The 67,667-nt window shown below is 45.9% G+C and overlaps 1 long non-coding RNA gene across 1 annotated transcript; it reads left to right on the forward strand.

The window, feature by feature from the left end:
• The first annotated feature begins 32,491 nt into the window (after positions 1-32,491).
• LOC144165220 (uncharacterized) lies at positions 32,492-38,416 on the forward strand. The gene is made up of 3 exons (XR_013321414.1): positions 32,492-32,722; positions 33,330-33,416; positions 37,592-38,416. It is a non-coding gene; the product is annotated as an uncharacterized LOC144165220 (long non-coding RNA).
• Positions 38,417-67,667: the final 29,251 nt, after the last annotated feature.

Genomic DNA, 67,667 nt, shown 5'->3' on the forward strand with positions numbered 1-67,667 from the left:
GTTTCCTCATCACGAATCAATGAAAGCGTTGCCATAGCAGCATCAGTGATTTTTTTGTTGTTTTTCACTTTGACAGTTTGTCCTACCGAGCACAGGGGAGCAAATTGGCGCCAGTGGAGCACTTATCGGTTTCCTGTGGGGTATACCAGCTGACCTAGCCCTGGTGCTAGGGCTTACAATGTTTGGCCATGCGCTCCAACACAGAATTGTCAAAGCGGCTAGACGAGCTTGAGGCTCTGTCCGATAGCAAAGCGGCTGACATGGCTGAGCGAATCAAGTGGCTTGAAGATTCGTCTGAAATCTGGCTGAACGATATGGCGGATAAGCTTGTCGAAAAATTCAAGCTGAAATTGCTTGAGTCGGATCCAAAATTTGCGGCCATAAGCGGGCAGCTTACGGCCTTTGCCACTAGCTTGTCAATGATGGGGACCCTTGTTGAAAAGGTGAAAGCTGACAATACCAGTTTGATTATTGCTGACAAAGCACTTCAGACTCAAAACGAAACGTTGACAAAAAAAGTCAGCGAGGTCGAACAGTATTCACGGGTTAACAACATCGAACTCAAAAGCATCCCTTGCACACAAGGCAAAAACTGCGCCGATATAATTAAGGCTATCAGAGCCAAGATCAGCTGCCCGATCGTTGACACCGACCTAGACATCGTTCACCGAGTACCAGACCTGGCGGAAGGAAGAACACCTAACCTAATAGCTCGTTTCTGTTCTCGTTCGAAAAAGCGGAATTTTCTATGTAAAGCGCGCAAAGCTCGGCTTAACACAAAAGATCTGAACTTCTCTTGAACCCAATGCTACCCTGTCTGCGCTAATGACCATTTAGACGCCAGAAAACAAGCGGCTGTTTGCCAAAGCCATTTCCCTCAAGAAAGAAACCGAGTGGAAATTCCTGTGGACAAACAACAGTAGAATTTTTTAAGAGTGGTTTCGGATAGGAAGTGGCGGAAAATGCTTGTCATAAAGTGCACAAAATTTGTCCAGGAAGATTTCATACGCAGTGTCCGGTTCGTGGGATTCATAAACAATTTGCCAGCCGGTAAAAGAGAGATCAAAGTTAAACATTTCAATGCTATTAGGTGTTATCGATTGCATCATAGGCCTGTTCCCTTTTGTTTGATGCAGTCGGCGTTTTACACTGAGGAAAATTGGCATATGGTCGCTCACAGTATAAGCAAGGACACCGGCGTTTATTATACTGGGGCAAAAATTAGTTATAAACAGGTCGATGTGGGTGCCGATATTACGCTTCTACAGCAAAACATTTGGAGTAGTATTTCTAGATCACGCCTTTTTAAAATTTCGGCTAGCATATTAATAATAAAGTCTCCACCCCATACCACATTGTAGTTTAGGTCAGAAATATGAGACAAGAACTGCTCGAGGAACAACAACAAAGATTCAATCCTTCCGTTAGGCGGACGATAAAAGACAGAGTACACAGTGCGTGCATGGAGAACCGACAAATTTTCGTAATCATCCGTAACACGGATGGATATCCGTAACGCAGGAAGAGATATAGACACACACGAGCTGCGCTGTCGTCTGCTAATAATGTTTAACCAACAAGCCGAAATAGCCACTTAAGTGCCCTTGGGTTGTCTCATCATTATTCAATGATTCACTTTGCCCTTGGGTAAACGAAACCTTGGAAGCCCGTCGTGATTACCTGCACTGTTTATAAATACACTCTGTACAGGCCGCTTCTCTAAGTACATGTGTCTTTTTGAACTTTAGATTACCGTTTCACGATGTACATTATACTTTGCCCAGAATCAACTTTCCCAAAATAAGCCTTCAACCCACCCTAATTGGTTGGTGAACTGACGATCTTGAATCATGCTGCCAAACAAATCCGGAGCTTTTGAGACACCGAAATATTATTCTACCAGACAGACCCGGTATTGATTGTTTGCATTTGGTATTAAAGGTGATGAGTTGCAGGATTCAAATTGTGGCCTCAAAACACCACGAAGAAAGGCTGTCCCACAAGCTCTCCGACGAAGTGCGTTTTCAACACTCGTCAGCGGAAGGTTGAACACAAAAATGTACTCCCTATTGCAGTTTTACATGCCCCGAAGCCTAACCGATGCAACCTGAAAGCTTTGCCGACCGAAGACCTGGGTATCCTCAGAAGGCTCCCAAAATATAGACTTCTGAATTATTCAGGATGTAACGCTGGGCTGGGATAAATGTTGTGTGCAGGGCTAGGTGCCTACAGTATATGCTGTGCTACCCGAAATGTATATCCAAAACAGGTCATCCGCAAGAGCAGCGCACTAGCTACATTTATAGGCAATCAGTGGTGAAGACACAAGCTACGTGGATGGAGGCGATAGCTCGGGAAGAGAAAAGAGAGCATATCCAGATGACGAAGGCTACAAGCTCAGGGCAGTCTGTGCGAGATTGCTTTGTACTTCACTGAACACTATAACCTCATGGCAATGAATACAACCGTGTATTCTAATACGAGCAGCTCAATTTCAAACACCTACATTTCTGTTTGAGCAGAGACGAAATACATTGCTGCACCAGTTAACGTGTTTAGTGACAGAGTCGCTGCACTGTTCTAGGCACCTGAGTTATCTATGAAGCAAAATAGAACAGACAATATAAGCAAGGCCTGATATTGAAGCTTGTAGCACGGCAAGGGAGCGAAATTACAGTGAGTGTCTGGCGCCCTGTTTGTCATGCAGGAGAAAGGAAAGCAGTCATTGTTTCGTGGCGTATTTTACTAGATGCTAACCTGAAGACTACGCTCGAGGGATACAGCTCTACGACTGCAGCTACCGCCTCTATTGTTCATTTCATAGCGGACTCGGCCTCACTTTTTTGGACTTGAAAGGCGTTAATAAAAATCCACACCGAAAAAGGCAGGCGAAAAAATGACGCACGTGTTAACGGTGGTTAAATTTGATTGCATGGTACTACTGCAAACACCCAGGAGTACATGCACCTAAAGCTTCCGCTAAAACTTCGTCATCATCATCAGCCAGCTCAGGTACATTGCAAGACGAAGACCGACCTCTTTCGAAGGCCTCAAACAGCTGCTGTCCTGCGCTCTTCGAGTCCACAGCTTACCCCGTACTTTCGTATTTTATTCCTTCCCCTTCTAGACCCATCTCTGGGTATCGACTCTGCTACCCTGATTGTCCACCGTTGTAGATTCGTCTTACTACATGGACAGCTCATGCACATTTCTTTTTTGTCGTTTTAGCTATTATATCTTCTACTTTAATTTCTTCTCTGATCCAGGTAGCTCCTTTCCTGCCCCTGAGTGGTCCTTTTAACATTATCCGTTTTGTGGCCCGTTGGGCCGACCTAATTTTGCTTTCTAGTGGTTTATTAAGACGCCAAGTTTCAGCTCCGTATGTCATTACCGGCAGTATGCACTCGTTGTAGATATTTCTTTTGAGTGTCACAGGTAGCTTACTTTTCATTAGTTGGGACTGCTTTCCTAGTGCTCCTTAACCCATACCTATCCTGCGTCGGATTTCTCTGTCGTGGTTGGGATCACACACTAACCATCTGTCTGAGGTAGGTATAATTTGTTACTTCCTGTGGAGTTTTGTTTCCCAAGCTGAAGAAGGCCCTTTTGGCATGCTCATTCCTCATTACTTCAAATTTATTCATTTTAATTTCAGCCCCATATTGGTGCTATCTTATTGTGCTTTCTCAGGCATTATTTCCATTAGTTTTGCATTCTGATTCATCAAGACTATGCCGTTCGCAAACCTCAAAGAAGTAACGTATTCCTCGTTCATTTTTAATCCTATGTTTTTCCAGTGGGGCTTTCTAAATACCCCTCCAGACATGCTGCAAATAGTTTTGGGGAGATGGTATGTACCTGTTCTACTCAATTCCGATCGCAAACTTATCGTTTTGCTTGTGCGGGGTCCCTTAAATATGCATCCCTTAATGCATCCCTAAAATGCATCCCTTAAATATGTCTTCTAGAAGTCTTATGTGAGTTTCCTCTATTTCCTGGGCTTTTAGGGCTTCTAAAACGGCTGCCCTGAGTACGGAATCAAACGCTTCCTCGTAATCTGTATATGCCCTGTAAAGGGGTTTGGTGCACTCTGAGGATTAGTCTATCAGTTGGTTGACGAAATGAATGAGATTCATGGAATCCCGATTGTCACCTATGCGGCTAAGTATAACTTTGGTAAACAGTTTGTAAACGACTAAGAGCCGGCTGATAAGTCTAATTCTTGAGGTCTTCGGGATCTCCCTTCTTATGAATCAACATAATGTTGACGCTTTTTCCTGGCTACGTGCACTTTTTGAGTCTTCAAGCATTCCGAAAACAGTGCAGCAACCTTCTCCAGTACAATATCTCCTCCCTCCTTCAAAAGATCTACGGGTGTGCCATCGTCACCTGCAGCTTTTCCTATTTTCCTGCCTTGGAGAGCCTTTCCAACTTCCTCTTTAGTTCATGACTAAAGTGAACTCGCACAGACGAAAGACAACGATAGAAATAAGTCAGGATGAGCGCTTGTATTCTCAGTAGTTTCCCGTCGTCTAACGTCGCTGGCATGCAGGCTGGTGTAGAATCGCTCTGATACCGTAATTATCTCATCGAAGTTGTGCGTAATGTTTGCCTGCTCATCGCTGAGTGCGTACATCCTGTCTTTGCGGATGGCTAGCTTTCTCTTCGTTACTTTCTAGCTTCCCTCTATTTACAGCTTTTCCTCAATAAGTGCCATAAAATACGCACTATTGTCTTTTGTTTTATTTCTGCTACTCAGTTTTGACAGCCCGGCCAATTCAATTCCATCCATGGAAATCGACACTTTCATGTTTTTACGTTTGGCAGTTAGTTCCTTCATTTTCTTAGATTTACAGTTTGGTCTGTACAGGCTGCTTCTCCAAAAGTTGCTGCTGATTCATAATTTTTGTTTTTTTTTGTACCATCGGGGTTCTTTCCTGCCCATTAAAAAGGCCTTTCCTATTCCTTCCTTTTTGGAAGACTGAGCTCATTAACCTCAGGTTATTTCTCTCTGCAAATCCCGCCATTGTACCTCCTGAACTGTGGCGATTGTATTTCCCGCAGATTTTTACTGACGTTTCTCCCACTTGCTTCTTACCGACCTTTGGTTTAAGGTCTCCAATCACAATCGCGAACTGCGCTGTTGCCGTCTTCATTGATGATTTGACGTCCTCGTAGAAGCAATGCACGGCTTCATCATCATAACTGGTTGTTGGCGCACAGGCCTGCACTATCTCTAATCTGTATCGCTTGTTTATCTTGAGCACAACAGCCGCGACTCTCTCGCTAATACTAAAAGCTCCACATTTCCGGCTATTTCTCTGTGCGCTAAAAATCCCACCCGGTGTTGTTTCTTCTCTTTGGGTCCACTGTAGCACGGAATATGCCCGCTAGTTAGCTCCATGCAGCCTTCTCCTGCCTTATCTTCGCTTAACCGTATTATGTGCTACTTAATGTTACAGAGCTCCTCTGTAAGTTCCATTCTCTGTACAGGTAAGTTCCCTTCGCAAGACAGAGTGCGAGCGTTGAACACTCCCAGGGTCAAGTTCCAATGGCGGCTTGTCAGGACCCAGAGATTCTTAGGGCCCTCTGTTCTATCGCTCTTCTAAACGCCGCCGTGTACAGGTGCTCTAGCGCTGCTGGGTAGGGGGGACGGGAGTGGAGTTGGTTAGTCACTGCGCTTTCAGCAAGCTTATTCCTCATTACTTTACTCGTATTCATATTTATTTTTGGCCCCGCAGCCATGATTTTTGACTGCAGTTCTAAAAGAATTTTTTTCAGGGCTTCTGTAATGCCGCTAAGCAATACTGTATGTTGGTATCTGTTTGCTTTATGGCGCAAGGGTAACGATGGTGAGAGAGCGCCAACGCAATGGCTGATCATTTTGAATGATGTTTTAGTAAAACCTCAGCAACACTATTCCGTCTGCAAACCTCAAATGACTCAAGTATCCTCCGTTTACCTTTAATCCTGTAATATTCCAGTCAGGCTTTCTGAATGTCCCCTCCAGACATACTGTGAACAGTCTTACTCCGTTTCAAATCGTCAATTTATCGCTTTGTTTGCAAACTGTTATGTTTGTAAAGTGTTATCCTGCCCGTACATCCCTTACATATGTCGTCTAGGAGTCTTGTGTAGGTTTCCCCTATTCCTTGGTCATTTAGTGCATTTCCAGAGTGTCACCACAACCAGACGGATGATGTTCGAAGGATACGTGCACCCACACTTATTCGTAAAAACCTTTGCACTGAGGATTCTTTTGTTGGTTTCTCTGAAACCAGAAGTGCCATTTTTTGCGTGGTGTTATAGTTTAGAAATTGTTTATATTGAAGGGCACCTTACTATCCGGCATTTCTACAAATTTGCTTTTGCGTATATTTTACTCTCCCAATATTTCCCCCTTTCTTTCTTTTCGGTCAGTTAAATATCGCTACTGATCATAGGTGTTGGTTGGCGCCAGGCACACACGTCAAGAGAGCGCCAAAACACGATTAAATAAAATTGCTGTGACGGTGAAGGCTACAATCGGTTAGTAGGAATTTCAGAGACGCAAAAAATGATTCTGGCTGGTGTACACGGCCAGTTTGTGATCATGCATGATATCTAATCAGCTGTAAAAATTTTAGTCGCTCTGATGCACTTAAAACACACTTGGAAGAAATCATAAAATTGTCGGATAGGGAAAGCGATTGCCGGACTGAGACATGTCTCTATAGTTGCGGGAAGTGTTTGTGTTGTGGTTTGTCGAGTGCTTTGCATTGAATTAAATTTTGGATTACGGATGGGTCCTCTCCACACATGTTCCATAGGGATCTTTGGTGATCCACTGAGCAGGTATGAGTGTGCTACATGCATGTGGCCTAGCCGTAACCTACCTAAGGGAACTTCCGTGCGTCTTTTTTGTGAGTCGGTTGTGTATCGTCTCAAGTATCGTTATATTAAATGTATTTTGTTGTCTGTTTTTTTTACTCCAGACTGATTGTCATGTTTTATGAACTTGTTGTGTGATGTGATGTTTGAGGTCAGTGTGGGGTAGTGTTGAATCCACTAAGTTTAGTAATGCAACATTGGCGACTGTTTTATCCACCAACTCATTTCCGCGACGCCAGAGTGGCTTCGTACCCAGCACAAATCCATTAAAAGATTTATTTATTTATTTATGTATTGTACCTCAAATTTCCCGAGTAGGGGTAATGCATGAGGGGTGGGCAGATACATGAATTATTAAGGTGATCGATGGAATCCTCGAATTTAGTATGGTCGGAGTGCTGGATGGCGTCGGTGGGCAAGCTATTCCAGTCTCTGGCTGTTTGCACAAAGATTGAGTGCAGATGGGCAGATGTACGGGCTGCTGGAGGATAAACAGCTTTTCCACGGCTAGTGCAGCATGACGTCCGGTGGGCGGGTGTGATTGCAGATGAAGGAGGCGATGCGTGGTAGAATTTATGAAAAAGGCAAAAGCGAGAGGTTTTTCGTCGTGAAGCTAATGTTTTAAGGTAGTCGCGGCGTTTGAGGGCCGATACGCTAGTGTAATGTAAATGGTCGCAGTAAATGAATCTAATCGCACGGTTTTGAACCCTTCAAGTGTGTACGTATGATTACATTGAAAGGGGTGCCGAATTGCACTCGCGTACTCTAGCTTGGGCCGAAGTAGTGTATCGTAAGCTTGGATCTTTAGTGAAGGGGGAGCAAGTTTTAAATTTCGTCGAACATAGCCGAGGGCACGGTTAGCGTTGTTAGAAACATGTAAAATGTGTGATGACCAAGAAAGATTGGAGGTTACATTGATGCCTAGGTCTTTAGAGGTGCTAACAAAAAGAATTGCGGAATAGCAAATGGAATACGTAAATGTTTGTCGGGACTGCTTGCGTATAAATGAGATAAGTACGGCTTTTTTAACGGTCAGGCGCATTAGCCGTGTTTCGCACCATGTTTGAATGAAGTGTAGGTTGGACTGAAGGATTGCGGAATCGGAAGAATGACGTATAGGGCGGTAAAAAATGCAATCATCAGCGAATAATCTGATATTAGACTGAATGTTAGTGGGAAGATCATTAATGTAAATCAGGAATAGCAGAGGGCCGAGGACAGTGCCCTGTGGAACTCCGGAGAGAACATCGGACATATCTGAAGCAATGTTGTTGGCATAAACAAACTGTTGGCGGTTAGTCAAAAAGTGACGGATCCAATCACAAATGTGAAGGTTTAAATTTAGGCGGGATAGTTTTAAAAGCAAGAGTTTGTGTGTAACTTAATCAAAAGCTGTTTCAAAGTTTAGGGAAAGCGACTCTACCGGTGTGTTAGTATCCATACTAGAGCTGATTTCATTCACAAGTAGCGCGAGTTGCGTGTCACGGGAAAGCCCTTTCTGGAATCCGTGTTGGTGAGGGTGGAAAAATTTATTAGCAGTTAGGAATTTTATAATGTGGGAGTAGATTATATGTTCCATGATTTTTGAACAAGCACAAGGTAATGAAATGGGACGGTAGTTAGTATAGGAATGTGAAGTACCTTTTTTCGACACCGGGATAACTGTCCCCACCTTCCAGCCCAGCGGCACCGCACCATATACAAGAAACTGCTGAGAAATGTGCGCCAAAATGATACTTCAGACATGTTTTGTGTTTTTGAGTATTTCTTAATTGATTCCGTCGATGCCAGAGGATGATGATAGTGACAATATTTCTGTAACTTTCAAAATTCCATTAGGATCAAACAGAAATGATCGCATGATGTCGGAGGCGCAGAATGGTGTGCCAGGTAACTCACTCAGAGGTTCTCGGGTAAAGACGGAGCAGAAGGTATTGTTTAGAATTTCGGCGACATCATGTACTGGTACAGGGTGGTTATGATCGTCGGTTAGCAACAGCAAAGTGGGGTGGTTAGCGTTAATAGTCTTCCAAATTTGTTTTGGGTTCTTACGTAACATTTCTGCTAATGTGTTAAAAAACACGACCGATTAGACTTTTTGGATTTCGCCGTGAACATCTTGTCCGCCGCACGATATTTGGCCCAAGCATGAGGGCTGTCAGAGCGTTTAGCTGACCGGAATAGTCGTTTCTATTTATTGCTCGGACGTTTCAGTGACAAGTTGAACCGGGGGGTAGATGATTTTTCTTTGATGGTAATAGTGCGGACGTGTTTACGGGTTAACACCAGCATTTTATTTTTAAAAAGGGACCAGATGCATTCAAGAGTGCGCTGCAAGAAATAAACGACAAACCACTCACACAATGTTGCTAGCTCCTCATTGATAACCTCGTAATTTCCTTTATCGTAGAGTGTGATCGTTTTTTTTTTGCTGCAGCAGTAAGGTAGGAAAGTTAGGACTAATTGAAGCGTGGATTAGTGCAAGGTCTCTTAGGCCAGATAAGTGGGTAAGTGGTGATCTGCTATCAGCGTGCGAAGTTAAAAGGAGGTCCAGAATGTTTGAAGAATTACTAGATTCTCGAGGTGGTGCAGAAACAATTTGTGTTAAGCCAAAAGTTAGACACGTGTCGACAAAATCGCTTTCTATGCTGTATTTTGATGTGGTTAAGGCCAGGTCGGACCATGTTATCGCTGTGAAATTGAGTCGCCAAGTATTAGTAAGTGCGCACTGGGATTTCATACGGATAGTAAGTTCAAGGTGCTATGGAATTCTCTGATGACTGAAGAAAGCGTCAGGGGGGCGGTAACATGCCCGAATAATTAAGGGTGAAAAAGGACTGTTTCACCTTATAAATAATAGCGCAAGGGTGGAGGAGACATTAACACGGCTGCACTGAAGTCGTTGGTGAGCTGCTATCAAAACACCGCCACTTCGTTTGGTCTCGCGGTCGAGTCGAAAGAGATCGTGATGTGGAAAGCAAGATAGAAGTTCTGTATCAGAAATTGCGGAATTAAGCTGTGTTTCTTTTAGTAGAATTAGGTCGGATTCAGTGGCATCGATGAGGGAACGAAGATCGTTGCGCTTACGCAGAAGGCTCCGGATGTTAGTGTGTATTAGCGATAAAGATTTACCGATCAAATTTCCTTCGGAAGATTTAGAAACTGGTGGCAATTGTGGTCGGGGAACTACTTTTTGAGCACGGCGATCAAAGACGTAAGTGGGTTTGTCGATCATAAGTTTGTCATGGCGGAGTTTGTAGGGTTTGGGTTGGGACTTGTCGAATTCGATCAAGCGTTTTTGCGCAAAGGGTGTGTTAGGCCAGCAGTCCTGGCCAGTGCTCTGACATGAATCCTTCAGTCTTTTGGCGTTCGAGAGGACGTTTTCTTTATCTTTGTAGTGCGCAAAAACGCACAAAAATAAGGCGTTATTTTTGGCTGGAACCGACCTATTCTGGGCGAACGCTCCACACTTCTTGGATCGAGGGATACTTGAAGCGTTTCATTACATAGCTTCAGTACCAATTGCTCGAATGGTGACCATGTTTCCTTCTCATCGTCAGTGAAGCCAAAAACAGAAGGTTAGAGCGGCGAGCGCAGTCTTCAGAACTGTCAAACCTGTCGATTAGAGTATCAATTACATTGGCGTTGTTCGCGGCCAGTGTCTGGATGTCATCAGCCTGGGTTTTTAGTGAGGCAAGTGTTGAGAAATCGTTCTCTATTTTTGTTAGCCTGGTTATGATGTTGTCGAAAGTTTTTTCATGTTGGGAGAGCGCAGTGCCAATGTATTTTATTGCGTTGAGTATTGGCTCCAGGGAAGAGCGTATGGCGTCTAGTGTAGACTTGATGTCACAATATTCTTCTGTTGAACGCGATCGTGTGGTAGGCCCGGGGTTTTCCTCCCCATCGCGCACAACAGTAGTAGTTTCAAAGTTACAGCGAAACAACAATGTGCAATATCAACAACAGAGCCTGGGCTCGGCAGCACTAGCAAGGCGGCAAACGAAGTGCCTTTAGCAAATAATAAGGAACAATTTTTTACCTGCGCAAAGAAAAAGGGCCCATGTCCCCGCGAGGGGGACTCGAGTGAATGCGTCGCATAGGGGGTGGGTGTATTGCGTTAACGTTTAGTGTTTGGGGAGTTGGTGGTAGTGAATGCGTTGTATCAGCAGCTTCTTGACGTAGTTTGAATGAGTCAAGGATATAAGGCGCGTTCGTAGCCTTTCATTCTGTGTCGGTTTTGTGGCGCAGTGGGAAGAGCACCATGTACCTCGCGTTCCGCCCACAGGTAGTGAATGCGTTGTATCAGCAGCTTCTTGACGTAGTTTGAATGAGTCAAGGATATAAAGCGAGTTCGTAGCCTTCCATTCTGTGTCGGCTTTGTGGCGCAGTTGGTAGAGCACCATGTACCTTGCGTTCCGCCCGTAGGGTCGTGGGATCGAAACCAGGCGCCGGTAAGTATTTTTTTTATATAGTGTAGGGGGAGGCTGCGGACCTGTTGTTGAGAGTGAGGAGGGTAGCGCGATGCGGGAGAGGAGGAGTGGGGGAGAGGGCGCACCTGGAACGGCTGTTGCGGACGCCGAGGCACGCCGACAACGCCGGGTGACATCGTGAGTTAAAGCAATGCTCTGCATTTAAAAGGCGTTGCAAATGACGGTTGGCCATCGCTGACGTGCTGTCGAGCCCACTGAAGAGCGGGTCGATAGCGCAGAGCCTTTTATTGGGGGGATGTTACGTTGGGCTTGAGTCGGTGGCACGTGACCAACGAAGAAACCGGGTTGCGAAGAGATGATCCTCTGGCAGGGACGATGTGCACTGGCTAGATGTGCTGGGACGAAGATCCTGGGTAGCCGAAACGTCGTGCGTCCGGGCGGCTGGTATGACCGGGCTCAGTAGTATCGGGAGGCAAGCAAGGGTTCATATCAGCGGCATGAAACAGCTCGCCGTGAATTCCGAGCGGAGAGGCGAGGATAAGAAGCTGCGCAAAGAACAGGCGTTGCGAATGGCGGTTGCCCATCGCTGGCGAGCTGCCGAGCCCACTCAGGTTTATGCAGACATAATGATCTGAGGTATATGCAGACAGAATGCTCCTAAAAACGAGAATGACGTTGTGGTTTCTGGAATAGTTTCGGGATGGTAACGCGAACGCCACATGCCGATACTCTGTATACTCGATGGACTAAGGGACATGGTGACAGTGTCGCCAACGCCTTGAGAGTTCATGAACCCGAGTGTTTCGGACCAGAACGCCACATCATCGGGGGACCACTCCAGCGCCATCGACCGACGTATTAGAACAGCCTCCCACCACACGTGAGCTGAAATATTTGTGGTTCGAAGATGAGACTGTCTCGGCCAGACTAAGTTTAGAGTTCATTTGTGAACTTTGTTTTGTAATTGTCTCGTGAATATGTTTGTCCTGTGTTCGTCGCCAACTCCCCCCGCTTCACCTCCACCGGCTCGCATTGCAGTTAGTCCGATTCCACATCAAAAGTACCACCTACATTACACCCCCTAATGTTGATGTTTTCTCTTTTGGAACAGCTCTTGACTTGTTCGAGACGAATAAGAGGAAACCTTACTCTGTTGTGTATCGGCAATTTCATCAATTGTACTATTACACAGCGTCACACGCTAAAAAAGGTTGGTGAAATTATTATTTTTCATTCCTAAGCGAGGCGTTAGATGATTAGAAGTAAGTTTAACTTAGACTATGGTCATCACCGAGGGGATGCAGTCCTTGAGAATTTATTACAATGGCAAAGAGAATGACGGCATCAAACCACCAATTTAGCACCCCAGAAAGCAAATATCTTTATGAGCAGTGCGCGAGAGCTCATCGTGCGCATTCCTCGCAAAACAGCCCGCCCCCGCTAAATCGAATTACGTCAGTTCCAGAAACTGAATAAAGTTTTGCACACCGAAACTAGGCTTCAGCGAACGTTTAGCAGTTCATTGTTCCAGGGCGGGAACGAGGAGGTCAGAGGAGGATTCTTGCCATTTTTTTCCTCGTCTTTGGTGGTGCCATGGCGCGCTAGATATTATGGGAGGGCGAACAGCGTGCGAATGCAAAAGAGCCTGGCCTGAGTACTTCTCGTTCAACCGTAACGAAAAAGCAATCCAATGGCAATCGCTTTGAGGGCATCAGGACCATGTTTTTTTTCTAGCAGGAGTAGGTCTAACAGCAAGCGCAATCAAACAGAACGTCCCGGTCTGTGAAGCACGTGCAGAGTTCATAACATGTTACCTTGCAGCACAAGCTTAGTAAACCCGTGATTAAAGAACAAGCATCGGTCGGTTGTAGGAGTAGCTACAGGGGCTGGCTATTTCTTTGAAGGTGTTCCGTCGGGCATTCTTGCAAAAAAAAGCAGTTATAGGTGCTTCCAATCCATGTGACTGGAGTGGTTTATCGATACTAGAGACAATATCCAACTTCTGAATAGGCAATGTTTGCAAACTTTCATGAAAGGTAAAGAAAACGGTTAATGTAGGACAGGGTGGGTGCAATTCGAAGGGGATGACGGTAGCTTTGATTATTGATTAGCGAGCCTTCCAATCTACACGGTGGCCGTTTTCATAACTTTGGAGATACACGTAGCAGTGCCTTCTACCCCTCGTTGGCTCTTGCATGGCACAACACCAAAAACAACCCATAACATGGTGATGCTGCTTGTTTATTTGCCACTCTAGCGATTACTTTAAAATAAATCCTGACTCTACCTACACAGGCGAAAACTCTTCAAGGTTTTGCTTCGGGCTCCTCTCGCTGCAACATTGCCTTTGCAATACACGCAGTCACTTCCCTTAAGGCCAGCTTCACAGCTTCGCGAAAACTGTGTTCACTGGAGCACGGATTTAGTTACTGTTGGCTCAGTTCTGCGATTGTGCCACGAATATCTACCTGTGACTTAGGAATCTTGGTAGGTGGCAGGAAAATAAAGGAGACGTGGGGCAAGTAGAGAAGTGCACTGAAATGGTCTTTGAGACCGAAGCGTAGCTGACGCGCTTAGTTAGCATCTTGTTTTTTAGGTTCGTCAATGAGGAACGACCTGTGCGCCAGATTTCAATAGAAATCTTATGGTGGCTTTCGTTCCAGGTTCAACTTGCGCTTTTTGTACTACGCTGCACAACATTGCTTTCAATCTAGTATATTTACAAAAGGCGGCACCATGTCCCAAACATGCTATGGGTTCTAATTCATGTGCTCCTAAGGTATATTTGAAAGGCAACGTTTTTTCTCACGTTGAAAGTTTTCTTAACTTAGTTCTTGTTTTTCATTTATTGGACCTGCCACATGTCTTTTGCGATTTTGATTAAGCCCTATTGTTCATGACCCGTCACTTTCTGAATATACAAAACAATCGTATGCAAACAAAGTGAAGTGTTCTCTTCGCGGACAGCAGTGTATAAGTGCTACATTGGTAGCAAAGTTTCATGTACCCTTCATGATACAAGCGGCGATAAAAACATTTGTGAAGCACAGATTTTCCCGCAGGAGGAAACACAGAAAATGCCTTGCATTGCCGATGCAGATGAATTCATAAAATTATAATACTCCCGTTCGAACAAAGATAAACAAAAATTAAGCACAAAGCGTCATTGATGAAGAAATATGCCTCACTAGAGACAGTATCTTGAGGAACACCTGTTCCACGCTCATAGCGACATTTTCACAACACGGCACATGCCCTGTTGAGGAATCATTTGTTTTAAAGCGCAACCTTCACCACACGTGTACAGAATGATGCACTTGAACAACTTGCTCGGATATAATCGCACGGCCGTACGCTAAGTGTTGTCGCAGTATGTTTTGTTGTATCAAGTGACCGTTTTTTAGTCTTAGGATTACAAACATAAATAGTGCCACGTGCCCCAGAAGCGATGAGACGAACCTTACTTAAAAATGACGAGCGATATATTCACAATATTTACAATGCCGCCGCGAGAGAGTCCGCTACGGCTGTGCGCCGGATACAACTTCATCCTCGTAGATGAGTCGCCGTAAGGGTTTGCGCTATTGTTCAATTTTTCTCTTTCTCGGGACAATGGTAGAGCTATGACGTAGTATTACACTATACTATTTTACTATCATACTATTTTAAAGACTGAACCCCGAAATCTTATTCGTTCTACTTGTATTTCAGAAACCGCGCGCCAGGTTTTCCACCTTCAGCGCAGAAACACATAAATTTGTTTTCATAAGTAAGGTTCTTTCCTCGATTCATTGCCGAGGACGACGCACTTTTCAGACACAGTAAGGGATGCACCAAGATTTTAGTAAAGAGCAGTCTTTATTGGAGCCAAACTTGGCATGGCCGAACTTGCTCACAATATTACAAATGATATCTAATGAACAATTTTTTTAAATTTGCGCAGACGAATGGGCGGCCATGATTTTGAAGTATACGGGAGGAGTCTATAATGGCAGTGATCTCCTGATCATGAAAGACACCACTGGGGAACTGCTAACAAGCATGCTTCTAGCACACCGCGTGGGCTCTGGTGGATTACGCTTCTTGATCGCCTGGAGTCTGTACCGTCAGGCCCTGCAGCAAGCACTGCCAGCGAAGACGGCTGAAGATTCTGGAAAAAGTCTGGACACGGTTTGCTTCGAACACGTGAAGCGCGTCATGGAGTCTGAAATCAGCAGTGAATATCTCCGGAAGGGTAAGTCTGAGCAACAAGGCCGCGTAGGAACGCTAAGGAGGCCTGAGAGTTTTTAAGCGCAATGCACTTTATAAGCGACCCCAAACCATCCACCGCCGGCGTCGGCGGCGGCGGCGGCGTCCGCAGTGCTCCTCTATAAAGAAACAGCATCCGGCGTAAGGTTTAGATCCGCGGACTTTGTGGCCGCAGCGCGACGCTCTACCGACCAAGCCACGGACGCGACGTGATATCAGCGTTAGTGACGCGCCTTATATCTTTAACGCATTCAAACTACGTCGTCAGCGGCGTGCGTTGGCGACTCAGCGGCGTTATAGCGGCTTGATAACTGCGTGGTGTACACGTGATACTACAAACCCGATGGAAGAGATGGAAGAGAAGGCGGCGAGGCGGTGGGCTGCGGGGGCCGAGCGCAAGCGCCGCAAGCGGGCCGACAACCGTGCATTCGCACTTTCACATACTCCCCCTCGGGGAAATGCGGGGGAATTTTTTCAACAGTTCGTGCACGATTAATTACCCATTTGCGTTCACGTTCTGTAATCTCGCGATGGAGCATTGTAGTTGCACACTCGATAAACTTTTTTTCTGTGGTTTGGGGTCGTGAAGCTATGGTTAAGCTGAAGCACACCGCTGTGCTGATCCTCAGAACCCTTTTCACCTTCCCGGGATCTTTCTTTGCATTAAAATCGCGGGACTCGCCCGTTTTCCTCTCTTCACAAAAAACACAGCTACTGCTCCCGGTATCCAACCCACTTCCTTGGACACCAGCAGCACAGAGTCTTAAAAACGGAGCCAACACGGCAGTTTCGATCAGAAAATATCCTGCGGTTACTCCCTGCGGTAAAATTTGAACCGCGCCTGCAAGAGCCGGCGAGAAATTTGGCAAAACAAGCCTGAAAGCCAGCGAATATCCTGGTTTCTCTTACCGATATTTGCAAATATTGTCGCGAAGCCAAAAACGACGCTGTTGTCTTCAAGGAAAACAAGTTTATTCGAGCGAACTTGTGCTCCCCTAACAACTCAAAGAATACACAGGCGGCGAAGCAGCCGTAAACATAGTGATGTGCGTCGGCGGGCGTAAACGATTCGAATACCGCGGCGTGTGCTCTGCAGGCTTTAATCTTTCGGGGTGAGTGTTTCTCGAACCATCGATTTACACCAAGAACAAATTGTAGATCAAAGAAGATTATTCTGTGCTAGTGACGTTAGGGCGAAACGCTCTCTTCATCGGAAAGAGATAGCCCCTGCGGCATAAAAATAAAGAATGGCACAGGCGCTTCGCTTGGGACACAGATAACACAGTCGGGCACAGCCGGGAAGTGAAAACAAAACAAGGAAACAAACAAACCCAATGCATGGTTCGCGGCAATATTACCTGACCAACTTGAAAGTTCGTAGAACACAGCATAATTGAGCTTGTAGTGCACAATATTTCTGTTTTCTTTCAAAGCTGTCATTTGGGCTTTTAAATCTGAGAAATATTTCTTCCGCATAACCAATTTATAGAGAAGGCGCATTTGCTCTCCTCTGGAGACAAAACGTGAAGGTTGTGTTTTGAAAATCCACTTGCGGGGCGCCATTATAAATGTACTGGTTAAATTTGCGTCAATCAGTCGAGCACATAATTTTTTGACAATCTTGGACATAAAATAATGTCAAATCATCAAGTGGGCTGAGCACATACAGCCGCTGTCGGCGCGCCTTCAGTAGACGTCTGTAGTGGTGCACGTGGCGGGGTCACGTTAAAAGTAGCTCAAGGCTTCTCAGCGTGATTCCAGGCTAGTGCAGTGCAGTTTTGCACATAAATGGTTATAATACATAACAACGTTGATTATGAGACGTAAAAACGTGACAGCCAAAATCATGCCACGTGACAGAATCAGTACAGGGTTATCGTGCACGTACATGACCCAGTCGAATATTCGTACAATGCCCGGCTTGCCACGCCGGGCATGTTCTGGGGCGAGAGACGTGACGGTAGAGGGTGGCGGAGTGCTCTCTGATAAAATAAAATACAAGGTGGTTGGAAACACACCAGAAACAAGGAAATTCATGGGAGCTGGTCGAATGGACGTTGCTTCTTTAACGTATGCACATTATATTCAAAAGACATTGCTGCCTATGAAGCTTTGCCAAATACACGTGTGGGGGAATTAGGTATTCCGGAGGTATTTAGCATCATTGTAGGCTGCAGAGAAAGGCGCACGAAGCTTTTGTGGTCAGTGTCCTAGTGTGGCACACAAGCTTACTTTGAGAGGAGAGCCTTGGGTGCTCATTCTGTGAAAAAGCATAGTTGTTGTTGTCCAGATAATCAAAGGGCCGCCACCGTGAAAATAAAACAAAAACATTTTATGAAAAAAATGGCATTTTAAACGGCGTAAAGTACGTTCCGGCGTTGTCTGCCTCGTCTCGCCATTTTCCGTTGTTTGGTACGATTCCTAACTGGCCAAGATGTCTCTCTTGTTGCAGTAATAAAAACGCATACCTCGTCCGATGAGATTTGAGCCCTGGTCTGCATAATAACAGCACGGTGCTTTACAAACTGCCTAACCCCGCAAGTTGGCAACGTAGGACAAAAGTTGCGCACAACTGTAACTTTATTCAAGCTTGCGAAATGAAGCCGCATTCTTCCAGACACAAATATCGTCCGGGCTCAGTTGTAACTGAGAAATCAGCCGGCGGCCGCCGTCTGAAGCCTGTGCTTCACGGCAATTGTCATTTGGCAGTTGAAGGCTCACAAGTCCGCCCTATGTATATTCAATGGGGAACTCGATAGAAAACTTGTTTTAAGGCCTTTGAAACGGCCGTGTTTCACAGGCATAACTGATTAATGATGGGGTTTAACGCGCCCTATGTACAGGTGCGTCTATGTTTAACGTGCGTCGACGTATCGCATACACGGGCGATTTTCGTTTTCGCCTCCATCAGAAATCTAGCCACCGCGGCAGGGATGGAACCCGCGTCCTCGGGCACAGCAGCGCAGCGCCTTATCGCTTGCCCCACCATGGCGGATCGCTTTGAAATTGATTTTTCTGCTAAATAAGTTCGCGAAAAGCACCAGAGCGGTTTAAACATGGCCTAGGGATTCCGACTTTATTCTGCACAAGTAATCTAACAGTTTGTAATGCCATCTGCAAACCACTTTAGTGCCCCTTTAAATGCCCCGAGGAATTTATTGTTCGGCAGCTTTCTTGGCTTCACTTTTTCTAACACGTCTTATCTCCACCAAATATCACAAGTCGGCATGCTTGGGTAACTCGCGCATTCATGGGAAGAATGCATAAAAACTGAGCACGCTCCCCACTATATTGAAATTTGCCATATTACCCATGGAGCACCAGGTGTCCTATAGGTTGTATTCACTGACTTAGCTGGACTGTGGTGCGAGGTAGTTTTTTCATGTTCATCAAAACTCATAACAGCACGAACAAAACGGGAAGGAGGAATCGAAACACCTAGGACACAGGTACTTACTACCAACTGTTTATTTTTTGAGCGTGCAAACAAATTTACACCAAAAACCACGCAACAAATTTTCAAGATAAGATACGGGCGCCAAGAAGCACTAATAATAAACACGTTTTCGACGACACGAACTTGTCTGGGGATAATATCTCTTTACCAAACAGTGACAAGAATGGTGTGCTTATGCATTTGTCAGTCGCTGTGGTAATGTAATAAGCTTCTGTTATGTTTCTTCGGGTTTTATCTGAAGCTCGCTTCAGGAACTTTCCCTAAGGAACGGTTCCGGAAAAGACAATATAGGCATCGATGATGAGGAAGGAGTAGAATAATTACCACTGTCTCACAAAATGTCTATCAGTATGCCTTTACGTCGTTCGCAGATGCGTTTACTTCGTGCTCGAAAAATTGTCGCATGGGTTGGTTCTACTTTTGTGATTTGTGTCTTTAAATGTTTGACGATCGATTGGGCGCAGGTTGGACGCACTTTTAGTGAAGGTTTTCACGCGCGTCTGACGCAGTTTTGATGTCAGAAAGCGTTCGTGCTTCTCTCAACGAATTCATTTAGGAAGGCATGGTAATTTGTTTTGCAGACTACTGGTACATCGTCTGCTTTGCCTCGTTTTTGTTAACTGGAACTTGTACTTATGGCGGTAGCTATATTGTCCGCGTAGTTTATGACGAAAGTATACTAGAGGGGGAAATTTAGTGCTATTGCGTGCCAGCATGGGAAATACTGTATACAAGAGTAAGGACTTGCAATACCCTTAATAACTGGCTTACCTAACACCGCTTTAGTATTTCTAAATATACGTTGGAATTTCATAAACAACATCCTTTGTGCACTGGGTGTACTGCGTCTCAACCTCCGTTGTGTCATGCGGGCCCTTCGTCTTTGAAATCATGAGGCAGATCTTTGATAACTTGCCAAGTGCGGTAAAAACAACATTCAAAGCATATCTCTCCGCTACCTCTTTTATGCCATGTGACACACGGTGCCATTAGGAGATCACGTGAACCTTCTTCTCGTCTATTTTCCCGGAATTCCCCCCTAACACCGCGCGTCACGTGGCGCAAAAAAGGTAGCGCAGAGATATGGTGCGAATGTCGTTTTCACCGCACGGGGCAAATCATAAAAGATTTGCTCCATGATGTCAAAGACGAAGGCCCCGCACTGCACAAAGGATCTTGAGACGCAGTACACTGAGTGCACAAAGAATTTTGTCTATTAAATCGCAATCAGTACCTTCAATGTAATATATCCGGCAGAGCGGTCGCTACAAAATTACGGCAAGTGCAAAAATTGTCTATACTACTAGAACATGAAAACACTGTGTAGAAATTAGGAAAGTAAAACATACACATTGTCTTACTCCTATTTTTTAAAAGACGGGCAGTTTAGGACTAGCCTTTTCGATCAGTCGAACCAAAAAACTGGAAGGATCCAATTAAAAATGCGGTTACGCCGTCAAACCCGAAACCTGACCTCTGGGCCAGCCCAAAGGCATGGTAGGTGCGGAGGTGGGAACGGCGGGCAGCAATAACATGTGCAATCAATCGAGAAGAAAAATCGCATCCCGTGGTCGGCATTGAACCTGGGTCAATCGCGTCATGAAACCGGCGTTTATCCGATTGAGCTATCCTCGCTTTTTTTTGCTGGTTGGAATTTCAAAGCAAGAAGATTCAGTTAGCATCGCAGTCCATGCGCATGGCATTCGCTTTGGTACGAAGCGCGGGCGTTGGCTTTTCACTCTGCCACGGGTTCCAGCGCGCGCTAACGCGGTTTACGTTGGGAGAGATGTGAAAGCCTGCGGACGAAACTATCCTGGCATGCCAGTCATGGAGAAATTTCAGCAGCAAGCTTTGGAAATGTATGTGAGGCGCAACAGCCGGTTTCTCCGATGAAGGGACAGGGACCCTTTGCTCTGCTGTTTCTCCAGCCTTGCTCCGGTAGTGCAAACTGCGCCAATGGTTTCACATGAGGATCAGGTGTGCATTCTTTTCGTGTGCATTCTTTTATGTTAGTTTGCAGGACTTAAAAGCCGTTACTAAAAACTAACTGTAGCTAAATACGATAAACAATACTTTCCATCGTTTCCCCATTATTTCCTAATTATTTCAAAAGAGTAACTAAACAGCGTATGCCCTAAAAATGGCGTATGCAGCCGCTTGAAACTATCAAAACAGCGCCGCAACCCCCTTCTCACGTCGCGAATCGTTCGGCCAGTACCAAATCTTCTCTCAAGTATACGTTCAATTCATGACGCAGCTTCTTGACATGTTTGCTGCACTTGGCATAATTTCACACTCACCGAAAGGTTATAACGTAAGATAATTACGCAGAGTGCAATAAACGCCCCAGATTTTCCATAAACTGCATGCAAGGCAGCAAGCCAGTCGCGTTGCCTCCAATGCCATACTCATCCTCAAATGCAAGAAACCTTACGGCTGCCGGACACGACGCGCACAACGGCCGCGTCACAGGCCAGCAATGAGTCAAGGAACAGTTCGAGAGCTGCCCAAGACATCGATCTGTACGAAAGGGTCGTGCACAACCCACGAGTGCTCCATGTCCAACGCCACAACGCTCAAAATGGCCGCAAAGCACACGTTCGTTTTTATACCAGTCGTAGGTAACACTCAGAATCATTTAAGATGATCGCTTACAAGGGAGGATAAAGGTAGGCGATACTGGAAGTTCGAGATGGAAGTTACGGTGATTTAATGTCGTAACCGCGAAAAGTGACTGCACTGATACGGAAGTATTCCAGTCAAAATTCGAAAAGGGGGAGATGGGACGTACGGATTCGACAATCGCGTTACCGGGGCGCAATAAGAACAAGAACATATTCACAGTACATACTATGTGGAGTCCAGACAGCGGGAGAACTACCGAGCAGTAAACATTATACGTGTGCTTGTGGACGTTCGTCACTTAATTCGGTATTCTCATACTGGTTCCGCGACATGAGCATTCCCTGCCAGTGAACACCATCCCAAAAAATACGTCGTTTCCATCTGCTCGCTTTCAAACTTCTATACCTTTTAAAGCAGAGCTTTTTAAAGCAAAGCTTCCTACCTCTACCCCGCAAGGGTTCTTTCGCGACCGTTGGTGTCACCATAAAACTCCAGCCAACAAATAAAAGAATTTACTGGCACCGCCGGGAATCGAACCTGCAACTAATAGACTAACAAAGGGAGAGCCTGTTGTCTTACCGATTCAGCTACGAGCCCACGCGAACACGGGAAGACAAATGGTGTACTGACCAAGCACATCTACTGGTTTACCCCCTGCCTGCTCGCTGAATGCCACGTGAAAGCGTCACACGACCACTCACGCCCGTCTAGCGGCCCTTGCTCATGTGCTAAGAGTTACAAAAATGAAAGGAAACTCACACCAATTCATGGAATCTCACTTTTAGTACGCCAATGTGCTAAATAAAGCCTGTGGCCTCCAGTGTTCACGTGAAAAATCACAGCTCCTTGTCGTCCGCCATCACGCCAAATCAAGGAATACATTCAAATACTCCTTGATGACCAGGCAGCGCCTCAAAAACAGCATTAATCTAATCACACATGATTAGGCGAGTTGCCACCAAGAAGCGAGGCCTAAAAGAATCCGGTACCTTTCGATTAATTGAAGCTTTTGTCCTCTCGAGAGTTACTTACGACAAACCCCCATCTTCTTCTCGACGAGGAAGACATAGAGATGCTTTATATAATGATTAGAAAGGCGGTTGAGCAGGTCATTGGTCTTCTCATGAGTGCGTCCACACTGGGGCTGCCACGCACGGGCTCCACAACACGGTTGAAGAGCTGATAGAAGACCATCTTTCTAACCAGAAGGTCCGACTCAGAACTGCGGTGGGTAACCGCATGCTTCACCAGATTGGCTGGCCAGTCCAGAATGTCACTCCGCTTGACGCACTCCCAGACTCTTGGCGACTAAAACTAAAGATGCTCCCTTTGCTTAGAAATATGAACCCCTCACATGATGAGGGTCAACGAAAAGCACGGGCTCAAGCGCGAAACACCACCCTCGGGGGGGCTCATGCAGTTATCTACACAGACTTCTGCAAACATCAAAAGCAGCAACACGCCATCATCGTGGCTACCTCCAGAACCAACCTCCTTGCGTGTACCTCGCTTAGGACCCAACAAATGATGGCAGCAGATGAGGCAGCCATCACCTTGGTTCTCACTCAACCAGGGGTTCAGAGGGTAGTCACCGATTCCCAGCAAGCCTACTGGAATTACCAGTCGGATTGGGTGTCCTGACCTGCACTGTGCGTGCTAAAAAACCACTCCCCAAACGGTTCCATTCAGCTCCTCTGGACACCGCCTCACGCTTCAATGGAGGGCAACAAATACGCCCACCCAACAAGCCTGCGCTCTTACCTCCCGTGCTATGGAGCTGCACGAGGACAGTTACCCGCTTGTCACGTCCAGGGAGATAATCCAGCATTATCGCCTTCTGAGACAGACCGTACCTTCGCCTTACCCTGACTTTTCCGTCTCGTCGCCTCCGTCCGCGGCGCAGAGACGGAGAAGTCAGATCGTCTAACACCGGGTTGGAGCTTACTTTGATATAATAAAAAAACGTTTCCACTCTTGTGCTACACAAATACAACTCAACCCAACACCGTTCATGCATCATGCATTGATTTAACCTTACCAAGAATATCTCTTTGAAGTAATAAATGATGTGGCTAAGTGCATTTCACTTCTCTCTGGTTTTACTATTTGTAGAGCGATGTGAGTGATTTTAAGTGACCCCGCATGAGTAATCATCATGAGTGCCGCTTACAGCTTTGCTTTCCAACCACATTCACGGGGTGGATTGGCGCGATTTTTTTTTTTTGTTTTGGATTATTCTGGTTCTCTGGAAGATCCGTTTAAGTGGCTTAACCAATATGGCAATAGATTCGACTCTGCGTGCACGTGTAAAAACGAACGCCCTTTTTGAGTAATGCTCAGTGCAGGAATTCCCGAATGATAAGAGGCATAACGTGCGTGCCTAATACACCAGCAGCACTTAGAACTGTTGGGTGACTAGTGCAACAGGCACTGAAGTAAAAATGCCGCTCCTATATTCCGTTCCGGGTATACCTATTTTTCAGTCACAGAAACATGCACTTGGTAGCAAAGCAAATGTTGGTAAAGCGTTTGGAGTTTGCGATTGTTTGTTTTTCATGTGGATCTGCAGTGGTGACTGTGAAAACGCTCCAGGAGACGGAGGAAATGTTCCAGAGGATTGCCAATTCCTTCCGAGCATCACTCCAAGCGGCAAGCTGGTTGAAAGAAGAAGCCAAGAAGGAAACGGTGGACAAGATTAATTCCATGTGGGTGCAAATTCAACACCCGGAGAATGTTCACGCATCTTCAGAGATGGTGCAACCTCAAGGTTAGTCTCTTATATGGGTCAATAAGTACAGCCTGTCGTACTGACGCCACTATTTAGCAACACCGCCTGCTTTGCTTAGTGTCGGTCGAGGTTGCGTGGACTTTCCCGGTCTTATTCTCCATCCTCTGCGAGGTATGAACTCATGACGCATCATCGACTCATTGGTTGCGAGCTGATAATATGACGAGTAGCCAATGGATGTAAAACAGCGAAGGCGGAGCACAGTTTGAAATAATTGATGGTGATAGCAAAAAGAGTGCAACGAAAACAGCGGATGCGGGGAATCTGAATGAACAGTTTGGGGCGCAACTGTTTAGCGCTTGTTCGTTCGTTAGGCGACGTAATCGTCGTCGAACGGAAAACACAAAGATGAAAGAGCGAAACGCCGAGTGCAGCGCAGGTGAATGACGTTGCAATCGAAGAGAGCAGGAGCAACAAACTCGAGGAATGATGAGGAAAGTGGGGGAGCAAAAGTACTCCGAAATGGTTTAGAGCGCTGCTCCGTTCGCGAGTTCTACGGCGTCCGCTTCATTTATTAGTCAGGCGCTTAACGCGTTCAAGAGTAACACAATTGTAAACGTAGCGCTGCATGCACGGAGGTGTGTTAATGACGGCTACAAAATTCGTCGTGGTGGTCTGTAGGCGAGCATAGAGCCATGTCTTTTTCCAATTGTCTGGCTCAGTAATTCGCAAAATGGTAAACGTCTAAAGAGGGGCGCCAAAATTTGGCATTTGCAGTTACGGTAACGTTTTCTAGTCACCTTGACCAGAAATTAGGCAGTGGCTCCTAAATGTGCCTCTAATTACCGATTGCTTTCGTTACTTGCAACTTCTGCGTTAACCTTCTCATTTTGAGTCAGAATTTGAGATCTCCGACATTGAACTAATATGTCTAATATTGTTCGTGTTTTTCATGTTTAGGCTAAATAACTTTGAAACATTTACCGAGTATTGTTAGCGTGCGCAAGCAGTTGGCGCACAGGAACGCTAGCTTCAGCAATGTACTCGCACTTCTGCAGCCGTACTCTCATGTACATTTGATTTTGCGTCTCTTCATCAACCATTGCTTACGCTCCCACAGATGAAGTTGCCGTTCTCTTTTCTGGCAGGACCGGATGGACATTCCAATGGCACCTTTTTTGAATTGTGGCTTACTGCCAGCGTGGAGTCCCAGCGCCGGTTGATAGCCGATCAAAAAAACTTGATTTTTGATGGAGCAGAAGTGAAAATTCGGTACTATAGGACTACGAACGCTCTCCTCATCCCCGCAGCTGTTCTGCAGCCAGAATTGTATTTCGCCGACGGGCCGCCATCAGCCAGATACGGGAGCATCGGTCAGGTAAGTGCGGATACAGCGAGCACGCTTTTCCGCAACGACATGTCTTCCGAAATATTCATTAGACGACCCAGTAAGCTCCGGAAAGTAACAGATCAGCCTTTCTTTGCAGCAGTTTAATCGCGCCTGCGTACTTGCAGCACGAGTCAGCGGATATTTACGATAGGGCGATTTTCCGCCGCTCGCAAACCAGCACAAAATTTTGACTTACGTAAATCGCCAGACTTACCCTTATATATTATATATGGCATTGCAAATATCAACCACCCAAAAGCAGCTATGAATATCTTGCAGTCCAATCTGGGTGTAGTGTTCGAGCTGTGCAATACATCCATGCACCAGAGCGAAGCTCAGCGAGAACGATTAAAATTATCCGCTGCGTTTCAAGATGGGCTACGCACCACTGTTAAGAATTTAAACGCGAGCAATAAAATGTCCAGTAGGGAACAAAACCGGAGCAGCCTCTTCTGTAGAGAAGAAATTATTGAATTCCTCAACTACAACAATAAACCATGATAAAAACTTTTTTGCATCAGTAACGATCCAATAGATTATTTAGCGTCTATTGACTATAATACAGTGGAATCTTGTGAAACCGTACCAGCATAAGCCGTAGTTTATTTTTGTACGTAGTTAAGCCGAATCCCCCCGCCCCCCTTGGTTTCCCTTTAACCTAACGCATTCGGATAAGCCGTAGTGCCGGTTAGCACGCACTTTCTTTGCGTCGCCGTCAGGTATGGTTTAACGAGGTTTCACTGCACTTGATTGAGAGCGTGCTGCCGCACATTACGTGTTTACCTTATATTGCTCTATGGACACTCTGAAGTACCTTGAAGTAAGAATTGTTCGCTTCTTTTACTGAGCCAGAAGTGAAACGTTGTGTACATTCAGAATGTATACCACAAATTTGCTAACTTATGAGTGATTCCTGAGCAGCATATTGAAAATAAGGAATACTGCAAATTTAATACCCTCTCGCCGTATCAGTTCGGTTTCAGCGCTGGTTACTCAACGGATCCCGCCTTAATTTGCTTAACGGGTAAAATCAAAGAGGCAATAGATACGGCAGAATTTTTTAGCGCATTGTTAGTAACTTTTCAGAGGCATTTGATTGTATTAACTATACGATATTGTTTAACAAATAGAACTCGGTGGGTACAAACGGCCCTACCCTCAATATAAACCACATTTACCTGCTTAGCAGAGGACAAGTCGTATGTGTGTCAAATTGTTCCTCTGAGACTAAGATGACAAATACTGGTGTTCCACAGGGGTCAATCCTTGGCCCGTTGTTGTTTATAACTTACATTATTTATCTTCCTCTTTGTCTCAGTTATTCTAACACAGCAACTTATGCTGATGACGCAACAATTTTCACGTCATACAAGTGCGTCGGTTCATAAGTAGATAAACTTAATACCAATGCATCTAATTTATTGGCGTGGTGTAAAAATAACCAGCTAAGTATTATTGTAGCCAAATTAAACTTCATGATCTTCACGACACACCAAAGGACCATTCCCGGATGTCCTGGCATTACCATTGATTCTAGTGTACTCTTTCCGTGTGAGAGTGTGATATTTCTTGACGTGGAAATAGACAAGAACTTGAAATTGAATAACCGTATCGCATCTATAGCAAGAAAAGCAGCTTACGGTACTAGAGTGCTCTATGGAGTTCGTTCCTTTTTTAGTGAACGCATGCTTATCCCACTACCCTTTACAACACAGTCACTTGGCATATGGCATATCATCTTGAGGAGATACATACAAAACTCATTTATGTCCACTGCAACACATTCAAGATCAGGCTATTCGAATTATAACCCTTAGCAACATCCAATCGAACGCGGTTTCTTTGCTCCGTACGCATAAAATGTCGGTTTCAGAACTTGTTAAGTATTCCCATGGTCTATTAGTTAATAACTTTATTAATAGGAACCAGACCCCTTCAGTTATTTAGGGTAGACCAATTTACTCGTTGTAACTGCACTCGATTTTCTATAAACATGAACTATTTATTGCCGAAAGTAGCAACGAATTACGGGAAGTTTTGAACACCTTTTGAGCTATACACGTTAGGAACAAGCTACCGCTCTCTATTAAAACACCCCGTACCGTCGATACATTTAAAAATAATTTGCGGGCGTTTTTGTTCTAACATGGATAATTTGTCTTGGCTGTATCATGTTGAGTTTTGTTTCTTTATTCCTTGCATTAAGAATATTTTTCTTGCTTGCGCTGTTCTTGCATATGTATCGTAATTTATTACGCTGATATTATTTTGCGTTTCGTTGATTGCTATATTTTCGCTTATTACAGGTGCTTCGTCGGTTTAATGGGTAACACGAGGACCCCATTCAGCCTGTCACACTTGCACTTCCTCCTCAAATGTTGTGTTATACACATTCTTGTCGTAACACGAAATGAAGTAAATTGAAATAAAACCCAAAACATTGCGACGTCAAACGGCACTAACCATTTAGGCAAACTGGCCGTTCGCATTAAAATTGCGAATTGCGTTTTGTGGTTTAATATAGCAGTTCTTTTTTATCACGCTTTGAAATCCTGTTGCGTCACGCTATGAACATCTCAGCGAGCAATTATTAAAATCTTGAATGCTGCTTACAGGATCGACCCGAAGTTCTTAAGTTCGGTAAATTACGAAGTGATAGACTATTATTAATATATTATTTTTGTTACCTAATTAACCAATAAAATTTCTGTATAAGTTTCAGATTTCATAGCTTTGAGTAATACAAAATAAACAAATACCACGATTATAAGTCGCTCTTTGCCCTGTGGGCTCCGGCATCCATGGTTTACTAAAACCTTCATGCATGATACGTTTGGCTTGGTCAACTTTCAACATTGACTCGAAAATATCGCAAAATTTATTCTCGGATAAGAAAACCGCAGTTTTTATGCAGCAAAGAATAGGAGGGCGCCCAGTATTTCTTTCGTCAAATTAAGCGCATAGGAACTGCTCAAGACACCATAGAAAATGGGCTGTTTTCCATTTCAGATAATGGGACACGAGATTATGCACGCCTACGACGTAGGCGAGCTGCGCAGTGATGATATAAATCCGAAGTCATGGGTCACAAAGGAGGTCAAGGATCATTACTTGGAGACAATATCGTGCCTACACGCCTCCCACAACGCCGTAAGGATCGCAATTTGTTGCGGAGAAGTCTAGAGAGAAAATAGCGATAAGTAGGGAAGGGGAGCTTTGGGAAAAAATTGCCGTCTGACTACAGGTATGTCGGTATATTGAAGGATCGCTTTTAGCCGGCGAGACAGCTGAGTAAATTACTTGTGGAAAAAAAAGTAAATAATTTCTCTGACATCGAGATGCTCAGCAAAATATTAACCAGAAATACTGTGCTAGCTAAGAACAATGACAAGGTATTGGTTATTTTTTGTATTGCGGAAAATTGCTGCAGAAAAACAGGACCTGTTGCACACAGTGTAAAATCTGCTCAAAAAGCGTAGATGTGGTTCTCTTATGTCGGCTGGAACGTCAACAGGGCGCTCGCTTGAAGACGGAAGCATTATCACCGTGCAATTTCTACGGTTCGGGCAAAGGAATCAGAAGCTAGACGCCACCAGCGGGAGTCTCTCTCCCCTCAGAAACACGCCGATGATGATGATTGATAGTGGTATGATTTGTCATCTTGCAAAAAATTCAAAAGAAACTAATATACTTATGTGTTACACTCTTCGTTTATTACTGGCGCTGCTTTAGGGCAGGCACCAAATATTTACTTTTTGTTACAGGTGGTAGCTGTACTAGGCAATATTCGCCTTTCTGTTTTTCGTCCACCAGCATTGTAATACTCTTTTCGTCGCCTGGAAAGCGTTCAAGTGAATTCCCTCTGTGCTACCATTAAATCCTAGGGCTTCTGGAAGACGAACGTCTCCCTCTAGACTTGGATGGCTCCCCTCGCAGTCTAACACTATGTGCCACATAGTGTGTTTCTTTTCCACAGACCAGGCATACCCCATCATTTTGTGTATACTTCACCACAAAGCTCTTAGTTCGCAAGCAACCTTCTCCTGCCTCAGAAAGCAAAAGCACTACCTTTGGAGCTATCGTAGAAACTTCCCTTCCCGATGTCTAATTTCTCAGCCCTGTACATCTGTAACAAAGGTGCAGCTTCCATTTTTTCTCTCCATTTATTCGTTTCTATCTGCCTTGCCTCTTTTTTGGTTACCTTGGCTGTTTTGGATTCTCCACCGTTGTTTCCGTATTTAATCGTTAGCCTGCGAGACCACTGCGCCCCCTCACGACGGGTCTGCGAACCAGCTCCCAGTCCTGCACGCGGAGCGGGAACAAAGACGGGAGGGGAAACGGTGCTTCCTAGGGCTCCCGGGTTGCGTCGCAGGCCCTTGGCCTTGGTTAAGATAGCGGCATCTGTCGCTGGAGAAGGAACTGCGCGGGCGCCGCTATCGGCATACTAGTGCGCAGCTCCGGAAGGTATTGCGGATGCTATCACTTCGTCTTTCCGGTGCCGCTACCCTCTCCTTCGCCGTTTCAGGTACGGCGCTTTGCAGTACGCGTTTGTTCTCGCTCGCCTGGTCACCTGGTCGCTCGCCAGCGCTTACCGCCATCGGCCGTGGCGCCTGTTCTTCTGGCCGCGTGCGGCTACGTGAGACACGACCTGCATCAGGTTGACGAAGCTGATTGACCTGAAACAGCTCCGCCGTAGAAACACGAGTAAGGACAGCGTACAGGGCACAGTAACGATATCAAGTAATAATGCGAGCAACTGGAGTCGTCAAATCTTTCCGCAACCCAGACGCTCCAGTTTGGAATGGCTTGGATGCAAGTATTCAAGGGCCATATTTCTATGAATGTAATATTAGCTTTGATGCAGCCTACAAAATTTGTTCAATGAAAGTTGTCCCTAACCTTTAAACAAAATGCCACCAATATGTTGTAGGCGAAACAACCTACTTTATCATTAATAATGCAGAAGATTTCCACGGTGTATTTACCAACGCCAGGAACGCGAAGCGCGTTGAAATCGCATATTTAATAGGTTATTGGCCTCTCCTACTTCTTGTCGTAGAGTGTCAAGCTTGGTAAGTGGAACGATTACGTTGATTTATCAGATGAAGTTTCATTTCGGGTTGGTGGCGAAAGTAAATTTGGGTTCATGATCGCATTCCAGTTCCCCCTGATTATCTTTACTCTCGTACATTAGAACACGTTACTTGGAGTATGGGTTTTTCATAGAACTCGTCAGCGAGTTGCTTTTGTTGACGCTGGCGCCATCGTAAGGATTGTTAGGAACGCCCTTCAGACGACAGTATTTGAAAAGGCTCAGCCACCCCGCCCCACCACCACGTCGTTCCGGTGCCGCGGAGCACCCTTCAGGGTAGCGTACTTGTAGTGACACTTGCAGTGACCGCCTACAATGAAGAGGAACTAAATGTTCCTTTGCAGCTAAACCATACAATGTCAGTTCGCAGTTGTGGCCCTTCACCCAGACGCAGACCTTTATTCATCCTCTTCTCTTAGCTAACCTTTGTCTGTCTTATTATTCAGGCACACATGGCAACAAACGGCAAGTGATGCACCCTGTGCCCCACTTGGTGTTGCTGTATTCATGAGGTGGCACTGCATGCAGAGTTGGCCTCTTGTATTTTTTATGCACTACAATTGTTCTGAGGTTTGTTGGAACTACGACTAACTCTAATACAGCACACTAAACTTTTTTACGCCCTTTTGGCCAAAAAAGGTGTAAAATAATTGAAAAAAGGGTGTTGGGAGGCCCTCACACCCTTTTTCTTGAATCTCCACACCCTTTTTCGTAGCTCTCCACCCTTTTTGCGTGAAAAAAAGGGTGTTGACCAACCTCAACACCCTGTTTTTAGGAAGGGTGTTGAAAGGGTGTGGGTAAGGTGTTCAGCTCTTCATTGATTGAGGCCATGCATGCAATATAATTTCAAAAAGACATCCCATTGCACCATCCTCCCAACCTCGTCAGAAATGTTCAAAAGAAAAAAAAAGCTGCCAAATTCAATAAAAAGCATCGGCAGCACCGACGTTGAAACAGGAAAAAATATCAGCCCTTGCTTGTTACGACTTCGACAGAATAACACTCCCCCTCCCACTTTTTGTTTTCTACAGCCTTGCACGGAGCACAGCACAGCCTTGAACTGTGACATCTGTATCATCATTCCGTCGTTCCCTGTTCCTCTCCTGCCCCACCAGCACAATCATAGCCCTCTCTGACAACAGTCATTCTCGTCACTCAGTGGAGTTATAACGTACTAGCAATCACAATTTTATTCCATTCTTATTGTTAGCGACCGTAAATATTGTGTACAAATGCAATAAACAGACCACATAGTTTCTCCTGCAGAAACAACGTTGGAGAACAAGGCAGATATCAAAAGAAAACAAAAGTTGGGGAGGTAGGGGCATGAAATCGGGCGCTAAATAAACAGACGCCAAATAATAATACGATTACTTACACTAGAACACTGCCAAATTTCATTGCGCAGTGTTATCTTACTATCTGCTGCTTTTTTTAACGTTCAAATCGAGCGCCAAAAGCTTCAGTTCGCGTTTTGTGTTTGTAAACTTTAAATATCTAAGCTTCTTTATTATAATACACACAATAAATAATAAACCTAAAGATTATGTTATATTCAGTAAAAGAGGCAATTATTTATTGTTGTCGTTTTAATTTGTTTACGCAACTCCCTGCCAACGGCCGATTCCCTGAGTACGGCGCGCGGCGGCGTGGCCGGATTCCGGAACAGATACCCCGTGACCCGTCTTATGTGTTTACAGTGGTGTGCGGTTAAACAAGCGCAGTTATTATGATTAATTGGGCACCTCGTCGTCTTCGGTTGTGTCTGTCGTGTTCGACTTCGCGATGGAGTATTTGAGAACAACTTTGCCACCTGAAGACGGCTAATTTCGTTGGCGCTTGCCTCTGAACGTCGCTCGCTCTTCTGCGTCGGCTCCTCTCGGTAAGCTGTCTCGTCACATTTGCCGCCTTTCTTGTCACTGGATGTCGTTTGTAGCTGTCATCGCCGCTTTAAGGATTCGTTAACAGGAGCACGCGTGTGTGAATTGTTTAACTGAACTGGCGAGGTTGAACCTAGAGGGCTCGTCTCTAGAAAGGCGATGTGCGAAAGATTGTGGTGCTTGCATTGAGCGCTAAACGCACTGGCGCTCAGTAACGCCGTGGCGCTCAGTAACTCAGTAACGTTTCCCATTCCGCAGCACTATATTGAACAGCTTCAGAGTTCACCACTGCGAACCACGTCTTACGCGTAGTTTATCAGAACACGGGCGGCTACTCCTCTAAACTGTGCTGCGCAGCGTTTTCGGCTTCGTTGATCACCGCAGTCGTTTGTGCCGTGTTGGGAATTGCGAGGGAGAATCGTTTGCGAGCGAATGTGCGCGCCTCGCAAGCTTCGTTGCGATTTCGGCGAGCCACCTCACCATGTGTACGGTGCCGCGGTACGCGGGCAGTGATTTTGGCTGAATGTTGTGTTGCCCGAGACGTAACATTCGTGCACCTAATCATTTCCATTCTTGCATGTGTGGTAATCATGTGTCATCCCGTTCTAGACCTCTGGACGGTCTGAGCGCATCACGTCCCTCCATTCAACCGGACAAGAGCCACAAGCATTGTCAACAGTGTTTGGCCGCCAGAACGTAAGTTTTCAAACACAGTTTTGGTAGCACAGTGGGCTATCATACTTGAATATTGTTCGATCACATGTATGTACAAGTTCTCTCCCCCGTAACAATTATTGGTGTTTCATGCATAACCTAACATGTAGGCGCTCAATGGCAACCTTTATTGTTAATTTCGGAAAACTCAAAGTTTCACCCAAAATCATAATGTGGGCGTAGCAGTTAATCACCATGTATACGAACTTCCTGGTGTTAGTCATGTTTACGGTGAAGCCATATTTCTTAGGTGGTGACACAAAAATGTTATTACCTTTGTAGTTTAGTCTTCGATAAAGCCTTACCAGATCTGTTTTCAGCTATTTTTTGGATGTTTATCATGTGAATTGACAGTCCTTGCAGTTCACTTTTTCAAATAGTTATGTAACTGCCTGTACCATTTAAACATGCCTGATTGGGGTTCTGAAGGCTGCGATTTACGCACGCTAGTGCTGTACCGCCAATAAACAAACATCCTTCCACAAAGAAAAAGATTTGAAAAATGTAAAGTATCCGCAGCCTTATTCTTAACTGGAACATGCTAATCGTTAGGCCTGGGGCTTTTCCTGAAAGCACTGTGGATGTTATGAGAGAGGAAAACCACTCAAACACATCTGCCAAGGCCGTTGCTGCTCCAAGATGCGTGCAAGCATTGAGTCTTCTGAGCAATGCATTACACCCTTTTTTTTAAACAACCGACGTGCATGCTGAACGTACTCCTGATTGGGCGTTTGCCAGGCGCAAGGAATTTTTTTTCGGGGGGGGGGGGAGCCGTGGTCGACCAAAAGATGGGACGGGGAAATATGTAGGCAAGGCATCTTGCGCGTTGTTTTGCAAACGATGCTTGAAATAACTGACTTTAACATGCGATTTGTGTATGCTCAACGCTAACTGTAAAGCCCACCTTAAAGGAGCCATGAAGAGAAAATGCAAGTTGGTTTTATTCGAAAGATTTCGTGTTTTATAGTGCCCCCAGCGCTTGTCTGGATACAAACGGTGCTTTATTCACTGAGAAATTAAACAATTTAGGTTAAAATTTTGATTTTCCCGCTCAATCGTGCGTTTTCGTGGTCCCAAATGACATCACAGGAACCGACCGCTCTGCAGCCTAGAGTACCTTCATTCACGCATCCGCCGTACAGGGCAGAGACACGCATACGCTGGCGCCGCCATTTTCGGTTGCTCGCTCGCCGCCGAAGCAAGTCGTTGTGTCAAAACCGCGCTAAAATTATCGCCGCAACGCGGTTTACTGAAGAAGTTTGAATCATATTGTCTGTTTCGCGTTGCTAGGTCTCGTGGGAAACGAAAAGAATAACGCGTTGAGCCTGTTGGCCCAATTGCGGCGGCACGGGACCGTTCAAAGGTTGTCTCCACCCTGTACAGCGGTGTTGGTTTGTTCCCGCGTTTTTTTTACGTTCTGTAACCTAGATGGCGCCACCATACCGTGGCAAGCGTTTGGTTTGTTTTTGCCCGCATTTAAATCTGGCTTGTTTTTGTTCTGGGAGAAAATATTCGTTCCCTGAAACAGTGCTCGCTCGACAAATGGGGTCACGTAAGACACCGTTGCTTGCGTCAATCGGCCAGTGTCGTCTGAGACAACCCCAAGCCCCGCAGTGCTGTGCACAGCTAAACCAAGCATGCTGTGCGCAGTACGAACAGCAGAACGCATCAGTACTTCTATGTTTACATGTGCTTTCGTAACTTCCACTGTTTGTCCCATCATTCTTATTGCTTTGTAAAGAATGTGCCCTAAATTTAAGCGCAAATCGCTCATTCGTCTAGTTTGTAAGCTCTACCTAATTGGCGTCTGCTTCTGCCAGCCTCCGCCAATCGCAGAGCTTAGCTCATGTGACATTATAGGTTCTGTTGCGGGAAATGAGCTGGTGGGTCGCATGACCATTCCCGTTTTTCCTAATTATGCAGCTTATTTGAGCGAAGTTTACGTTAAAAGTGGTGTCAGTATGATTCTAACGAGACAATCTTTTGAATGAACCAAACTTGTGTTTTCTCTTCATGGCTCCTTTAAGGAGCTTAGATGGTGATGATAATTAGGATCACCTAAATTCCCGTTCGCTGGTCTATGGGCAGACCACGGGCGAATCATTCGTCCGCAGAGCAGGTGGTTAGGCGGACCCGCGCTCGTGAGCGTGATCATGAGTGCGCTCGTGAGTGGCGCGCGGTCCCCGAAGTTCGTCGGGAGGAAGTGGAGGCCAACACTGAATGTTTGCTATCAAGATTCTCGTGTTTTAGATTTTCCTTTAGAAAAGGGACTATTAAGTTTTCTTGTCAGCTATGAAGTACAGTCGAGCACGATTTGAAGGTTATCGCGCCTGCATCGAGCGGCCAAGCGTGCCACCAGCCCACGGTTTCGTTTCGGAACCATGGAAATAGAGATTTCGCACTCTTCGCTCCCTTGTTGGCTGTTCCATGATACAACAATGGCCCGCACGACTGACTTGCCACCCTTTGGGTTTCAAGCTGTACATTCGTTGTTATCAAGCACAGACTTGGACTTGGTTGCCCTTTATTACGCCGACGATAACGAAACTTGCATGGAATATTTGCTAAAGCTGGTGTTCTTTCTGCTTCGTTTGAAAGAGTAGCTTTCCCGCGACAACCATCGAATCGCAGTGGACTGTACATGCGGCGCATTCGTATATTATGGCGGTGAAGCTAGCAAACGTGCGTCTTCGTCCTTAAGTAATCGCCTTTTGTTATTTTTTGTGCTAGTAACGTGAGTAGTACACTTGCGCTAAGCAGAACACCTTATTGCACTGCTGTTGAATGTTGAGCTTGTTGCACGTTTCTTAAATTTCATTATATTTCTATCTGTTAAATCGAAACAGACATGGCTTCAGTAAAATTCCGGTTAAGCAAATACAGAATGCTGATTCTAACCAAGAGGGAGGTCAAGGAAACAGTGGAATAGTGCCGAAAAAACAAAGCTCCGCAATAAGGAGAATTGTGTAGTTTTGTTGACATGTGGAGGAAATACAACATGGGCAGAGCAATGCTTTTTATGCAGCAGAAATTATGGATCTGCAATAGTCAATGAAATGCGATGTCAGTAGAAAAATAAACATATCAAGGATTGATAGTTGACTGAACAAAATACAGCGACATGCTCTGTCATGTGATTATACTTTGTACCAGTGTAAAGACAAGGAATGACACGCTCCCGACCACATGTAAGCCTATATGCGGCTTTTCCTGCTGTTCTGCCATTCCCCGGCCGTGCTGTTCCGCCATTGAAACAGTGGGGCTGTTTTGATCGGCTCGCGGCAGGTTCCCGGTGCTTGTCGGTGTATCCGGCGCGAAATGCAGCCGGGCTGTATATATTGACAGGTACAGCATCTGGAGCGGGCGCAGGGATCAGACGTTGACATAGCCCTTGTTTTCAGCTTTATGTGAGCAAGAATGTCCTTAAAACTGCAGGTAACTTCAGGCGGTTTTTCAGGCTGCCTAAACCGCACCCCAGCCTTGGCATAAAACATTATGAAGAAGGGGGGGGGGGGAGCACCTGGACCCCCCCCCCCCCCGGCTATGCCCTTGGCGTGTGCTTATTCTTTCTTGCATCCACCACATTCGAGTCGTCACGTTGAATTGGGAATGCTGGAATCCAGCATATGCTGGCAAGATACGAGAGCTTGAACACATCCCACTTGCCCGCAATGAGTTTTCAAAGATCTCCACCACCTGAAGGTACTGAAGTGAGATGTAAGCATTGCCTGAAAACCATTCCAGATAAGGGTACGAAATCATAGTTATGGGCCTTTCTCGCCCATTTACGTGTTTTGAACAAAAAAAAGTGCCATTTAAAGGTAACACGTCGTTCCCTGCCGATTTCTGATGCCTGATTAAGTTTGTGGGCATAAATGTAGCAGCTTTCTCACATGTCTAACGTGTATGCGGGCTTGTTAGGAGTGAAGTAGGTAAAAATTGAAAGGTTTGATTGTAGTTGTGTATAGATTACCTACATTGTTTTCATTCCTAGAAAAGAAAAATTGAGGTAACCTGCCAATTGTTCTGCATTGCTGCATTTTATTATGCTTGTATGATTCGTAGAACCTGCAGGAGTTCAGCTGCTTGTTAAAGGAAAAATGAACAATGGTACAAAAAGAAGAGCATCTACTAAATAAAAATCTTCACAATCGCAGGATGCCAACGGTCCACCTACCAACTTGCGTCCTCCATTGTTTCTGCTGGCTGGAGCGGCGCATGGAGCATTTTTCAGCTTCTCGAAGTTTGTGATCAAGCGGTGCCCCAAGTGAAGGATGCCGCAGACGGATCTTCTGTTTTAATGCCACAATTTCATGTGCTGAGCACTTACTCGTAAGGCATTTTAAATATTCATCATCCCAGAGGGTATGTTACCTTCGTCTTGGGTGGAATGTGGCTGCAATCAGGTTATTTGTGACAGAAACAAGTGAACCACGTGGGGAGAGTCATTGAGGCCTTGTTGATTGCGCATGCTTCTGAAATAACGTTTTCATTCAGCTGAATACTTTCTAAATATTACAAGTTGTGAACAAAATATGATAAAAGTCATGATTAGTTGTACTACAGTGCAGGAAAGAAATGCCAGCACATGTTTTAAGAGCCTCTTATATTTCAGGTCATTGGCTGGTGAGCAATAAAACAGAACTCAAAATTGTTTAAAGTGAAATCAAATATTTGTTGTCACCAGTGCATGACCCGTAGTAAAAGCTATCTGGTCTCCCAATTTCAAATGAGACAGGAAATGCCAAAAAAATAAGGAAATAAACAAGACAGCTTGCTACAATAAACCAATTCAAAGAATTGCTCAATGTCCATAAAGTGGTTGCTTGCTACAATAAACCAATTCAAAGAATTGCTCAATGTCTATAAAGTGGTGATTCTGGCGGGTTAGTTCGGTGTTGATGAAATACAAGCAGGCACTCGCCTGGTCAAAAACAAATAAACAAATAAAGACATTTTGGGGCCCCTACTGGTCCCTTGATCACAATGAAAGGGGGGTGAAAGGTCTCGATTATTTAGAGGTTCGGTGGCGCAGAGTGCGCATGTGTGTCTCGGGGAGATTACCCCGCGACCGGTTAATCGTGTTTTTAGTTGGTTGAATATGCACTGATTCTAAAAGTAGTGTCGACAGGCGCTTCTCTGATGCGATTATGCTTGCGGAATCCCAATTGATGACGTGGTCAGTAGCCAGGTGATGATCCGCCAAGGCATTTCAGCTTACATTGCCCTTTTTGACATCGTTCTGGTGCTATTGAATTCTTCTTTTAAAAATTTCCAGTGAACTATGTAGGATGCATCGCTATCCTTGCATGGAATTTTGTAGGCAACTCCGGGGAATCTTGATTTTTCTAAAGGGTCCTTCACGCGTACCAGCTTCTGCTTAAGCCTGTTCGTTGGCACGTGTGCAGTTTTAACGCCATATGTGCCAAACACCCTTGCAAGAGCTTCACTGATGCCTTGCGTGTAGGGGACGGCAGCGCGTTTTTGCCTGTCTTCTTCAGTAACCCTTTCGGAGGAGGCAACTGAAGCCCGCAATTGTTGCGTCCTCACAAGCTTTGAAGGGTAGCCGTTACTGCGAAGGTCCTTCCTTACCACGGCTAGCTCTTGCTTGCGCAGACCAGGCTCAGAGCAGATTCGTGATGCGCGTGAGAAGAGTGCAGCGGCGACGGAGCGTTTTTGGCCTATAGGATGCGCAGAGTCGAACCCCAGGTATCTACCCGTGTGGGTCGGCTTTCGATACACAGTGGTTGTAAATCTATTGGCCGACCGTCTCACAAGTACGTCGAGGAAGGCGATCTGTCCATTATTTTCCTGTTCCATGGTGAACTGGTTGCTTGGAACACAAGAGTTTAGATGCTCAATTAAAGGCATTACGTCTCGGCGGTGGATCACACAAAAACAGTCGTCTACTTAGCAGACAAAGATCTTGGGGCCGTCTTGTACGAGCATAGCGCAGAATTTTCTAGAGCCTCTAAGGCAATATTCGCACAGACTGCTGAAATGGAATCTCCCATCGCTGTTCCAAACTGCTGCTTGTAACATTATACGTTGAAAACAAAACGTGTTCTGCAGGCCAAATTCCAGGCAAAATTACGCGGTCCGGAGTTGCAAGGATCTACTCGAGAACGATGCATCTCTGCCTTCACGTTCGCCAATTGAGACGCAAGACTTATATTGTCTCCTGGAATTTGGCCTGCAGAACACATATATTTTGTTTTCAACGGACCAGCGGTTTCGAACAGGGATGGGAGCTTCCGTTTCAGCAGTCTGTGCGAATATTGCCTTAGAGGCTCTAGAAAATTCTGCGCTATACTCGTACAAGACGGCCCCAAGATGTTTGTCTGCTACGTAGACGACTGTTTTTGTGTGATCCACCGCCGAGACGCAATGCCTTTATTTGAGCATCTAAACTCTTGTGTTCCAAGCATCCAGTTCACCATGGAACAGGAAAATAATGGACAGATCACCTTCTTCGACGTACTTGTGAGACGGTCGGCCAAAGGATTTACAACCAGTGTGTATCGAAAGCCGACCCACACGAGTAGATACCTGGGGTTCGACTCTGCGCATCCTATAGGCCAAAAACGCTCCGTCGCCGCTGCACTCTTCTCACGCGCATCACGAATCTGCTCTGAGCCTGGTCTGCGCAAGCAAGAGCTAGCCGTGGTAAGGAAGGACCTTCGCAGCAATGGCTACCCTTCAAAGCTTGTGAGGACGCAACAATTGCGGTCTTCAGTTGCCTCCCCCGAAAGGGTTCCTGAAAAATACAGGCAAAACCGCGCTGCCGTCCTCTACACGCAAGGCATCAGTGAAGCTCTTGCCAGGGTGTCTGGCACATATGGCTTTAAAATTGCACACGTGCCAACGAACAGGCTTAATCAGAAGCTGGTACGCGTGAAGGACCCTTTAGAAAAAACAAGATTCCCCGGTGTTGCCTACAAAATTCCATGCAAGGATTGCGACGCATCCTACATAGGTGAAATCGAGAGCATGACGGAAACCCGTCTTACCGGGAGGGTACATTAGGAACGAAAAAGAGACGCCGACCAGTCCAAACAAAACGTACTGACGTTTGGGCTTCCAGCACTGAAGCCTTGTTCACAATAAATGCATCACCAGAAGTGGGTCGTTTAAGTGGGCTTCTATAATCGCTGCAAAGAGCGTGAGTAGATCGGGTTTAGATTTCCGTCGTTACGATTGACTGTGTTAGATGTGGTCTGAATGATTAGTGATTCCAGATGTAGCCGTGATGGTCACTTTTTCTGTAGCGACGATTCTTGCATTGTCCCAATGAATCTTGTGGTCATTCACGATGGCGTGTTTGGCTAGCATTGTTGCGGACGCTTTTATTCTTTACTTCACGTGCGTGCTGCTGCCGATGAATGATTCTTATAATTTCCTGATTCCCCAATATACACGCCGCTGCAGTCTGCACAAGGTATCTCGTATACCACACCTGGGAAGCGCACCTTGTCCAAGCGGTCCTTGACTCTCACGAGCTCATGGCGCATCTTTTTGGCTGGAACGTGGGCCACCTGCACGTCATATTCCCGTAGGATACGTGCCAAACATTTACTTGTTCCTGGAAGGTAATGCACAGGAGCTCGCTTCATTGGGGCAGGAGGCACGTCCAGTTGTCCCCGTCGTGTCAGTTGGCGTTCTGTTGTGTTTATAATGTGCCTCGGGTAACCGCAGCTAGCCAGGTCGTCTCGTACCTTTGCCGTGTCCACCGCCGCATCCTCGGGCTTCGAGCACGATCTTTTCGCACGCTGCAGTAGCGTGCTAACAACAGCCGTCTTGCGGGAAGAGGGGTGCACGGAGTTGAAGTTCAGGTAGCGGTCTGTGTGCGTTTCCTTGCGGTACACGCTGAAACGTAGCCTCTGGCCCTGCCGAGACTCGAGGACGTCTAGGAAGGGAAGTTTGCCATCGGCCCCCTCTTCTGACGTGAACTGAATGGCACGTTCCATACTGTTGAGGTGGGCCAGCAAGCTGTTCGCCGCGTCTTTCTGAACGACGCCGAAACAATCGTCGACATAACGCAAGAACACTTTTGGTTCAGGGGCAAAGGAGGCTAGCGCGCGTGCTTCCAGCGCTTCCATGGTCAGGTTCGCCGCCGTGACCGAAATAGCGGCACCCATTGGAGTCTCCTGCCTTTGCTTGTAAAAATGGCCTATAAAGACGAAGTACGTATTGTTGAGGCAAAAATCTAGAAGCCTACGTAGTTCTGGCACATCCATCGGTGATCTCTTAGGCAACGTCTGATCAGCCTTGAGAGCAGCGGTGCATAGGTTGACAGCCAGGTCAATCGGAATGCTCGTGAAAAGGGACTTCACGTCGAAGGACACCATCAAGTCGTCTTTCTCGATCACGGTGTTGCGAGTCTTCTCGACAAAATCGAAAGAATTACGAATGTGAGTGGTCCCTTTACCGACGAGCGGAGCCAGAACTTGGTGCAGGGCCACCTGTCGAAGTTCCTGCACCAAGTTCTGGCGCCGCTCGTCGGTAAAGGGACCACTCACATTCGTAATTCTTTCGATTTTGTCGAGAACACTCGCAACACCGTGATCGAGAAAGACGACTTGATGGTGTCCTTCGACGTGAAGTCCCTTTTCACGAGCATTCCGATTGACCTGGCTGTCAACCTATGCACCGCTGCTCTCAAGGCTGATCAGACGTTGCCTAAGAGATCACCGATGGATGTGCCAGAACTACGTAGGCTTCTAGATTTTTGCCTCAACAATACGTACTTCGTCTTTATAGGCCATTTTTACAAGCAAAGGCAGGAGACTCCAATGGGTGCCGCTATTTCGGTCACGGCGGCGAACCTGACTATGGAAGCGCTGGAAGCACGCGCGCTAGCCTCCTTTGCCCCTCAACCAAAAGTGTTCTTGCGTTATGTCGACGATTGTTTCGGCGTCGTTCAGAAAGACGCGGCGAACAGCTTGCTGGCCCACCTCAACAGTATGGAACGTGCCATTCAGTTCACGTCAGAAGAGGGGGCCAATGGCAAACTTCCCTTCCTGGACGTCCTCGTGTCTCGGCAGGGCCAGAGGCTACGTTTCAGCGTGTACCGCAAGGAAACGCACACAGGCCGCTACCTGAACTTCAACTTCGTGCACCCCGCTTCCCGCAAGACGGCTGTTGTTAGAACGCTACTGCAGCGTGCGAAAAGATTGTGCTCGAAGCCCAAGAATGCGGCGGTGGACACGGCAAAGGTACGGGACGACCTGGCTAGCTGCGGTTACCCTAGGCACTTTAAAAACGCAACGGAACGCCAACTGCCCCGATGAAGTGAGCTCCTGTGCCCTACCTTCCAGGAACAAGTGAATGTTTGGCACGTATCCTACGGGAATATGACGTGCAGGTGGCCCACGTTCCAGCCAAAAAGATGCGCCATGAGCTCGTGAGAGTCAAGGACCGCTTGCCCAAGGAGCGCTTCCCCGGTGTGGTATACGAGATACCTTGTGCAGACTGCAGTGGCGTGTATATCGGGGAATCAGGAAATTATAAGAATCGTCTGCAGCAGTACGCACGTGACGTAAAGAATAAAAGCGTCCGCAACAATGCTTTAGCCGAACACGCCGTCGTGAATGACCACAAGATTGATTGGGACAATGCAAGAATCGTCGCTACAGAAAAAGTGACAGCATCACCGCTACATCTGGAATCACTAATCATTCAGACCACATCTAACACAGTCAATCGTAACGACGGAAATCTAAACCCGATCTACGCACGCTCTTTGCAGCGATTATTTAAGCCCACCTAAACGACCCACTTCTGGTGATGCATTTATTGTGAACAAGGCTTCCGTGCTGGAAGCCCAAACGTCAGTACGTTTTGTTTGGACTGGTCGGCGTCTCTTTTTCGTTCGTAATCCTACATAGGTGAAACTGGAAATTTTTAAAAGAATTCAATAGCACCAGAACGATGTCAAAAAAGGCAATGCAAGTTGAATTGCCTCGGCGGATCATCACCTGGCTACTGACCACTCCATCGATTAGGATTCCGCAAGCATAATCGCATCAGAGAAGCGCCTGTCAACACGACTACTTTTAGGATCAGAGCATATTCAACCAACTAAAAACACGATTAACCGGTAGCGGGGTAATCTCCCCGAGATATACATGCGCAATCTGCGCCACCGAACCTATAGATAGTCGCGACCTTTCACCCCCTCTTCATTGTGAACAAGGGGCCAGTAGGGGCCCCAAGGCGTCTTTATTTATTTGTTTTTGACCAGGCGAGTGCCTGCTTGTATTTCATCAATGAATCACCCTCCCCTGACGAGTTTTCGTCGAACCTTGGACTCTGTTAGGTGTCAGTGGGTTTACACAGCCAACTTGTGGGGACGCACATAAGCTCTTAACAAATGAGCTGCGTAGTGGCTATGCACTAGCCATGGTTTTTATTAGTTGCCTTGATGTATATGATCTTCTGTCGCAGTGTTTTAGGTAGCTCACTCGCACATTATTCCTTTGTTTTTGGACATTGTGGAGTGTCCAATGTATATTCGTTCTATTTCTGATTTTTATTGCAACTGTAAATATGTCAGGAGTCCCGTACTGTGTGCATGAAGGCAGCCTAAATAAAAAAATTGGCTGCCTTGTCTTTGCTTAGAGGGGCCATGCAGACAACACACAAGTTTGATTCATTCGACAGATTGCCTCGTTAGAATCATACTGACACCATTTTTAGCTGCACTTCACTCGAATAAGCTATATAATTAGGAAAAAGGGAATGGCCATGCGACCCACTAGCTCATTTCCCACAGCAGTACCTATGATGTCATATGTCCCCAGCTGTGCGATTGGCTGAGGCCGGCAAAAGCAAACGCAAATTGGGCAGGCCTTATAAGCATGCCGAATGAGCTATTTGCGCTTAAATGTAATGTATATTCATTTTACAGCAGTAAAAATGGGGCAGTAAACAATGAAAGTTACGAAAATACGCGTACACATACAAGTACCGATGCGCACTGCTGTTGGTACGGCGTGCACTATGCTTGTTTTAGCTGCACAGCACTCCGCCGCTTTGGAGTTGGCTTGCACGGCCCTGGCCGATTGGCATAGGCGATGTTGTCTTACGTGACCCTGTTTGTCGAGGATACCTCATGTTTCACAAAACCATTACTTTCTACAGTAACGAAAACAAGCCAGGTGCAGACGCGGTCAAAAACAAAGCAATGGCAAACAACGGTTTGGGGATGAGTATGGTAGCTCCACCTGGGAGGACTGATGGCTAGCAAGGCTGCGGACCCGAGTGACGCAGTAGTTTGTTTGATTACATGCACTTATGGCTTCATTGCTGACATCCCAAAAACACACGATATGGTGGGAGAATCAGACTTTTAACCTAAATTAATTTCTCAGTGGAGGAGCATCATTTGCTGAAGCGGTGGGGCACTATAAAACAGGAAATATTTCGAACGAAGCGAACTTCTATGTTGTCCGAATGGCCCCTTTAATGCACTGTATTGTATTTTTGGTTCCTGTAGTGATGTTACCATGAAGGAACCGCTGTAGACAAAGTTAATGTTAGCGCTTTACCATGCATTTTTTTTGTGTTTGATGGAAACAAATATAATACTCTAACCAAGGACTTTATCCGAAGCGTTCCCAACGTTTCGGAACCTACTTGGCTCCTTCATTAGAACTGTCTATGTTTGACCAAGAGCCATAGTTCTACATATAAACAATTTTTTTGTTTGCTGCAGCGGATCAGAGGCTAGGGCACAAATAGGGGGTAGAACAGCTAGATATCTGTTCATCTTTCGCCGGCTTGCTTGGGTGTGACAACTGTATCTAGTTGTCAATTCCAATTTGTTGTGGTCAGTTTTTCTCAACTAAATTGTAGCTTTTTTAAAGATTATGGAAGGTTTTGTGGGCCTAAAGGGTTGCCGCATTGCATGTTTGGCCTATGTAGCGTTGAAAGCGGATATTTTGCTTCAAAGTGGAATGTTGGCCTAGCATCATGGTCCTGTGGTTGCTGCTCACTTTCATTCATGCCATTATTTTTTATATTATCACTTAAAATTAAAAGTTAACCAATCTGCTGTCATTTTAATTTTGTCACCTGCTTTATACTTTCTTTTTTTTCAACTGTCTGTAAGGAGTGACAATTAGTCTTTTTATGATACCAAGGCATCGAACTGTGCTAGTTGGTACATGTTTGAATGGATGAAAAACCAGTGGAAAACACAGGGTACGGAAGAGAACGACGGGATAAGCTTGTCCTGTTGTTCTCTTTTAACTGTGTCCTGTGTTTACCGCTGGTTTTTCATCCATTGAATTTTCATGAATTTGTTCAACAGTGATTAGTTTAAGTGCTCAAGCAATTTTTGGCTTGAAGGTTCCCTGTAGCATTTACATAAGTGCTCTCTGCTCTTTTTTACCCAAGACCCCATTACCAGCCTTAATGAGATTGTCTTTTGTAGACATGAAGTTGAAATAAATATTTGTTTGCATTGCTTTGCATATTTTGAAAGAATTGCTTGCTCACTTTCTTTCAACCCTGTTTCTTAATCCTGCTTAAAGCATTTTTCCATGTTTATTTTTTTTCAGAACCAGGAAGGGTGCTCATCCTCGGTTCTTGCTGAAGCACCAGTATCTGTACTTCACACGTGAGCTTTGAACACACAGTAATTATGGTATGAAACATTTTACCAGTATTAGCTTGCTTTGTAGATGTCAAAGCTCTCGACAGTGTAGTACATTGTCTGGTGTAGTGCACAATCTCTCTATAACAGCACCCGCTGGGTGCTGTTGTAGAGAATAATTTTGTGGCTATAATACTTGAGATTATTTTAAAATGTACATCAAATACTAGTAAGAATAGCTCTCTAAATTGGTGGCCATTTTCCTGGTGGAGGCAGAAAGTGAAAATACCCATGTGTGGAGATTTAAGTCCACAATAAATATCCCAAAGTTGCCAAAGCTAATCCAGAGCCCTCCTCGCGGTGCACTTAATATCCCATGTGCAGCTTTGTGTAAAAACAGCCAGAAATGTATGATCAATTTAAATTGATTTTAATGTTTCTAAATGCAAGTATTCTAAGTTTAAGCTGCCTTATTTAGTAAAATATTTTCTAACAATTGCATAGCTACCAAAGGTTTGCAGAAAAGCTTTCATTGGTTATGCACCTTCTCAGCGAAACAAAAATGTCATTAAGAAAAGCAGAAAAAACCTAAATATGGCAAGTAGCAACAGTAAAGCTGCTAATAAAAAAGATGCTAAACGTTTTATTGATAATATTGCTGATTTTACTTCTAGTCAACTCTTAAAAGGGCTATAGACGGGTTTGATGGTTCCCATGACGCACCTCGTAATACTAGACGAAACTAATGGGCACTGGCTGTTGGCTTTTCATTTGCAACATCGAAAAATGACCCCACATCCACCAGCAGGGACATAATGCAAGGCACCATGCACAAGCTAGACTCATGATAAAATACTGCTATAACAACAATGTCATCACATTTCAACCAGGGAACCCATATGCATTGTTCTGTGATGTTTACAGTTCTTGGTATCTATGTGGGGTCATTTTTCATGAAGCAAAAAGAATAATGTAAAATAAAATAAGTGGCAGTGGGGACCCAACTTTTATGGGTAGAATAAAGCCACAGTACGTAGGGAAGTATACATATTGTATTTGGTCTGCCTTAATATTGAGCTTTTCTGCTCAGCTCAAGAATAAGGCACTAAACATTGCGAGTAGCTACCGTGATTGGAAGTTTGATGAAATGCTGAGAAGCCAAGGGTTTTAAGGTTCGAAGAACTTTTGTGCAGTTGATTTGTTGCACGCCTTCTTGCTTTCACTGCATAACACGTTTATGCTGTGCAGTGAAGGTCGAAGGATGTGCGCTGCAGTATAGCAAAATGAACATAAAATTGAATTTTTAACACCGTTTCGAATAATCAACATCCTCTAATGATACAACTTCTGTACTGCGATTTGGCTGTAATATTAGACTTTATAAATGGATGTTTCAAAAATCGGTGGGTCAGAAAGTTCAAGTAAATTATCAGCTGACATTGAGCTTTAATGGAATGTCTCATAGAACGGAGCTTGGAAAGCACGAATGTTTCATACCGTAATTGTGTGTCATACTGTGCCATATGTGGCTGCACACCTGCAGCGCCATTTGTGAACCGAGGATGATGCACCCTTTTTGTACCCCTTTAGGTGGGTGCTTTTGCAGGAAAAGCCCTACCTATGATATTTTGGGCAGAAAAGGGTGCTCCTGCGGCGAAAGAATCCAAGCACTCTAAAGGGTGTGCTTGGATTCTGGCGGTACTTGTCCGTGCTAAGCGCATGATATGGTTTGGACATTCCAAGCTCTAGCCCGCCGAACGCAAAGTAATGCCTTGACTCCAACGCGAGTGCTTTTAATAACAACTTTGATGACACCACTGTTGAGAATCGGTTGAAACGGAGCAGGCGACGCACGTCGGTGTTATATTTTTCTTCGGCGTGCGGCCGCAGTGGCACGAGCCGTGCGATCAGCCATGTTCGTGGCTATTTCAGTGTTGCCAAACGAAGAAATTGACAGCTAAACTTTTCAATGAATACCGGCTATAGGATGGGTCAAAGGTAAATGTTCTTTATAGTTCAGACTGCTGTGTCCACCTCATTGCATTCGGAGGGAAGGAAGTTCATAATTGCTTGTATCTTAATATTTGGTATGTGCTTGGCTGTAAAGTTTTAAGAGAAGTTGCCAAAATGTTTATTAATAGACACCTCAATCATAGTTTATGGTTGTGAATTAGTTTTAGTCTCAGGATTCATGCACAGAATATTGCAAACATTCTTGTTTCTTTTTTTGTGTTGCAACATTTACTGTCGATTGTAAAAGTTTGTTCGGAAAACGTGGTTTCATTCGGCTTGAGTCTCAAGATTTTTGACACAAAAGAAATTGTGCAATTTATGGTCAATAGAACTTATAAATGTGGTTGTCTGCCTTTTAAAAAAGTTGTGACGACAAATACCAATACAAGTTCTTTACGGGTGCACATCACATGGGATATTGTTTTTGGAAGCTACCACCAGAAAACATGATTGCAATTGTAGTGGAGGTCCAGTTCTGTCTAGTTGTATCACTTGAATGCTAATGTGTAGTGAGCACACTGATAACGGTTTTCAGTGGTCCCTCTAGTGCACCAATGTTGTGATCGTCACGTGCATGAAATTGGGAAGTTCGATTATTTCTTCTTTTTTGGTTCAGACTACTACGTTTTTTTTTTGTGTGTCATGTCAAGTTAACCGATATTTCAAGATATCCGAGTTTGATGCCACGAGGGATCACTGTATATATAACTTAAAATTATGCCATTAGTCATAAATTGTTGCATTTCATTTACTTACAGAGCCTCCAGACATACACGTGTCGCCATGAATTGCATTAGGACACCATGGTGATAGGTCGCAAGCCTCCAAGGCTATGGTGATGACATGCGCAACACCATGGTACTGCGCATGTCATCACCTTTAAAAAACGGTGTGAGGATGCTCAACACCCTTTATTTAGGGTGTTGAGCGTCCTCACCACCCTTTAAGGGTGTTGAGCATCCTCAACACCTTTTTTTTGTTCTTACACCCTTTTTTCGTCCGTACACCCTTTTTTGGCGAAAACACCTTTTAAAGGTGTTAGCCATGGGACAAGGTTTTTACACCCTTTTCGGCCAAAAAGGGTGTAAAAAAGTTTAGTGTGAGCTACAAGGCAACACAGTTCTTTCCTTGAGGGCGCGCATGCTTAAAACTCGCACAGACTTCACAGAGAACCAACTATTGAAACACCAAAAAAGGCAATGTTCCTACAGTCTAGTGGTTCATACGAGCACCTTTCAAAACGCAGGCGAACGCGACACCGAACAAAACTGCAGACCTCGAGAGGCTGGGTGACTTCGTCGGAGTATTGGAGGCGTACGCTGCCTTCACCTCACTGCCCGCCGATGGAGCCCACGTCGTTTCTCTTCCCGGCTTGAACCTCACCGCGCCGCAGCTTTTCTTCGTGTCCCACTGCGCAAAATGGTGCCAGAACGCCAGCCCACAAGGCAGCATCAACGCTGACGAAAGGGGCCGCTGCACAGTCCCTCTTATGAACATGCGCCAATTCTCTGACGCGTTCCGTTGCAAAGTGGGCGCGCGTATGAACCCCGAGCCGAAGTGTTCTTTTTGGTGATGTCGAATTTTATTGGTCTGATTATGTCAAACCTAAACTTTTCATTTTTCTCCGGTCGCAGCTCCCATTAGTATCGCACTTCCACAGCGGGTTCAAAATCATCACACGAAATATCGCCCGTCCCCATCACGCAGAGTATTGAATTATTTTTGACAAAGACCAATAAAAACCAAGTCTGCTTGATATTCACCACAGTAATGCGGGCTGCTTTTAAATACTCCGCAGGCTCTACAGAATGAAATTTGTGTAGAACAAAATTTTACATCATAATAACTTAATCCATCATGTTTTATCATGTATTTTGGTCAGCAAAGAACATTTCCTCCTTATGCCGGAGCTGTTAGCCTCTCGCTAATTTGGTTGTTTGGATCTGTGCGGGGACAGACTGCCACCGTGGATCACCATCGCGCACCGCGTTCCCGAAGAGGTGTTTTGACGGAATATTTTGCCCTGAATGGTTTTGGCGTTTGCCCGGACGTACCCATTTCAGGTCTAACGGCGTGACCGACACTGCTGCTGGGCAAAAGATTTGGACACTGATTGCCACGTCGTTAATCTTAACACTCGGGCAAAGTAACTTTCAGTTTAACATTGGACCACTGCATACGTTTAAAGATGTTTTCGCCAATGCTTTCACCCACCGGGAATTCTTCAAACGTCAGACTTATCGTTGCTGTTAGACGTTCAACGATGTTGGGACGTCACCTCGGGGTGAATTGTAATACGTTTCATTTCATCTAAACCTTGCACCTCCGGACATCAAAAAACTAACCCACCTGACGTTCGTACGTCCAAAACTCAAATATGCATCATCAATTTGGCATCCCTCACAGGCATACCTCACCCACAAGTTTAAAGCCATACAGAATAACCCTCTGGCAATAACCCTCTGGAATCCTTTAGCTGAAGCAATAGCCTCATGCGCAAACCGCAAATTATTCCGCGAAAAATTGCTAAATCATGTTCCGCAATCCCGGCGTATCAAATGTGCCTCACGTATTTTCTTTCTTTTTACTGCTGTATCTTTCCACTTTTGAACTGTATTTTTGTACTGTAATTTTATATGTGCTGCTGCTATTCCTGCACCTATGTAATTTGATCATTTTTTGTCTTCTTTGTTGCCTTCGAATCTTTCTTTTTCATAACGCTTTGTCATACGTTCATGCACGCTTCCCCTTAAGTAATGCCCTCAGGGTCCTTAAAATGAAAAAAAAAATGAAATGAAATTTCATTTATCCCACACTTAAAGGCCAGAGGGCACCACATAAAGGGAAGATCAACCTTTACAGAACTACAATTGAACTGAGATAATATTGTTAAAAATTAAATACATAAAACCACGACAACCCCACAATAAAGAAAATGAATGGTGTAAAAACATGGCAAAATAAATGTTACAGACTTTTTTTGCAAAGGTAATAAAGGTAAAATGCTAACTCTAGTTTAAGGCTGCCCCTAAAGTCGTTAGGACACACGTTAGGGCTGCCTAATTATAATTTTAGCAAGAAGCATGGCACATTCCCAGTGCTTTTCATGGGAATGTGCCATGAAAAGCACTGCAACATGGCAGTGCGAGCTCTTCATGCGAGCTCTTAAACTCGCATGTGATGCCACCTAACGCACTAGCGGACGACGGCGACACACCAGATATCGAAGAGAAAGAACATAAAGAAGCAAGGTATGTACCAACTTGAATACGGTGCGTGGGGGCAGAGCGAGCCATAGAAGACGGGCCAGAGAAGTTGGTGGCGAGAATGAGTCCGAGGAGCGCGAGGAAAGATCGCGACCTGGAGACAGTTCACGGCCAGAAGAGGGGCGTGCTTCTGTTGATGACCGGCTGCCGTTCCAGGACCTGTCCTGGAAGACCCGCAGCTGCCACCAGAGTGCCTGTTTCCCGGGGGCCTGCAACGCAGGCTTGTTGAGGGACGAGGCCTAGGCCGGCGAGGCACGGGCGCGCGCCTCAGCTGCTCTGAGCTGATGCTACTGCAGGTCGGCCGTCCCCACTGATCAGGTCTTAGCGTGTCCTGGCACGTCTTCGGGGCCTGAAGACGTTCAACCGTTGCGGAAGGGCGGCGAACTTGGCAAAGTCGTCGACGTCATCTCTTCGAAGCATTGGCGGATTGCGACGTGAACGCGTCGTTTTTTCAACTCTCGCTCGGACTTTTCTCGTTGCGTGTTTTTTTTTTTCTTCTCTAACTTCATTTTGTGAGTGCGTTTCCGCATAAGAATACATTTTGTTTGAATTATTAACAAGCTATGGCGTAACTTTTGATGTTCACCTCCGCGGGTCACACACCCGCCCGCTTAAAGGATGCTTCGACAAGTTAAAATGGAAAGCTCAGAGTATTTCATACAGAAAACAAACCAACACATATGTGTGGGCTGGGCTCCTATTCGTATGATCCGCGCATAGTAAGAATACCTTAAAAACGGCATCAGACGCAGAAAAACTGCATTTTTACGCATTATTTATAAGTTTCATATTGTTTTCAGGAGTACTTGCATTATAAATAGGATTTTGTGAAAATAAATATCAATGATGTTTTATTAATGTAATTAATAATTATAATTAATATTATTATCACAAGTAATTACGGAACTAGTTCAAGGTTAAGGCGCCAGAAAACATTACCAACGAGCCAGCACAAAACCGCGAATAATTGAGACACCAAGAAAGCAAGAAAAAATGATTTATCGCTAGCGCTGCAGTGCACAAGCCCGCCAGCCTATACCGCCCAGCAAAATTTTCGTAACGACGAAAGCTCAGCCCACACATATGTGTGGGTTCATATTTCAAGCGTGATGACGGAACGCACACGAAGGGAACGGGTGTATTTTTTAGCCGATCGTGTTTTTCCAAGTCCTGCAAGTCATGTCTTACGCTTGTTATTCAGAAAATATGAGAATAGCAAGAAGAAATATCAGTTTTCATCTTGAAGGCGGCTAGCGTAATCGTGCCTGCTGGGGCGCCATTTTTAATGTGCGATTTCTCGCCCCCTGGTGGCAAAATGAATGAACTACCGAAACCAATAAAGTCTCGGAAGTGTTCGCAGCGGCTACCCAGGGCTGTGAAATCGAAACCGGAACAGGCGCCACTAAGTAAACGAATTCGTTGACCCACACGTTTGTGTGGGCTGGGCCGTAAAGGGATAGGGATAGAATTTGGGTTTGGTATTTTGCCGTAGCAATATGTAAAGTTGGAGACTCCGACACTCCATCAGAAGGTGTGATGGTTTTGCAAGAGCGTCGCTGGACATCCAGTTTCGCATGGTTGTAATGCCCCGTCGATTTTCATATTGAAGCAATTTACACAATATGGCACATTTTTGGCAGGATTAGTTGAAAACATATCACGTATAATTTAACGCTATTCAATTCGGCAACGCGGCGGCGAGCCTAATGGAGGAGCCATAGTAAAATTAGAAATTGTTGCCTAACTCTGAAATACTATAGGCGCACAAAGACTACGTGTCCGACAGGGGCATTCCACTCAAGTTCTGGATAAGCACGTTTGATTGCAGCCGCACCCCACTCGCGTACAGGAGTAAATACAAAGGTTACGTGTCGCATAAAAGTAGCATTTTGGTGGCGGTATAAGTATCGTATAGACCTATCCTTTTTTTTACTCCAAAACAACAACCAACGCCAATGCCAGCAGCCCTCAGGAAATACACAACAGGCGCGAATTGCGAAGTGAACCCTTAAGATTGAATAAAAGCAACAGCAATTCCGAAACGTTAACAAAAGGAATAAGGCTCAAGAATCACTGCAACAAACACACCACTCGGCGTACTCTGTCATCTCGCCACGCCGCAAAACAGGAAGGTCCTGTTTGCTCGGGAAACCAGATCTCAGCTTCTTTCTTTGTATATCTGGCACCTAATCGCTCTATTTAAAAGTGGCTTTGGCCTCAATACCTAAACAGAGAAGTGCTAGCCACATTATTTGATTACTTGTACAATGTTGTTATTGCTGAACTAAAGTTGTCTTTCTGTGGGACCACCTAGGCACTTTACGTCACTCAGTTAAACCTACACACCCATGCCTTTTCGTTTTTTACCTTCTCTCTTCTTCGGCATCTCGCCCTCCCAAGTTAATTCCTCTGATGTCGTTTTTCCCTCCTCCCCATGTCACAGGGTTAGATATAAGCGACAAAAGGCAGGAAACGTCTCTTCTTATCCGTAATAAATTAAATTGCCTTGCTACTCTGTCTCTCTGTCTCTCTCTCTCGCGAAGTTGTTTTATGCAGTTTTTTCAGCGGGAGTGTAGTTGAATAAATTGCCAGCGGATGAAACCGTCGTCATTACACTTGCCTACCTCTGGTTGCAATAAAGTGTGTACATAATAGCAGACAGATCTCACTTGGCAGAGTCGACCATCCACAGCTGCAACCCCAGAGTTATCGAGTTTCTGCACTCCATCGGCGAAGAAATGATCAAGAAATGATAAAGGAACCTCGCTATACGCTCGGGTGCGTTGACGGCACTAGCAGCCACATTTTCAACCGTAGCGAATTATACATTACCTGGAAGAAATTCCAGTCGCTAATTCTTCAAAAATGTTCGGCGACCATAAGAGGCTAGTGAACCAATTTACGGGATACCCTGGATCAGTACTCGACGTCCGTGTGCGTCCAAAAGGCCCCTTTAATGGAGGGGCGGAGGGCGAGTGCTCGAACGGATACATTCCTAACAAATCAGAGTAGCCCTTGTCGCCGTGCTTCCTCACACACTACGAGGACACGGAGAGAAAATTCCCGTCCTGGAAGAGAGCATTAAACAAGAGGCCGAACTCGCCGAGAGTCGCCACTAAAAAGCACCTTCGGACTTCTCTAACAAAGGTTCAGGGGGCTTACTCTGCCTTTTAGACGCTAAGATGATCGGCAGATACAGTTACTTTCAACTTTATTTTCACATTTTTTCTGTTACACAACCATGTAGAAAAATGCTTGGACAGGAACAAAAAGCTACAGCAAAGTAGCTTGACGGGGTAACTGCCCATTTCTTGGCACCGAGGAAAACAAGCAACGATTAAAAAGAGCATAAAATACACGTTGGCAACGCGTAACGTTGTCTTATAAATTCATAAAAACACAAGAAACAAATTCATGTTAAAAAGTGCCTGCATTTCCGCGGGGGGCGTGCCTGCAAGTCGTATGGATTACGTATTGGTTGTTGTTGTTGTAATTGTTGTCTTCCAGCGTAGACATTGTCGATGAAGTCGATGGGGAAACGTGTCGTGAACCCCCTGCCGCGGCTATGACGCAACGTGGAGCGGCTATGACGCAACGTGGCGCGGCTATGACGCAACACAATCAAACACAATCCACTTTAATCCAATCCAATCCAAATCCAATCCAAGCCAAGCCAAGCCAATCCAATCAAATCCAATCCAATGCCCCTCGCGAGAGAGTGTTATAGCACCGAAATCGCGCCACCACACGAACGCGTGACGTTGACGTCACGATCACGCCACAGATGTTAGCGACCGGAGCGCGCGCGAACGACATATGTGGTTTAAGCGCGAACCGACAGCGGCGAGAGAGCGCGATGCGAGCGCCCCCACCTGTTCTTGCGCGCGAACCGACTGTTGCTCATCGCGAACCGAACGCGACGAGAGAGGGTGTTGCGAGCGGAGAGAAGGCGAGGAGGACGCGGGGGAGAGGGTGCACCTGTGGCCGACGGTTGAATGAGTCAAGGATATAAGGCGCGCTCATAACCTTCCATTCTGTGTCGGCTTTGTGGCGCAGTGGGTAGAGCACCATGTCCCTTGCGTTCCGCCCGCAGAGTCGTGGGACTGAAACCTGGCGCCGGTAAGTATTATTTTTTCATATAGTGTAGGGGGAGCGATGCCGACTACGGATGTCAACGCGGGTGACATCGTGAGTTGCTGAAATGCTCTGCATTTAAAATGTAGAGGAGCACACGTATGATAGAATATTCTTACTTAGTTCACAATTCACGTAAGCAGAGAAGGTGTACATACTGGGAACAAGAAATAAAACTTTGTCACTAAAGTTGTCACTGCTTCTGTGTGGCGATGGCCGCGTGTGTTTTGCACAATCCGTGCAATGCAGAGCTAAATTTTAGGAGGAGACTAACGACCGCACCCTACCCTGACAAGGACACAAGCGACGACGGCATTTCTATTCTGAACTCATCTGTTGACGATGATAGGAGCCGTAGAATCGCCATAAAGCAGTTCTTAACTTCCGGCTCCACATAGGATGCGCATGCAAGACGCAGCAATTGTGAGCCCAATTGTGAACTCGCTGCAAAATTTACTTGGCGCTGATTCAACAAAAATAGTTGTATGTAATCAATCAATGTTATCCCTTCATCTTTTCCAGACTAACCCATATGCGCTAGGCCACGCAGTGAGAGTTTTATGCTAATAGTCCAAGAAATAAAATAACAGGTATTATTGCATTTTATAACCGTGCACGTGTCTCCTAAATGTGCCGCCATGAGAGTGAAGGCTACAATACAATGTACAAAGCATGGCCTTTTCGGTAGTTGACCGAAGTGGTTGACACAAGTAAACTTTCTCTAGAAATGCAGCAGAGATGGAGAAATGCTGCTCTAGAAATGCAGAAAAATATTTCAGGCGTTATATCTATTATGAAGTTTAATGGCAGGACAGCACCAGGGCGTAGAACAGAAGCTTGTTGTTTACATAGATATTTTTTTGTTTGTGTATCGGCATACGTGTATGTGGTTGCGCGCGTGCCCGCCTTTAGCGTTTGCCCCTTCCTAGCTCCAAAATCAGTTCATCAAGCGATTCCGAGTTGACCGCGTTGCTCCCAACTGGGTGACTGTTTAGGTGGTATTGTTATTATCATGTTTGTTTGCTGTTCGTGCTTTCCGGTTCCTATTGCATGCTGACGTTGTCTTTCAGCAGAGTGTTTCCATATTTTCCACTTGTTCCTTCCTTTAACGTTTTCTGTTAGTCTTTATATAGTACCTTCCGGTGTCTTTTTTTTCTCATGGGTCTCACATTTTCTCAGCCTGAGTAACCTGTCACTATGAAATAATGTTTGTCTTGATATGGGATCACATATAACGTTTACGAACTGTTGTCATTCCGCAGTCACGACCTCTTGTGCGGTGACTCGTTTATTACAACTTATTGCGTATTCGCTCTTTCCAGCGACGCTGCTGACGCTGCGCGGAATTTGTCCGAGGCCGGCAGACGCTGATCGACAGACCCGTCGCTCCAGCGGAGGCAGCCAGCGGCATCCCTGCGGCCTTGCAGAAACGACAGTAAAACGGTAATTGGAAGTTGAGTAATCGACAATGCTGTATAAGTAATGGGAAATTGCAAACTAAACAAGCATTCATATTCTCTGAAATTCCTTAAAGGTATAGAAGCCGCGGGTAAATGAAAGAGTTGTGGACCTCGTCGGTGTCTTCTGCGGGGCAAAAAACGCGAGTGTTTTGGACTCACCCACGCGTACGTGGTGCTTAAATTATTATTCTCTACTGAATTACGGCTGCCATAGCTAATAGTGCGTTGCCCTGAGGGCGCCTCTTTTGTAGGCTTTTTGTACAACCTTGCTATCGTGTATTTTGGATAGTATTTAAGTCTAAACTGAGCCCTGCGCTGCTCACTGAAAAATCCGTTACCGGGCTTAACTTTGGGTTACCTGGTTCAAATGCAAGTTCTTGAGCATTTGGTAACGCCCGTTTTCGTTTTGGTGCTAAGCATCGACAAACTTGAAAATCTTACCTGCAGTCAAATGAACGGAATTTCAGCCAGCAGATTTCTCTTAAAGTTATTATCACAAGCCGAAAGCACACCTGTAAAGTAATGTTTGTATTTTAATGTACGCTTCAATATCGCAGGCCTATGAATGCTACATGCAGGCGTACATACGTAGCCTTACATACATTTTTGTTATATAATGGTAACTTGCTCGCTTGTTTACCACGACGTAATGGGAGCATAGAATTCGCGGTGTTGCTGCTAAAAGTGAAAACTAGGGTTTGCTACACCCATGCAAAACGCCGCAATACGCCATATCGCGCAAGCATGCTGCGCATGGTCTTCTGCTTATCAGGCACACAGGAAAACAATTACACCATCTCCCCGTCGGGAACCATGAGGAGGATGCGAAGCATCATGGGGGTTCCGTGTAGGTTCCATTGTGTTGCCGTTATGTTGTTTCATTTATTGGAGCACGAATGGGAACATAGTGAGAACCCCCATGTAGAGTCAGAGAAATGTAGAGGCAGCGAAGAGACCGGTGTCGGTCTCTTCGCTGCCTCTACATTTCTCTGACCTGATCGAACACCTCCTGGTTCTCGTCTTTATTGCGTGCTCACGCTCCTATCCCGCTGCCCGCCCTCTCCGTCCTCTTCTCTGGTTGAGCTGCAAGGCGCGTGGCTTTCCACAGCTTTCCCACGGGAAATTCAACATCCTCCTCTTTTCAGTTAGTCGTTTCCGTTGACGGACAGCTTCGCGTGCCTTCGTTGTATCAGATCCCTGGCCGTAGCCCCAGCCATCGCTACGACATGTAGCCAAAAAACCCCGCCAAGAGACCACCTGCGAACTGATTGCAGGCTGGGTCAGATCATTTCAGCAGGCCGCTGATGCCTAACACACAGGCGGAAGCTGAGGCACCCAGCGAGAGGCGTCGCCTTGGAACGCAATGCCGTTCCTGAGAGGATAGGCAACAAGATTGCTGCCGGTTTTGAGGTAGCAAAAATGTGCCACGTTGTTAGATTCTTTCATTATTACAGCTACGATGTGTTTTAGCACTGATAACATGCTACACTTGTTGTGTTCATCACACCTATGCTGGTTTAAAATGTTTAAATTTCCTGTTTTCTGTTGATCTTTTAGTGTTGCGTTATTTTTTGTGATACCTGCAGAATATTCCTTGTGCTTGTTTGAAGAATATCATAGCATAAGCGTCATACCATACATTCACAAGGTATTCTACTGGATCAAAATGGGCGCTGAAAAAGCAGGTGTGCGGGCCATGCTCTCGGCCCCGAACAAACTTGGAAGCTTGTGTGCAATGGTGAACACGCCTGGGCACTCAAAGCTGCGATGCATGACAAAGCACGCGAAGCGCTTCGTCGCTTACCGCGACAGCGTCGTGTAGGAGGTGCCCGCCGCATGTGGTCGCGTATATGTGGGGCAGAGCGGGTGTTGCCTAAACGAGCGCCTAAAAAAGCATGCGTACGCCCTCAAAACAGGCTCAGGAAGCAACTTGGCAACGCACTACCAGACCTGTAAGTGCTCCCCGCGTTCGAAAGGCTACGGTGCTCAAGAGGTTTCGTGATACACGCGCGCGCGAAATCTACGAGGCGTTGCGAAGATTGTGTGAGCACCCCTTCGGTGGCCTCGTATAAGAAATATCTTGGATATTTACACGTGATTGGAGCGAGCATGACATAGCAGATGCACCTGCAGTTTGTACTTTGTTTGCGTTTCTTTTTTTCACGCACGGGTGTTGCATCATCGTATTTTTGCCTTCATATTTCGGCATGCAATAAATATTGCTCAGTTGACAGTCAGCGCTCGTGTATGTGTCTTCTCTTATTGCCTTCCTTTAAGCGGTGTTTCACAGTTTAATTGAGGAATGTCCTCGATTTTTTTTTTGTAGGATCAGCGATTTTATCTCTCTACCCTGTTTTGGAGAAGAGACCATACGCCCCTGGCAAATAGGTTATTATTTCCCCACTGCATTTCTTTCTCTCTCTGAACGTTGGAAAGTAGAGGCTCGTTCTTTTTGTCTTGAGGGTCGGTTTACGTTTTATTCCGTTCTAAGTGAGCAGCATTTATTCACTTTTTTGTGCCTTAATCTCCATTTTTTTTCAGTACACTGTTAATTTATAGTACCATGATAATTGTGCGACGACGTTTTTTCTTTTGAAACACTGCACCTGATGTTTATTGTATAATGTCACCAGCGTGCGTTAGTGACGCTGTAGTTAGGTTATAAAGATATTTTCAAGTTCTGAATGTCGTATAGCTGGTAATGCCCACATACCTCCGCGACATACTGCGCGGCGATTAGGTTTCAGAAGCTGGGGCCTCGCATTGATAGATGAATTGTTTTGACAGTATTAGCCCTTACAAATACCTTGACGACCAATTTTTCAGACACCCATTTTTTCGGACATGCCTGATTATTCGGACGTTCCTCCGGCATCAGGACATCGAGCATTTCGGGAAAAGATTTGCTTTTTTGGACTGCATGATTTTCAGACATTTTCGCGGTCCTTAAGGCTCCGAATAATTGGTCGTGGACTGTACTGCTATTAAACGTCCACTGCAGAGTTCTTGTACTGGTGGTAAACATCTACTCCACAATGCATTGCAATGTTGTTTGGTGGCTTAACACAACCTCGCAGATGGTATGCATTGCTTCTCACTTTTCCTCACACGCTTCCTCACTCAAGTATGCATGCTTGTGGAACGTTCGGTTCGGAGTATTTTTGGTACGTACGTACTTGTAGAAATAAGCACGTGTCCTTCAGCTTTAATTGTTGGTAGTTCGTAATGCACAGAAGGTGAAAGTTTTTAACCGTTTCCTTAAAACCGCCGTTATGCTTCCTTGTGAGCGATATTTTTGACGAAGAATAAAAGTGCACTGCATCATAAACCACAGTGAGCTTTGTGAACCTCCATGGTTTTATAGCTTCTTGCTGGGCACTCCACTGCCACGGTATTGTCTTCACAGCAACCACTTTTATAGTCATTGAAAAAGGCTTATATTATTCCCATTTATGACTGGATTCGACCACCGATCGCGATGGTGCCTCCAGGTCCGATCCATGTGCCAGTGCGTTTGTTTCCTAAATCTACAGCCACTTTTCTGCCTATTCAAATCACGAGAGAGAGAGAAAAAACATTTTAATGAGCTCAAATGTGAGAGTGGAACCCTAGTCCGGGAATCCATGCGTTGCCCTCGCCGTCTTGGCCCGTGTCACCAGGAGAGTCTGGTCCTCCGGTTGACAGCTGGTCAACAGTGTCTCCCACAGCTCAGGAAAGGAACAGGTGGAGAGGGGTGGTAGGGCTGGGTTCTGAGCGCATTCCACAATTATATGCTGGAGGGTACCTAGCTGTGGACAAAACTTGCATAGCGCGGTGTACTGTGTAGGAAACAATAAATTCGTTCGAAGCGGGTGAACGTAGGTGCCTGCTTGTAATTGTCGGAGTGTTATTTCCTGAGTTTTGCTGAGGGATGGGTGAGGGCACGGGAATTTTTGTCTGCTGGTCCGGTAAAATTGGGTAATTTCCCGAATCCTGCTTGCATGGTACCTTCTACAAACCCCTACGAGACGTTTTGCAGTACCTCCCGGAAATAAAATGGTGAAGTAAAAACTCATATTCTAAGCGTACAATCTGAATGGCGAAAATCCGATCCTAGCTGGGCTGTCATCACGCAGGCACTGATGTTGACGATCAACAGTACTGGGTTAGCGCAACACGTATGTGTGAGCATGCCCGGTTAGGCAAGTTATGTTTTCTGTTGCTAAATGTGCAATGTACGCACGTATTTTTCGTCAAAAAGCACATACGAAGAGTGAACTAAACATTCACAGAAACACAGCAACGTAAACCAACTCTATCAATAAAAGTTGCTAGTCAGTAAACGGACCTCGGTACAGGCAATGCTTGCCATGTCTACACAGAGGAGGCATTGAAAGCAGGTCTCAGCAGGTCGAAGCTGCTTTCAATGTCGCCCCACTGCGGCAGTAGTAGGCGCTGATGTTTGAGATGTGTGGCCGCTAGTTGCCCGTTGTCTGCTTTTAACGGGGCAGCAGCCATGGAGACACCGGCTATTCAGCGTCACCGATAAGGTATCCCCATGCAAGAGTCAAAAGCAACGGTCTTAGTGTCATATTACCGCAAATGTACCGCTTACGAGTTCGCATTAAAATATTTGAGATCAAATTCCGCGAATTTGGACAGATTTTCTACAACCAACTTTTAAATTTTCAGTGAAGCAAAACTACGTACAGCAACCACTACAAGAAGGCTTGGAAACTATGTTTTATTAAGTAACTTATGTTGAGAAGTGTTGCTTACTCTTTCTGAGCACTAAACGGTTTTGCAAGAATCTGAAATGAAGCAAGCGATGACCTTTCCCGAAATCTCGAAGGGTCCCTCCAACATCTTTGCAAACAATCTGAGGCATCACGCCGTAGGGGAACTGAAACAAGAAGCTTAATCGTGCGCGAGCTCTGGACATACCCGTTATTGAGCAGAGAAACCAGACGTCGGTGTTTTTTTCCAATAATACAAGCCACACCTTGTAACCTCACCTTCACACTCGGACGCCGCATGTTGAACGAAGAAACTCCCCGAAGCACCCAGGCATCTCGTGCGCTTCCACGTCCGTGAACAGCAATTCCGCACCAGACACATCCTGGACGATGACCTAGTGCAAGCTATGCAAGTAACTCTCCGCAGACTCCGAAAGCCGATAAACACGAATGCGGCAACGGTCGATGGCCCCGATGCCGTCTGGAAGCCCCCTCCCCGACGTCGAGAACAGCGCTTGGTTGTTTCACGCTCGTCAATGTCTGGCCATCACATTGCTCAAGCGCTAATATTAAGCAAGAACTCCACAACAGAAGTGACGGCAGTGTGCACCTCCAAGTAGCTGACCTCGAATTCGTCGTGTATGATAATAAGGAGTGGTCTGCATGCCAATGCATGTAAGTGCAATTAGCCCCATCTTCTCAGCGGTTATCTTCGGCCTGCCTCAACTAGCATGGGGGGGAAACGACGAGGTTGAGAATTATTCTACAACGACTCCTGTTGTAAGCTTCGAGAGTCAGAGCATCTTAAACTCGAACTCCAAGCAGCGATGAACGGCGGTTGCCACATAGAGGGGGATTCGGTGCCACTAGTCCCTTGGTAGCGTGCTTAAAAGTGACACCGTGAGTACGAACTCTTCCACCACCTAATTTTCGCCGCTGTCAGACTAATAAGCATTCAGTATTTGGTATCCATCGTATACATTTTTAAGAAGGCCTCTGCAGTTTCATTGTAATATGTTTTCTCTTCCCGTAAAGACGTGTTCGGAGCTACTGGAATGTGACTAGTTACGTAAGGTCTTTCGGTGCTTGCACCCTTGGGTGGGGTTTTTGAACCTTCTCTAGAGGTTTCGATGGAGGGACCCGCTCCTTTCGCTGCGAATGAGACAGGAAAGGTCCGACATCTATGTGATCATCAGATTTGGAAGGGGTACCCGGCGGACCGGACACCCCGGACTTCGCACCCTTTACGGTGCCCTTCGTTCGAACCGCGACCGGCGATGGCGTCAGGAGCACCCCGTGTGGCACAGGCGGTGTGGCGGGGTTGGGAAGTGCCGCGGGTGCCTCCGTCTCTATCTCCTCCGAGCCCTCGCATGTGCTTTGGGCCGGTGGAGAGGAAGCGGTGAATGTCGCGGCATCCCCAACCGACGTGGTTGCTGCCACAGCCGCTGCTGGCCCAGCGCGTGGTGCGGAGGCGGGTTTGGTGGCCCGAGGCAACCCAGTGGGGGTGGGGCATGTGTGGGTGCAAGTTCGACTCGCGGTACTGGGTCCCCGCCGAAGCCAGACACCGCTCCGCCCCCCGGCGAGCTGCGTCGCCGTACCTCCCCAGGGGGAAAGAGGCGAACCTCTTCCACGCCCCTGGGTAGGTGATGTTCTGGGTGATCTCCACATTCATTATCTGCTTCTCCTGTTTGAACTTTTCAGATTTTCGCAAGTAAGCTTCATGGGGTACATGGCAGTTGGCAGAAGTGAAGGCTTCGGATTCACAGTTTTCTGAAGGATGGTCATGTTGGCCGCACTTAGCACAGGTAAGCCGGCCACGGCAAGAGTTTGTGCCATGCGCGAACCGTTGGCACTTGAAGCAGCGCAGTGGGTTCGGGATGTATGGGCGGACAGAACAATGTATGTAACCGGAATTTATAGATTCTGGAAGGGTGGATCGTTCGAAGGTCAAGATAATGTGTTTAGTTGCTACCTGTTTGTCACGCCGGCGTATTGATATGCGCGTTACAGCCGTGACGCCCTGATGTTTTAGGCCTTCCAAAAGGTGGTATTGATTTCGGAAGTGAGATCCGCATTACAGATCACACCCTGAGAACTGCTGAGGCTTCGGTGGGGTATGCTCTCATCTCCAGATCTGCCATGCGGGTTTGTTCAGGAGGATTGTGGATTGCTGCTGAGTTTTTACTTCAACTAGCACTTCACCAGTTCTGAGCTTTATGGCGTCGTATGTTTTGCCGATGATACCTTCAAGGAATTTTGAAACAAGAAATACGGATTGAGAGGAAACCGGCTTCGATTTGCCCACAGATTCAATGATAAAAAAATTTCATGCAAAGAATGCAGATTTGTGAAATCTGATGCTGGTTATCTGCTTGCAAGGTAGTCATAAATATGATTCATCTATTTCTACGACTTAGTCATAGGGCGTAGCATTAAGACTTATCCCGCATACAAGTGAAGCATTATTATTGAAGACAAGTTACTACCTTTACCCTTGTTCTGTTCTAAAATCAGGTAAACTATTCTCAACCGTAGGCACAATTGTCAAAAACATCCCTATTTCGTATTTGCCGCGCTTTCGAGGCGCTTTTTCAAAGAAAGTGCTACGAGTTGTGCCGCGCCTCTGCCAGATGGCGCCACGGGTCCTGCGACCGAGAGAAGACGCAGTGAAATATCCCCCTCACGAGGGGAACGATCAAATGCAGAGCATTTCCGGGGGCGCACGACGTTAAGTAGTTTGCGTTACGTTACTGTTGTTGCACTTGTGGCAACTGCTGACGAGAGAGCGCTCGTCAGCAGTAATTTGAATGAGGCAACGATATAAGGCGCGTTCAAAGCATCCCATTCTGTGTCGGCTTTGTGGTGCAGTGGGTAGAGCACCATGTACATTGCATTCCGCCCGCAGGGTCGAGGGATCGAAACCGGGCGCCGGATAGTATTTTTTTTTTATACAGTAGGATGGGGTGCGGTGCGGACTATGGACGTAAACGCGGGTGACATCGTGAGTTACTGAAATGCTCTGCATTTAAAAACAGGTAGTTATCTGGCTTTGGGAGCGAGATAGAATGCAAAGAAGGTAAAGAAACTTCGGTGCGGCCCCTTATTCAAGGACCGTTCACGTTTGGGATGGGGGGGGGCGGAAAATACCATATGCTATAGTATAAAAGCAGGGGACGGGGGTACTTCCTTCGCTCGGGTTACTCTGATACCGAGAGAGGTCCCGGAGCTCCCTGCCTGGTAAACAGACACAGAGCGCATCCGCCGGAGCCTGACCTCGCCGTTCGTGGTTTCTCACCCTCCACCTATAAGCACATCGCCACGGTTGGACACAGCTTATGTTTGGGGGCTTGGGGTCCGCGGTGTTGCCAACACCGTCACCAAGATTGCTCAAGATGCCCCTTGCGGGGTGGATCGAGTTTTTCTGGGCGAGCCTTCCACTCAGGATCTTGAAGATGCTTTTAGAAACATTAAGGAAAACGAGCGCTACAAACCGGGACCGAAAAAAACGAAGAACGAAGCGCATGTGTCTCGTCGTTCTTCGTTGTTTCTGTCCTTGTTTGTAGCGCTCGTTTTCTTTAAGCAATGAACCAACCAGTCCAACAGCTTATTGTATTGTAGAAAACTATTAATGACCGATGATTCGCTGCAGGACATACCCTGACGATTACGTCTTATGAGCCACGTGTATTAGCTAACATGTGACTCGGGAACAATTCGCGGCTGAGCGGTCGACCTTGATTGATTGTTTGCTGCGTTAAACGCGCCGAAGCTGCACCTGAACTGTGAGGCGCGCCTTGGTGGAATGCCTCGAGTGAATTTCGAACACTCGTGAATAGTTAACGTGCGCCCAAATCTCGACACATTGGCGTTTTCGCTTTTGCCTTCATCAGAAAAGCAGCCACCGCGGACAGAATTGCACCGGCCTCCTTCGGCTCAGCAGCACAGTGCCTTAGTCACGGAACCATCACGGCAGGTTAGCGGCCAACGTACTAGCGTCAGACATCCTTCTGGTTGTCTGTATTCTTCAGTTAAATGCGCCTACAACTTCACGGTGCATTCTGTAGGTTGCGCCATTATGTGGTGACGGGGCTCAGGCTCTCAGGAAACCCCGGATGATGGAGGATTGGCGGACACTACGCCGACAACACAGACTAAAAAGAACCTTCATTTTGTTGATGATGGCTGCCTCATAGGTGCCCCGATATTCGATGCACCTTTTCCCCCTTGTACAAGGATGATTATAATGGCTGTATGAGAACCATATAATGACACTCAAACTACAGAGCAGAAGCATTTTTGTGCGTCTGCTTTTTAACGAAGGTCAATTTCTCGTGCACGAGCCAAGAGCCACGCCGTGAAAAGGCAAAGATGAAAAAGCACTGTTGACTATGGAACCGGGAGCCGAAGAATTGAGCACTGAATCCTCTTCGGATGAGGGCCATGGAACAAAATCGACCGGCGAACCATTGCAGGGCCAACATTACCCGGCACCGAAGAGAGATCCTTCGGGGAGGGTGACACCGAAACTCGCTGCACCTCACCCTCCTGTCTCCCGAACTCAGCTTCCCTCTGGCCGACGCGTGGCGTCCGACGCTGATCGGGCATATTCCGACAACGCTGTCCCCATCGGAATTGTAGAGGAATTGGAGCCAAGTAAGCACTTTTTACCTACAGGAGAGCTGTGAAAGGCTAGCTACCCCGTCCTTTGCGTGTGTAGACTGAGATAAACCCTGCACTTCTGACTCACTTCAGAAAACCCCCGCCCTTCGGCAACCTGTTTTCCCTGATGGTTCATACTTTGATAAGTGATGGCGTATATTGCCACAGGGGGAATTTCTTCCTAGAAATGTATTTGTCTTTAGAAGTAAAGCAGCGTTTATAAAAATCGTGTTAGCTTGGTCTCTCTAAGCTGGCTTTCCCACATTATCTGTTTAGAGCATCAAAAAATCGGCAAGCATTGGCCCGAGCGCGACGGAGGGAGACCACCGACGACGATCGGGCCGGGAACACCTAGCGCAATCGCAGTACTTGTCAGGAACGGAGTACCACGATGCCGGAAACGCAAGGCGTCGGCGTTGCTACAATCCCGTTTAACGCTTCCCGGGCATGACAGCACTGTTACAGAGGCATTTCAAGACCACCAAATAACCCACAAACAACTGCGCTGGCAACCCATCTTCACTGAGTGCAAGGAAACTGATTTTTTGCGTACGAGAAGCGGAAAAATTGCAATCATAAATTCGGTTCCATATCACTGTTGATGCAAAGGTAGTCTATAAATCATAAATTTGTTTATGACAGTATGCAATCCATTCTCAAAGTGTAGGGAAAGCCCCAATCACAATCTGTTTTGGAAAATTTCGCGTCCAAACCGACTGCACAAGAGATGTGCCTTCTCGCATTTCATGGCGTGTAAGAAAAGGAGTAAAACACGGGACGTCCTCATGCTACAGAGCGACAGGTCGCACTCCTTTCGATACACACATTCCTTGCAGAGGGCGGAGAATGCGTGCGCACCCAGTGCTCCGACCACATGGTCTGGCGCGCGCCTCAGATCCGTTACCACTCTAACAAGTAGGCACTGACAACAGATTTTAAAGCGTCGCTCTGGAGTAGTGCTGACATAAATAATCGCGTCCTAAACGAGTTATAAAAAGATGTTTTGGGGAAGTCATTCTATCAAGCAAAGTGAAGCGCTTCAAGCGAATAGTCCCACAGAAGACCACCTCGAGAGAAACATGCGTCGTGCAGCCGTCGAATGGAGCCGATTCACGGAGAAGGGCTGGCTGAGGCAAGTAATAGCAGATACAATACCTCGTCTCCCCTTGTAGGTGACTTCTGAAGCCTCCATACAAGATGGTTTGAACAACACCAAAAATCTTCTTAGTAGGAAGTGCAGCTGGTTCGCGTTCTAACTTGTCAAACAAGTTAGTAACGTGATTAAGACGTCCTAGCGTTCTATCCCTTTCGATCTACGTATGCCGTTTCTGTTTCCCCTCTTCCAATCATACTTCTCTTCAACTTCAGGCTGTTATCTGGCAATACTA

This window comes from Haemaphysalis longicornis, unplaced genomic scaffold, assembly GCF_048455015.1.
Source record: "Haemaphysalis longicornis isolate Haplotype H1 unplaced genomic scaffold, Haemaphysalis longicornis Haplotype H1 scaffold_14, whole genome shotgun sequence".
NCBI lineage: Eukaryota > Metazoa > Arthropoda > Arachnida > Ixodida > Ixodidae > Haemaphysalis > Haemaphysalis longicornis.